The following is a 72,089-nucleotide window of genomic DNA, read 5'->3' as shown; positions in this document are numbered from 1 at the left end:
GGAACTCAATATGTACAAGTCGAAAACCCTGATGTGGTAGACAAATAGCGGTTAGAAGTAAACACCATAATCCTAGATATGTCACCAAAAGAAGAACCACCAACTTTGGAATTCAAGGGATACGATCAAGTAGACTTGAAGCCTTTGAAACAGCTTAGTACGGATAGTCCTAGGATCGGAGTCTATTATTGGGAAGATAGAAACATAAAAGATCTTTTGTGGACTTCTCATGCCAAACCAGGACAATTAACAGCCATGAAGATCATCTATAGCTTCAAGATCAAGGATAAGGGATCAGTAGACCTACCAACTTACGTGTTTAGGGATTATTATAACAACAACTTTGTTATGATGACTCCTGAGGAGGTAGAACAAACCAAATACCAAGGGTATTCCACACGGTCTTGGATATTGGGGCAAGGACCAGAAACAATTCCAAGGGATGAACACCATGAGAGATCATCTGAGAGTAATGTGAAGAAACCAGAAACCACCTCATCACGTAGAAAACCGCGTGACACTAAGGCCAGTCCAGGGCTACATGAGTCACTATTTCCAACACATTGTTTTGAAGGACTCAAAACAGAACCAACTCCCAAAAGACTTGGAGTTGAGCCAAATAGACGTGTCAGACAAGCTAATTTTCAAAAATGGGTCAGAAAATACAGTGGATCAGGGAATCCATATGACCACTTAGCAAGCTTTAAGCAAGTTCTAAGAGCAGAGCGTATATTCGATCTCCATACTCAATTTGAGGAGTTTGGAATGACATTAGAAGTAAAATCTTTGACATGGTTCCAAAATATTCCACCAAGGTCAATCATGGACTTGAACACATTAGCTCAAGGATTTGTAGTTGCTTGTTCCAAAATGGGGATTAAACATAATACAGTAGCTCAAATCTACAGCTTTAAACAGAAACATGGTGAGTCTGTTAGGGATTGTGGAACTCGAATGAAAAAATACATTGCTAGATGCCCAGACATGGAGATACCTGCAGAAGAACGACTCTATCTTTGTTTCTGGAGGGACTGCTAAACAAAGAACTTCATGCTATAGTCTATAGTATAAAGCATACAACCCTAGAAGCGTGTGTGTGTGATGCTATTGACTTAGGAGACAATTGCCAGATCTTCAATGAATAAGATGTCCCTAAGGATAACCAAAACGAGAAAACAGCATCCACAAAACCAACACAAGTGGGAACGGCTGCTGCGGCACCACTCTCAACCATAGAAGATGTGCTAAAAAGGATGAACGACATGATGAACAATATGCAAAAGGCACCTATGAGAGGACCGGGAGACAAGGGATATCTCCACAGGGACAACCAATTAGGCCACAAAAATGGTGTGCAATCGAGGGTAAATTGACCAACCATGAAACCCATGAGTGCTACTTCAAACCAAAGTATGATGGGAGTGTTTAGTACGTGCCCATGAGGCCCCAGGGACAACCCATGTACAGACATCAGCCTAATATGGCCCAAGATCAAAGACCACCAATGGGTATGGAAAGATCTCAACCTGTGTTGGGACAACAACCTCCATATCCATGACATAATGCAAGGCCTGTAAAGTACATGTACTTGGAAGGAGTCATAGATGAACAAGCATTAGTGCATGTTACACCCTATGCAAAGCCTAGTCCATCTACAAAGGGAAGAAGGAGATTGGTATAGTCCACATCCACCACCAATGGAAGAAACCATGACTTATGCTCCATCGGAGCTCGCACCAATGTATTATGTAGCTAATCATGGTGTCAGACCTCCCATGGGAAGACCCATGATGAAGCCTAGAACAGGAAGCTATCATAACTGTGGTGTTGATGACCATTGGAAGAACTAATATCCATAGCCTGACAAAAACCTTAAACCAATTGAAACCTATTGCATACAATGTTGCAAAAAGGGAGGACAAGTTTCCGGAAGATTTTCCTAAGAATCCTTTGAACAAGGAAAAAACTGTCATAAACGTAGTCCAAGTGATGCCTAGTAGCTCATCAGAGAGTGAACCGATTGTTCCAATCAAGGTAATCACTAGAGCCCATGAAAATAAAAAGAAACACAACTCCTATGATGATTCAGAGGACACGAAAGTTTCTTCTCAAAGAATCAAAAGGAGTAGAAGCAAAAGATATGAGATGAGAAAACAGAAACAACGGGTTGAAAACGAAGAGAAAGCAAAAATTCTATCCCGGGACAAGTTGAAAGAAATTGGCAATGAATTCAAGGAAACAACCGTGAAATCTGGAGGATCCATTCTGGTTTTGATAAAAAAAAATTAGCCTATTAATGTTGCATTCGAAGCCTATCAAGCAGGACTTAAAGCAGGCCAAAACATGGAAAACAAATGAAAAAACTATCCATCTCCAGACATGGAAGCAGCAAAGCTGGAGGCTTATCTAAATCTGGTAAGAATGACACAAGAAATGCTGGATAAACAAAAACCCAAGCTTGAAAATATTGCAAAACCTGAAGAGCTTGCGTTAGAAGAAACAAAAGTAAAATTCAATGTGGTGGCAGAACCCCACCTTGAAACAAATGAACCATAGCTTATAGTGCCGGAAAGCGAAGATGTCTTAGACGGAATTCCGTTCATAGAGGAAGGCTGGCCATGACACTTATGGGAAAAGGTGAGAGAGATCAATGATGGGAGCCTAACTTTAAAGTCATCTCCTATAGAGGAAGTTTGGTTGGATAACCTACCATCTGATATGAACATGGATTTACAATCCTTCTACGGGGATTGCGGATCGGAAGCTTCAGGAATATCTAAACCATTGACATTAAAAACATTACCTTCTTACTTGGGAGATAACGAAGATGAATCCATCGTGTGCAAGACCACTCAAGTAAAAAGAGTCAAACAGACCCTAGAAATAGACAACATTCATTCAATCATGTCTACACCCATCCAATGCACTCTTACTTTGGGAGAACTGTTCAAACTCAGACCATACTTGTGGAACGATTTACAGAAAACCCTAGAGAAGGTGGGGATAATGGGGTTAATCTCTAAGAATTTGGGAAAATAAAAAATTGAAATGGAAAACAAAGAGATTCGATCAGTTCCTATGAATAAGGTCGGAGAATATTATGAAGGGGAACAAGGAAATCCCACCCTCCCAGTGAAATATAATGACTTTGAAACCATGGCAATACTGGATAGTGGAGCTGGCATAGCCATATCCACTAAAGCAGTATGGGAATCCTGGGGACAGCCAGCCATTAGACAAACGCAAATGAATTGCAGTTGGCTGACGGACACATTGAGAGACCACTAGGGCTACTTGAAAAAGTGATAGTCAATTCCTGTGGAATTGAATATCAACACACTTTTGCCATAGTAGACTTTGCGAAAAAAACTCAACTATGAAATCATATTGGGAAGACCTTTCATGCAATAGGTACAGCTTATCCAAGATTGGGGAAACAACTATCTGTACTTGAGACAGGTGGGATCTATAACAAGAGTCAATCTAAAAGATCACACTTATAGAGATGTCTTGAAAACACCCATCCAAGAGTTTGATTCAGTCTTTTTGGCTGAAACTAAACTCCCATCCTGATTAAACAAAGACACTCCCATTTGGATGTGCGGAGCTTCAGAAAATAGAAGCTTAAGACGAGAGGAATGTATCCTAGAAAGGGATTGTACAGACAAAGCCTACATACCTGAACCCTTTCCAGAGCATTTATTTGAACCATTTGAGTGGACTCAAATTTTAGCGACAATGGACATGTATGTGTTAATACGTCTATGCCTACTCAATTTTGCAATGAGGATGGCTACGACATAATTCCCATCCAAATGATGTCAGTCCTCAACATTGAAAACAAAGATGAGGAAACCAAGGACTTGATGAAAGCTCAAAAAGTCTTTTCTAACCTCTATTACGATGCACAGCTACCTCAGAAGATTCGGGGTCAAAAAAAGAGCATACAAGAGTTCAGTTACTCTTAAGGGGAGGGGAGGAAAAGTTTTGTGACTTTCCAAACGAGAAATCAAGAAGACAAAAATGGTATAGACAAAAGAGAGATACCAATATCGTGAACCATGCCATCAATCTCCAGTAAAACACAATTCTTGATCCAAATAGATGCTAATGATTGTGTCAAGGACAAAAGAACTGGCCTTCAAACAAAAATTTAGAAATATCTGAGACATCAAGAAAAACAAGGGTACTCAAGAAAAATCACAGAATAAGAAACCACTCATGACCAAAGTTGAGCGGAAAAAGAAATATCAAGAGTAGAAAAAAGCTCTAAAGGAGATATACACAACCGAAATGGAAACCACGGAAGAGGATGGCAAAGATGTAATGCATGTTCCATCCGATTACAAAAAGTATACTCTCCAAGATCGAAAAATCATAATTGAACAACCAGTTAGGGAACTATGGAAACAAGGAGACTCTTACGCCGGGGCCTGAAAACGCTAAAAGGGTAGACTTGGCTAAACCAAGAGAAGAGCCTAGACATGCTTACATTGCGAATGACCTAACAAAAGAAGAAGAAAAGCTTTTGTTGAGCTTGTTAAGAAATACCGGGATATCTTCGCTTGGTCGTACAAGGATCTCAAGGGTGTTGATCCAGAAATCTGTCAACATACTATATCCATGAGAGATGATGCGAAACCAAGTAGACAGAGACCATACACTTATCATGAAACATTTGCCAGAAAGATAAAAGAAGAGATTGAAAAACTAAAGGAAGCTGAATTCATTTACGAAATTAAACACACAGATTGGGTGTCTCCAATTGTGGTAGTACCTAAGAACAATGGGAAATTATGAGTGTGTGTTAATCTCAAAAAGTTGTTGGACTGATACAGCCACCTGCTTATAGAACTTAAGCTCAATATATCATTGTAGCTACAGTCTATTTGACCAAGTGGGCCGAGGCTAAAGAGACTCAAAAGAATGATGCCAGAACCACTGTTGCATTCTTATATGAGTATGTATTCACGAGATATGGACTCCCAATAGAGATTTTTAGTGATCGGAGAACTCATTTCCTCAATGAGGTAATAGAGTATTTGCTTAATGAGTTTATGGTCATCCATAACAAATCAGCTCCCTACCACCCACAAGCAAACAGACAAGCTAAGCATACGAATAAAATTATTAGCTCAGTACTGACCAAAGTGGTTAGTTCAAGAAGGACAGACTGGGAAATGAATCTCCATGCTGCTCTATGGGCTTATCGAGTTTCATTCAAAACAGCTCTAAATGCTACACCCTTTAACCTTATTTATGGTCTTGATGCCATACTGCCAATAGAATTTCTAGTGCCAACATTAAGGGTAGCACAGAATCTTGAGTGGACTGTACATGAATTGTCAGAAAGACTTGAAGATTTGGAAAAGCTAGACGAGCAAAGGCTAACTACTATAGCTCATATCTATGCACAAAAGCGGAAACAAAAATAATTTTTTGATTCCCACTTAATCACAAAGATTTTCAAGAAAGGGGACTTGGTTCTAGTCTATTCCCTTAAGCAACACATTCCCAAGTTTAAGAAAAAGGGAAACGGACCATTTATCATTGAAGATGTATCTCCAAGTGGAGCAGTAAAATTGTCCACCCTAGATGGTGAACCAATGGCTAATTGAATTAGTGGATGTCATTTAAAGAAATACAATTTACCACTAACCAATGAATTGCTAGAGAGAATGCATGCAGCCAAACAAAGGAAGATCAAGTGACAGCAGGTTATTGATGAATCCCAAGAGGAAGCTAGACTTCGGGTACTCAAGCGTAAAGCTGCTCTCAAGAACCAACAGATACCGATTCTCATCAACACTTTGGAAATAGATGATCGGCAATGGGAATTACCTAAAGACGCAGTTTCAACAGATCACAATTGGTTAGATGGAATGGATCTGCGCATCAAACTACAGCTCAACAATCATAGCACCAATGCTTTGGTAGACACAGGAGCTAGAGTGAATGCAGTCATTTATTTCACATACAAGAAGGCAACAAGTCAAGCATTGACAGCAGGAATAGCGACACTCAAAGGATGCAACAAGAATCCAACTTCAACATTGGGAGTAGTCAACTTGAACGTGGTAGTACATGGATGTTCATGTCCGCATTAGTTTGTATGCTTGCCAGATGAACACATGAATGAGATGATGATTCTTGGAATTCCATGGATGTGTACATACTAAGTAGTACCATATTGGGATAGGAATCAACTAAAGCTATCACCTAAAGGTGGACAACTCATTGTTCCAATTGCACCAAGCAAGGAGAAACGGAAAAGAAGCAATCATCAGACCAATCCACTAAGCCAATCTTCTCCATCCCCTCAACCATCAAATGCTACAGGTAGCATTTAAAGAGTTAGGCGGATTTGGGTACCAAAAGCACAGCTTAAGGATAAACCAATTCAGATCTGGGTGCCTAAAACTTCACCGAATAAACAAAAGAAGGTTCCATGGATTCGAACACAGAATCGAGTATCTCCGAGCAAGAAACCTAACATGAAAAGGGTTTGGAAGAAAAAGGATCACTTATCTTCTCCACAAACCGTGAAACCAATCAAGCAGTGGCGAGTTAAGTCTCAACAGAATCCACCACACCATGCAGCACCAAGCCGACCGAATCACCAATGGAGAGAAAAATCTCGACAAAAGTCTAAAGTGCTACCAACAGCTCAAGCAATCAGCGTGCTAAAACACCCTGATGGTACAATCAAACAAAGAGCACAAAATCTACAAGATTTTCTCTTTGGAAGACATCAACAACAAACCTCGACATCGGAAACCCTTGAGTTAATTACTCAAGACCCAGCTCTTGCACAGCACACGGGTTTGAATTGCATTGATCTTCATATCATGGTAGAGCCAATCACGGCTGTGCACAGACACAATTTTTCAACCCATGCACGCAGTCGTCCCAGAGTATGCCACCTAGGAGGGGTGGAAGGGCACTAAGTACTAAGTAATTAAGGGCAATGTTTGAAGAGGGAGGAAAACGTTCCATGTTACGTGTGATTTTTTGAAAAATTACCTAATAATGCCCTTATAATTCATCACCAAGGAAAATTCACTGATAATATCTTCCCGATGAGTGTAAATAGTGTATATACTATCATAAAATCATTAAAAATAGTCCTTTTTCGGGTATTTTTCATCATTTTTGTCGATAGAGAGGCTTAAAAATGGAGAAATCCAGCAAAAAACAATAAAGCTGTGTATTTCAAGGTATTTTCTTAATTATTGGATTTTACTTTCCTTTTTTAGAACATTTTGCTATTTTCTTTTATTTTTTCAAATAAACAGGTCAAAATTAATAATAAATAGCAGGGAAGCTCATATGGAAAAATGGAAGACACGATGGTGATCAAAAAGACAAGGCAAACAAGCATAAAAATTTTCAATGAAATCAGAAGACGAAGCGGGAGGCCTAAATTAGGCGGCCAGGCCTACTTTTGCAAAATTCTTGCAGAATGAGCCACATGAATCCGATCAAAGAAATTTTTGAGTCTAACATAGATTTCACCGCCTAGTAGGACTAACGGGGGAATCTGGGGAAATTTGGTTCGGGAAGTCCAGGTATAGATATCCATGGTAGGCTAAAACCACCTCATTTCCACTTGGAGCCTTTGCAGAGAGAGATTTCGACCTCTTTCGCGCGACATTTTCGGAGCCCACAGTTGACCATTTTAAGCGCCGTCTCACGGAGACATGAGGGGTAAGTTCTTTACTCAATAATGATCCATTTTGTACAGCCAGTAGCTAGTCTAAAGCCTTAGGAAAAACCCTAGAAACCGAGTAAAGCACGAAGACCTACAACCTAAAACTGACCATAGCGGCATGCCAGCTTGACCAAATCGGATGGGATATGAATCATAGCATGCCCTAACATAATAGAACCTTTCCATACCATCAGATGAACATTTGGTTGGGGTCAAGGGGGTCCCTAGTAGAAAAGTTAGGTTTTTGGCAAATGCCAGAATTCCGACCTGACTCCACAGATGGCTTGCTAATGAGGTCCATATACAATGTATATGATTGGTTTGGTGAAATCCATCAAGCAAAGCCCTCAAAAAGCAAAAAACGGCTCGAAGGTTACAAAGCATCAAATTCAACATACGAGGCCAAACTGACTCCAAATGAGCTAGAATTAGACAGGTAGCTTCACGACTATGTTACGGACAAGTCCCAAGCCTCAAAGTTGACCGACCAACCCAACAAACAGAGTAATCACAAAAAATGGTGATTTCATAGTCGACAGAGCACAAAAAAATACCGGCATGACCAAACTTGACCAAATTCAATTTAGGACTTGTATTAGATGTATGAACATGTCTATGTCAAAATTTGTGGGTTTTGCAAAGTTTTTGTCATTGAAGTTAATAATAGCGATTATTTACTTTTGCATCATTTTTGCTTAGAAATTGTCAAATCGTCTCACCTATCATGTGTATACACCTATTACATGCCAAAAATCAAGTATGAGCCAAAATGACCACCCATTACTTGTAAAATTGCCAAAAAACGCAAAGAAATCTTTGCAAGCCAAAATTTGGGTTATGAACAACTTTTCTTGATCCAAATCAGCTCATATCTCATACCCAAGGTCTATACCATGCCTAGAACCAATTTGTACCAAAAAATGTCAATTTTGGAAGAAACGTTAATAATCGTGATTATTTACTTTTTGGTCAAAATTGGGGAATTTTGATATTCGGCCATCATACATCCAAAGTACATGTTGTGATAAGCCCACTAGCCAACTTTGAATCAATTTGGATTTCAAACTCTCAAATTTCCTTTGTATCTACTGTTTCAGAGACCTAAAGCCAAAATCTGGTAAAATTTTCAACCTTTGCATCCAAATGAGCCCATATTTCCCTCAGAGCATGTATTTGGTATATACTTCAAGCCTATAAAACCAAGTTTACAAAAAGTTGAAAATTTTTCTCAGCTGTAAATAATCACGATCATTTACTTTGGTTGCAAATTTTTGTTTTGACCATACAGTTTTGTTCCTTGCATAATTTTATGCATCTTTGCTTGTTCAAAAATTGATTTGAAGCAATTTGGACCAGATTATCAGCATTTTAGTCTAAAGGGACATTCTAGAGAAAAATCCAACAAATCTGCTAACTTTGCACTCTATTCACTGAACAGGAGCAATGCACCTTGATTACTCAGGTTCTTAAGTCAACAACAAGGCAGCCTGTGGACCACGCGCAGTATATCTTGACAAACTTGAAGGGCACCAAGAAGGAGGGTAACATAACATACTTGGGCGCGCCAGAAGTGTTGACAAGAATAGCCTATCATGCCATCGGCATGGCCAACAACCTACCACCTGTCCTTGATCAGAATACATGGATCTTGGCAGCACAAACCTCTCCACGAGCTACAAGATCAGGTAAAAGATCTTTTAAATCAGGTGATGAATGAGATGACAGCTCACCAGAGCGGCACAGCAACGAGAGCTCTAACAACAAAGAAAAGAGAGCTAGGAGGGAGGAGATGAAGAGGGAAGCTGTGGCTGCCCACCAAGAGGAGCCAACTCAAAAACAAGCATGTTTTGAAAGAGGAAAACAGTCTTACCAGTGCAGTAGGCAAGCACAAGGAAAGGACCCAGAAAAGTGGGTACCCACAGGACTGAAAGGACCTCGAACAAAGCATCATACAAGAAAAGAGGCAGATGATCCAACAAATTATTTAGAAATAATGTACCAAGAGGCCAAATCCCTAAAGCTGAAAGAGGTAGAAGAAGCGGCAAAGAAAGCTGAGGAAACAGCTACACAAGAGCAAATCCAGGGATCTCCCCGACCCACCTCACCGCTGCCGGAACAACAGGACCATCCCATGCCTAGACGACCACCATCACCACCAGGCAAAGGTACCAATGAAGAAGTAGAGACTAAAAAAGAGAAAGATTCTGAGTTGACCCAATGAACAGAATCTACACAAAAATATGACCACACCGACGGACATGAGGAAAAAGAAGCCGAGCGAGAACTAGAGCAGGAAGCAGAAAAAACTCAAAAGCCAGCATAAGAAATTGATAAGGAAGTAGATACAAAAAAAGAGCATGCCACTACACATGAGACGGAGCCCAAGCCAGAGAAAGCAGAAAGGCCATCACCTGAAGAGACAGTAAGAGTTGAGACCACACCATCTATTTCTACTCAGCCAGAAACTGCCGAGGAATCAAAGGCTCAGGATGGCCAAGAAGAAGAACGACCATCTACCTCCACAGAACAACCAGCAATTACGACACAGCAAGAACCAACACATGAGGCTACAGGCACATCCCAGCTGGAAAGACAGGAGGAGTGGCAATCCAATGATGAAGTTATAATACAGGTTAATGAATATGCACGTCAGATGCAGGAAATGATCGAGAGACTCCGTTGAGCAGCTTTGAACCGTAGCACAAAGGCCAAGGAATTAGAAATGGTAATCAACACTCTTCAAGGAGAGCTTGAATACAAGATGATTATCATCACTGATCTCCAAAGGCAAGTGCAATAGCTAAAGGCAGAAGCGAAACAACATTAGATAGCCAGGGATAAACAACAAAAAGAAATGAAGGAGTTATGTGACCTGCTCACCGAATTATCTGATGTCTGCAAGGTAAAAGACGAGCAACTGACAGAAGTCACAAATGAACTTCTTACAACCTCTCTGTCAGCTCAAAAAATTCAAGTGCAGCTAGATGTTGCCAATGCTTCCCTACAATATTCTAAACAGAGAATCAATGATCATGCCATTTTCTTATGGCAAATCAAAGAAAACCCAGTCGTGGCCTCAATCAAGGAAACTGATGAAGTGTACAGGCACTTGAAAAGAAAAACAAGGACTTAGAACTGGAAAGTAAAGCTTCAACAGTCACAGCGTTGTCGTGTTGTGACACGTACATAGTGGGAACGCATGCTACAAGATCTATCTTGTAACTTTTTAGATACATAATTATCTTTCCTATAATGTACATATGCATATTTAAGTATAATAATAATCCTTCTATCTCATCCTATTATTTTTCTCAAGGGTAACCTATCCTTACTTTACCATCAAAAAATACTATGGGAAAAGCTCAATAGCTCCGCCTCTTTAACTTGGGGCAAAAAGCATTGATTCTTTATTTCTACTATCTCATTATCATCTCACACCCTAGCTAGATCCTATATCTAGGATAAAATCCAATATATATATATTCTATGTATTTTTTATACTTTTCTTATATTTCTTTTTAAATAGCTACTAGGAGGGAATCAAATCCTAGTGGGACACTAGGTGGCATGATTTCAAAGATACACTTATTTTAATGCATTATTGCAAGCATGATTACAAAACTTTGTCAAGGAGCAATGTCATGCTTTCATATGGCATGAGGTGTCCTTTGGAATTAAATGAAAGTCTAGGCTAAGGGGACCACGGGAAGACTTTTGCTGCCAGAAATGGACCCTATTTTGATGAATTTTTTACACAAGGTTCCAATCCGAATTGGAAAATGATTTTAAAATGAAACTCTGAGCTAATGAGCTGATGTTTCTGCCCATATTTTTACTTTTTTATTTAGAGCCACGGTTGAGGAGATATAATCAAAATACTGGACCCCAGTCTGCCCACATCATGCAGGGACAGCTCATTTCCAACTTTTCCAATTTCTATTCACACTGGCTCCTCTCTTCTTGTGTAAATCCTTGGGGGTTCCCTTCACCTATAGAAGGGGACCTCTTCTTCCTTGAAAAAAAACTCAAGCATTCAAGCTATTGATGAGAGGAATTCTTGAGGGAGTGAGTAGTAATGCCTAATTGTACTTAGCCCCAATAACATAAGCCCAAGCCTACACTTTCTCCTAGAGGAAGACTAGCCATTCTTGTACGCTATCCTTGGAAGATCAACTCTAATCAAAGAAGGTGTTGTACTTGGCGTATCAATCAATGTTGAATTCTCCCCTCTTCTTCTCTCTCCCATCAATAATGGTGCCGAAGGGTGTCAAGTGAGATGTGTTCTACATTGATGTTTTCTTGATTTCTTGTTGTTTTCATTTTCATCTCTAATCCAACATATATATATATATGTATCTAATCTCATCTCCTTAACCAAACCTATCTCTCTCATTCTTAGTAATTCATCCTCTCTAGGTTCTCTTTGCTACAGGTACATCTCTACCCGCAGTATCCTTATTGCCTACGGGCAAGAATAGGGCTTGGGAGGGAAACTTCTCATCTCTTCACTTCTCTCATATCTACATTTCTCACATACTATCCTAGATGAATAACCCACATGATGATCATTTCTATCGCTTTCACTCTGTACGATCTATTAGAATTAACGTATGGATTAGCCGAAAAATATACTTTCAACAACGTATAGTGTTTCTCTTTGGCCCATAAAGGCTTAATGAAATACTTCTATCACCGGATCCCATCATACTACCTCTCATAGACTATAACTTTTCTTTTGACGTAAGCGTAGTTATCTTGCTATGAACCAAGAGAATTTGTACACACAATTAATCCCAATCACTAGACAAAATATATATATTATGGTAAGCACAAAACTACAATTCCAAAGAACAATTCGTAGCCTATTTGGTCATCCAATATTGAATGCCATTAACTCATCTATTAACCCTTTCATATTACCCATGATACGATATGACCATAGCCTTGATGTTTTCATTTTCGTATTGTTTTGACATTCTCTATTGTGTTCTTTCTTTGTGTGTGTGAGTGCAAGAGAGAAAGAGTGAGTCTTCTTTGATTGCACTTCTTTCCAAACCCTAGTCTTCATGGTATCTATGGTTTAACTCCTTCATATAGTTTTTGTTGAGTTCTCTCACAAACTCTCACAGCCATAAGCCCGGTGCTTTCCTGGCAAGACCGCAAATTTCTCGACAGCGCAGAGACCTGGCACTGATGTGGGTTCAAAGAGAGGAGGAGCTCCTAAAGGAGATAGCAGAACTAAAGCGCATAAATCAACTCCTCAGAGATGGAAAGCCAGACACGTAGGAAAAGGCAGGCACTTCAGAGCTGCCCCAAATAGACATTCCCTCGGTCTTGTTTGCTGCGTTTGAGATGCAGTCCATAATAGAGCCGAGTGGTGATGAAGATTTTCAAATTCACATCACAGATGAAGATACAATGCCAATGGTCCAGCTGTCAAAAGCTGAAGAAGATGCACTGAAGGAAAATAACACCTTAGAGGTGGATGAGAAGTGGAAGGCTGCTATGGATTGGGAGTTGAGAGTTTTACACTCTGTCAACGTCACTTAACTCACTCCCACCAATCAAATCAACGCTCAATGGCACCAACTATCCCTGTCGTACCCTCTCATCAAAGTAGAACTTTTACATGTAAAAGAAAGGATGTACAAGGATATGCAAGAAGATGGCGCAAATAAAGACCACCCAAAGTGGAGGTTAAGCTGGCTGAACAAGAATCCGAGATACCTGATTCTGTTCACAAGAGCACCTGCATCCTTACAAAAAGATCCAACATTCTGTCATGTACCCAGATTAAGGACATGGCAAGCGCATGAAGCACTGCAGAAGAAGAGGCCAACTTCGCTCAACTTCCCCAGGTTGCCAGCTCCAGAGACAGGCCAAGCGATAGAGGAATACATGGTGAAAACCCTAACGGGCGCCATGTCATTCTTTAAGAGTCTGTCAGATCTCTCCTGTGCATTGTTATATAAGATCGGCAGGATGCTACTCACATGCATATAAGTTTTCAATGAGCTTGAGCAAACAGGAGCCCCATGGCTCTCATTGTTGGAAGGAAACAAAGGCTTATGTTACGATTTGAGTGGGCAACCTTCAGAAGAAATCCTTTATGGATTCTATACCAGATGCATGTTCCTTCCCTCACATAATATGCTTGCCTTTGAAGAAGCATTCTACATTGGATTCTTCACCTGGCAAACGAAGATATTTGCACCAGTGATAAGCAACCTCACATCCAAGTTTGTATGCTACTTAGCAGTGGAACTGAAGAATCAAGTCACCACGCAATTTCTACAAGTGTCGGACAAAGAACGAAGAATCGGATACCAAAAGGCACTGGAAGCACTCAAAGACCGCCTCGCTCGTCGTCAATCTGAAGACTACTTCAGTCCATAAGGCTGTGTCAAGGGACGACACAGGCGAGGAGGGGGGGACTGTTCGCAGCAAGCTAATGCAGACACCATTTTTTGGAGTTCTCCTTGTAAAACAATTATTATGCTGATAAATTGGGAATATTGTAACTCCTTTTTTTTTAGTAAACTTTGTAATTAATGAGCCGGGGCTACAAGCTTCCAGATTGTATTAGCCAGTCAATTCCCAGCTTTGGTAGAACTCTAGATTATTAGTTTTGACCACTCAAAAACCTTGACTAAGGTATAAAAGCCAATTTTTGTAAGTTTTTTATAAGTTTTTGGATAAGAAATACACAGCGTGATATAACGGTGCTCACTTCTCTCCTTCTTGCGCTTCCTACTCCCTCTCCGGTTGTCACATTGAGATTTCGTTTATTGCATTGCAATCGCAGGTAAGAGCTCTACGTATTGACGTGAGCCATTCACAGTATTTCGTAGCTTTTGGCATCGCCAAACCGCGGCCTATTTTCATCATAAATAGAAATTTACATGTTCAAATCAAAAACTAAGCATAGGTGGGGTATTGGGGCATCATTGCTAAGCATTTAGATGCATTCTAGGTCAAAAATGACTAGGTCAAAAATCCACTGCTGTTAATAATCGCGATTTTGGAACTTGACCTAAAGTAGGGTTTGAGGCCATAGGCATGTGTGCTTAGTTCTTATAAACTTTTCCTAGAAGTTTCGTTACGTTTGGATGTTGTTTGATGATGTGACGGATGTGATTTGCTTGCCGATGAGCGATTGGCTTTTGGTGATTTCAGTCACTTGAGTGTAGCATGAGTTAGATGCGAGTTGTTAGTTGTTTTCCAACAGGTTGACAACCTCTTGTAGCCTCTATGCACTAGTCGAGTTAGTTTCATCCCATGGATTTACAATTTAATCGTGGTTCTCGCTAATACTCCAATAAGATAGGATGGTGAGGTTAGACATGCATCCCACACAGCCATTGTTGAGTCTTGTGTGAAAGGAGACTATGATGCTGATGTTGATGCAGAATGGGATTTTAGTGCAGAGTGCACTTACAATCCTGATTTCCATGATGCATGCATGTCAGTTGCTATAGATTCACATGTGTGGTATTTCGATAGTGGTGCTACAAAGCACATCACCTCACATCGTGAATTGTTCACCTCTCTCGAGTCTGTCCCTCATGGGAATTCAGTCACTTGTGCAACAATGCCTCTTATCCGGTTCAGGAAGTTGGAAAGATTTTTCTTATTGCTACAAATGGTAGTTCTTTCACACTTGTTGATGCACTTTATGTACCTGGGATCAAGAAGAATCTTTTGTCTATATCTGCACTTGCTAGACTTGGACTTGTAGTCAAATTTGTGGATGACAAATGTACAGTTCATGATCTCAGTTTTTGTGATGAAATTGTTGCATCTAGGTTTTTGTGTCATGGGCTATATAAGCTCACTTTGTATACAAGTGTGCATAAAATTTTGCAAATATAGTTGCAAATTCAAGGGCTATTTCAGATGCAAAACTTTGGCATGCACGTTTTGGTCATCTGAATTTTGCGACTTTGTTGTGTTTGTAGAATTCTGATATGGTTGCTTCTTTGCCGCCTCTTGAAGCACCTATCCAACATGTTTGTGAAGTCTATATTTTGGGTAAGATGCAGCACTCAAAGTTTCCAAAGGATGGTTCAGTTCGGGCTACATGCAGGTTGCAGCTTGTGCATAGTGATGTTTGCGGGCCCATGCAAACTCCGTCTTTCAGAAATTACCTTTACTTCGTGAATTTTATTGATGATTACTTCAGGCATGCATGGGTATTTCCTCTTAAAGCAAAGTCCAAAGTTTTTATGTGCTTCAACAATTTCTGGCTATGGGCACCCTTCGTTCCAATCGAGGGGGGAAGTATATGTCTCATGAGTTTAATGCATTTCTGGCTATTCGTGGGATAAAACACCAATATACAGTGCCTTATACACCTCAGCAAAATGGTGTTGCTGAGAGGAAAAACAGGTCACTTACGGAAATGGCACGATGTATGGTCAAAAGTCAAGCTTTTTCGCATTCTTTTTGGCTTGAGGCCATCATGTGCGCCACTTATGTACTAAACAGGTGTCCTACAAAAGCTTTTCCGTCTATTACTCCATATGAAGCATGGCATGATAGAAAGCCTTCTATTGAGCACATGCGTGTTTTTGGTTGTTTGGCATATGCTTTGGTGCCACAAACACAGTGCCCAGAAAATTGGATGGCAAGGCTGTCAAATGTATTTTTGTTGGTTATAGTGCTCAAAGTAAAAGTTACAGGTTGTATCACCTGCAAACAAAACATATTCTGGTTTGATTCTATTCAGTCCTTGCTGTCATGTACTAGAGACAGTAATGTAAGCTCACAGGACATTTATGACACTTTGTTGCCTCTTTTCAGTGGGGTGGAAATACGAATGTAAATTCCAATGAGGAAAATGTACAGCCTATGGGGTTTTTTGAAAATGTTAAAGATCAGCCTATTACTGATGCAGATGTACATGATGTACTTGATGAGGAAAGGGATGAAAATGAGCAAGCTAGAGGTATGCCAAAATGGCTGGTGCATGCATTGCGTGACAGTAAATTGGATGCACCTTTGTCTAGTCGTACTCGTTCATGCTCTCACCATGCATCTCATGCATCAGATTGTTATGCTTTGGCTGTGTCTAGCTTACATGATATTGAGGAGCCTCTGTCTTTTGATGAAGCACAGAATTCAGAAAATTGTATGGCTTCCATGCAAATCAGAATATGATGCACTTATAGAAAATGACACATGGACTTTATGTGATTTGCCTCCTAGAAAAAGGCCATTGGTACGAAGTGGGTTTACAAGTTGAAACGCAAGCCACACGGTGAGATCGATCGCCATAAGTCTTGACTTGTTGCAAAGGGTTATGCACAGGACAAAGGCATAGATTATGAAGAGACTTTTGCTCCAACTTGTCGTATGACTATTGTGCGTTCTGGATGTGCATTGGTAGCGCATTTTGGTTGGGATGTACATCAATCAGACATTGTTACTACTTTCTTGAATAGAGACATATTTGAGGAAGTTTATGTAATGCAGTCTCGCGTTTTTGTCAAGAAAGTACAAGAGGACAAGTGTGCAGATGTAAGAAGGCTTTGTATGGGTTGAAGCAATCTCCTCGTTCTTGGTATGAGAAAGCTGACACTCATTTGGTCAAACAAGGATTTTGTAACAGTCCAACAGAAAGAACACTGTATGTAAAGCATGAGGGTGATGTACTTCTCATTGTGGTTCTTTTTGTAGATGATTTGATGATCATTGGACCAAATGAGAGACATATTGCTGAATTTAGGGCTGATTTGAATGCTACTTTCAAGATGAAAGAATTGGGACCGTTGCATCATTACATGGGTATACAGTTTAAGCAGTGTGATGTGTTAGGAAATAAGACGTAGCTAAATAGATAATTGAGTAGATTACTTAATGGAGAGAGACAGATTTATATACACGAGATTATAGAGTAGAGAGAGAGAGAGAGTACACACGATATACGTGGTTCACCCAATGTGGGCTACGTCCACGGGAAAGCAGCCACTCAATGGCTTTAGTACTTCAAAACAAGAAGTAGTTTACAAAGGGATTATACCCTTAATGGAGCTCCCGCCTTGCTTCACTCTCACCACCTCACACTCACCTTGTTGCATCAACTTCACACTATGAAATGTGTGTAGAAATGGCCTCCTTTTATAGGCCAAAAGGGCTGCCCTCTCTTATGAGAGACAGCCATGTGTAGCCGCCCTTGTGCGAATAAGTCCAAATCGGACCCTCCAATCCGCCCATGTGTGGCCGCCCTTGAGAAGACAAGTCCGCTTTTGAATTCAGCCACCGGCCACCGGCCATTGACTTCCGACCACCGGCCATCGGCCATTGACTACCGGCCACTGGCCAACCGACCGGTTGTTTTCCGACCACTTTTCGGCCGCCGTCCGGCCATAATATTCCGGCGAAAAAGAATATTCCGACGGAAAAAAAAGTCTCGGGGGCCTCCGCCCCCAAGGCCTTTAAAGTTGCCCCTAATTCTTGTTCGTGAAAATTTTTGATTTCCGGTGAGTGATTTTCCTTCACGCACGATGGCTTCTCCTCATAATGGGGGCCTTACAAATGTGTGCTTTTACCACAGAAAATTACAAGGGTAAATCAGGCTCCATACTTAACATGATGGTGGTATTTCCTTTTGTCAGAAAAATTACATAGAGACATTGCTATGTAAGTTTGGACTTGAGGATTGCAAACCTATTGCCACTCCTATGGAAACACGTTTGAAGTTGAGTCTACATGATGCTGGCGATCCTGCTAATGTCACTCTTTACCAAACTCTTGTTGGATGCCTCATTTATGTATGCAACATGAGGTCGGATATTCAGTTTGCATTCTCAGAGGTCGGCAGATTTATGCATCGCCCAAGGTCTAAGAATTAGCAGGCTATCAAGAGGAGTTTTTGCTACCTTAGTGGCACTTTACATCTTGGCTTGTTTTATCCCAAGGGGGGATCATTGCCGCCATACTTACATGATTTTTCGGACTCAAAATAGGCTAGTGGTTTTGACACGCAAGTGTCCACAAGTGGTTTTCTTTCATGCTTGGCAGTTCATGTATATCATGGTTGAGAAAGAAGCAACCTACTGTGGCCACTTTAAGTTATGAGGCTGAGTACAGGGGAGTGTTCACAGCTATGGTTGCATGTGTATGGCTCAGACGCCTTATGGCTGATTTGAGTGTTGGACAAGACACTGCCGACACTATCTACACTGACACTCAGAGCGCATTGGAAATTGTGAGGAACCCAGTTTTTCGTGCTTGCACAAAGCACATTGAGGTGCATTATCACTATGTGAGGGAGAGGCTCTTAGCAGGAGAGATTAGCTTGGCTTATGTGCCAATGTAGGACAACCTTGCAGATCTTTTCACAAAGGCATTGTCTCGTGAGAAGCTTGAAGCTTTCTGCAAAGCTTTGGGCTTACTCCCCTTTGTGGAGTGATCATGTCCTCAGGGCATGGCACTTCCCTTTACTCATGTGCCAGCTCTTGTTCACCGCATCACTCTAGGGGGGATTTGTTACCATATACATGTGGTAGTGATGTGTGTGAACACACTAGGACCGCCGGGGCATTTTTTTTTTCCCTCTTGGGAGGTTTTTTCCCCCTTGCATTGTATATACGCCCATCACTCTAAGGTTATCTATCTTTCCATTTCACACTAAGTAATACACTCTATATTGTGTGCCTAGAGCTTCCTTCGTCTTCTCCAAGCTGTGTGAGTTTCTCTGCAACCCTAATTCCAACAATTTTCAAAAGTTAGAGGTGAACTTCGTATCACGATCAAGAATTATCCGGTGAGGTAAACCGTAATATATGAAAACACCTTTCATGAAGACTTGAGCTATATCCTTATCCATAAACGTTGTCTTGATTGGAAATAAATGGTCATTTTTGTAAGCATATCAACAACCACAAATATAGAGTCATATCCTAGAGATGTAGGAAGTCCAGTAATAAAATTCATGGATATGCATTCCCATTTCATTTGTGGAGCCTCAATAGGCTGAAGCTTACCAGGGTATCAAATTTGTTCAGCTTTAATACGTTGACATGTTAAGAATCTTGTAACATAATACAACACATCACCCATTATTCTTGGCCAAAAGAAACTGCTTATTACAGTAGGGTAAGTCTTAATGTATCCTGGATGTCCTGCTATAGGTATATCATGAGCTTCCTGTAATATTTGAAGTTTGATTCTACCATGATTTGGAATACAAGGACGGTTACTAAAATAAAGGTCATCTCCTTCAATGTGGAAGCCTTTGATTTGCCTTTCTTGCTTTTTTGTTCGATTATTTAATTTCATCAAGTACTGGATTTTTTGTGTAATACAGGTCCTGAGTCATGCCTTCTCGAATAAGTTCAATTAAAGAAGTAGTAGAGGTTGTGATAGCCGCTACAGTACTCTTTTTGCTTAAGGCATCGGCCACAAGATTTTTCGTTCTCAGGTTTATACTTGATTCCAAAATCATATTTGCATAACAACTCCATCCATCTTTGTTGCCACATATTAAGGTCAGGTCGGGTGTAGATCCACTTCTTATGGTCGGTATGTAGTTCAAATCTCCTTCCAAGAAGATAATGTCAACATACTTTAAGAGCATGAACAACGGCCAATAGTTCCAAATCATGTGTAAGATAATTTAACTCATGTATACGTAACTTACAAGATTCATAAGCTACTGGTTTTACTTCTTGAGACAGAATGTCACCGATTGCTTGTTCACTTGCATCAGTGAGCATAGTGAATGTCTTTGAGAAGTCTAGAAGCTGTAGTATTGGAGCATTCACCAAAGCTTCTTTGAGTGTCTCAAAACTAGCTTGAGCAGGTTCATTCCAAGTAAACACTTTAGCCTTCTTAAGTGTGTTAGTCAATGAGGATGTAATCTTAGCGTAGTCTTGAATAAATGTACGATACCATCCTGTTAAACCAAGAAATCTACGTACTTCTCGTACTAATTTGGTGTAGGCCAAGCTATAACAAATTTGAAGTCACTTGGATCAGTAGAAACACCATCCTTGGATACAATAAATCCCAAATATTCCACCTTGTCAATGAAGAAGGTGCATTTTCCTAGTTTGACATGAAGTTGATTTTGACAGAGAAGTTCAAGTACTCACCACACATGTTATTCGTGTTCTTCTTTGTTTCTTGAGTAAATCAGGATATTATCCAAGAATACAAGACCAAAATCATGAAGATGCTCTTGAAACACATCGGTCATGAGATGATTAAAAGTTGTAGGAGCATTGGTAAGTCCAAAAGGCATAATTGTAAATTCATAATGTCTAAAACGAGTATTAAATCTTGTCTTTGGTATGTCCTCCTCCTCGATTTTGATTTGGTGATACCATGACTTAAGGTCAACCAATGACTCTTCGACCACTTCAGGAGAAGAGACAACAGCAACTTAAGAGAATGACAGTAGCATCGAAGTGATGGGAGTCATCCTCAAAGATCTAAAGAGATCGACACAATCTGAAACACCACCAAATAACCAAGAGGGGCCATCAAGTATGCAACCATTAATGGATACAAGTAAGTTACATGGAATGCTCTCTAGTGAGTTAGCTCGTGAAGAGAGAGAAGAATACATCTCTATGCTAGGTAATTTCACCACACTGTTCATTGATGGTTATGACAAGATCATAGGCATCATAGTGGTGCAACATCGTGTAAGACTCAACGAAGTAAGCAAGCATGTAATGCAAAATCTCAGAAAGCTTGGGGTAATTCAACAACAGGCATTGCTCAAAGTGGTAAGAAATCTGCTACAGGCAAGTTTCATTTACCCCGTCAAACACTCAGAGTGGGTCTCTCCAGTGGTGGTCACGCCAAAGAAGAACGGTAAGTGGAGTTTTTGTGTAGACTACAAACCTCTCAATGCAGCAACAAAGAGGGATCATTTTCCCCTCCCATTCCAAGATGAAATTCTCAATGAGGTAGCAAGTCATGAGCGCTACACAGTATGTGATGGCTACTCAGGCTACTATCAGATTAGCATTGCAGCAGAAGACCAAAAAAGGACAACCTTCATAACACCATGAGGATGTTTTGCTTACAGGGTGATGCATGTTGGCCTCACCAATGCTCTGGCCTCATTCCAACGCTATGTAACTTTTGTCTTCCAGCCATTCTTTGGTAATTCAATACGAGTTTTTATAGATGATTTTTGAATCTAAAATTCTCGCTCCCTCCATTTGAGCAAGGTCTATGATGGCTTGGCTAGGCTGCAAAACCTTGGTTGCTGCTTAATGTAGATAAGTGTCACATTGGTGAAAGCAAGGTCACTTTTCTTGGCCATGTAATTTCAGCCAAAGGAATTGAGGCTGACCGTAGCAAGATTCATACATGCACACATGCATAAGCACATATGCACAAACACTTAAAGCGAAGAAGAAAACAAGCGCCACACCATCGACAAAAGGAGAAAGACGACCAAAAGCATGCAAAAGCGGCACCAAATCAATGATTGATGCCGAAGGCATGTCCTAGCCGGCATCAAAATCAACGAATGCTACACCGACACGCCGCCATGGGGCTCGCACTTCACCAACATTTCATCTGCGATGCACTTTTTCTGGTAATAGCTATAGGGTAATTCATTTTCTCTTTTTCACAAATCCAGACTTGTAAAAAAAACCCTTGTATATTCCACTCTCTCTAGGTGATGGTCACAAATGCCCACCTAGGAGAAACTTGTTTCTTATTCCTTCCAAAATAAAATAGCGATCAACCATCTGGGATCCGGCTTCTTGCTTTGTCTCTCCTAATTAGGGACCTAACCTAATCAAATTATCCTAAACTAATGCAACTTGCACCTATAAAAGAACACTGAGAGGTCACTATCAATGAGAGCACTTGCAGCACTTGGAAGCACTTAGGGGGTGGGCAGCACTTGTGAGTCAGCACTTGCGAAGGAAGCCATGCACACACCCTGACTCCAAAGGTCACCACACACAAGAGTAGAATCTCCGTCACATATGGAATTTTCCCTAGAGAATGCACTATAGTCTCTCTCTCTCTCTCTCTCTCTCTCTCTCTCTCTCTCTCTCTCTCTCTCTCTCTCTCCACGATCTCCATCTCGCCGAAACTGAGGTTTTTATAAATACCACTTTGAATCAAGATTGCTCTCACATCCAAAGGGGTTTTCATCATCTACGTCTCTCTCTCTCTCTCTCTCTCTCTCTCTCTCTCTCTCTCTCTCTCTCTCTCTCTCTCTCTCTCTCTCTCTCTCTCTCTCTCTCTCTCTCTCTCTCTCTGGTGTGCAGTATTTGTGTTATTTTAAATCACTATAGTCCGCGTCCTAGCCGCTCAAAGCTAGGTGGTGCCCCCTTGTTCACTTCCCATGATGAGTTCGGCATGCACGATTCTGGCGTTGAGGCCGTCGAGGTCCATTTTGTGCGTACACTTGTCAGTAGCAACATAAAAATAGCATTTAGTTAACTTGGCATGAACAATAGTTTTTCAAGAGAGAGAGTTTAGAGAACATGACAATAGTTGAGGACCGGATTTATGTGGAGTCGGTCCCCCCTCCAGTAGGCATTTGTATTATAGTTTCTCCCATCAAGCATAACATAAACTTTGTGGAAAGCATTACCATCCCAAGCCTCAGTCCCAAGACCTCAAACACCTTCGAAGGTGGAGAGAGCTAGCAACAAGGAATGAGGGTAGGGAAGAGGAAGAAGAAACATTTCATAGGAGAAAGAATTAGTTCCTTACTTATCATTACTCTTCTTACTAGCATACATAATAGCATAGTAATGAAGATGGAGAAGATGGCAAGCTTAAGCATTGAAGCATGGCTCTTGGTTGGATTTGCATTCCATAGCCAAGAGTGTTGGTGTAGGCTCTCAACCTCTCTACTTTCTTACAGAAGGAGAGGGAGATCTCGTACTTTCACAATACACAATGAGTGTGTGTGTGTGTTGTGGGGGGGGGGGGGGGGGGGGGGGTGTTATACCCCTCAAGAAGCCCTCTAGGTTTCCTCAAGCCCTTGAACCTTGGGCTCAGTTATCACCACAAGCTTGGCCCTTAAGCCCCTCAATCTTGGTCAGGTTCCCACCTCAAGCACAACCCTAGCATCTCCAGCATGACAAGCACCTCAAGCATCTCAATCATCAAGCACTTCAAGCATCTCAGTCATTAGGCATGAAAAGCACCTCAAGCTTTGGGATTTTATTTTTGCGAGCTTTCAATTTTGAGCTTTTGCAATTGGAACTATTTTTTTGAGCTTTTTAACCCTAATTTTACACTAATAATATCTTTAAATATCACTATGTAGTGCAAAAACCCAAAACCTCATAGTACAATCCTTCAACTACCAAACACTTTTAAGAAATATGGAAGCATAAGCATGTTTATGCTTATGTAAAATGAAACTTTATAAAAAGCATGTCTATGCTTATGTAAAATGAGAGCATGTCTATGCTTATGTAAAATGAAACTTTATAAAAAAACATGTCTATGCTTATGTAAAGTTTCATTTTACAAAATGAAACTTTATAAAAAGCACCATTTGTATGTATTTTTGAGCTTGTACACAAAACGTGATTCTTAAAAATTTTGCTAGAGTGTCCTTTGTATGGAGAACACTTTATAAGAAAAAATGTACACCCTTTCTTGGGCTCCCACATGGGATTTCCTTCACATAAACTCTTATTTCCATCACTTTAACGATTTTGTTATCTCACAAAAATCAACACACAAGCCAATGGTATCAACATAATCTAACTACATAGAAAATCTTCAATCAAATTCATCTCCACATCATGTGGGCATCATGTACCAAACAAACACAAATGAAACAACCAAATGAATTGTATGGAGCATACCAAAATTCCATGTCAATATCACATGGCTGTCGTGTACATAAAAACATAAATCAAAACATCAAGATGTGTACTGTCAGAATAGAGTTTCCTCAACCAAGTGTGCATCTACAATCAACATTTCACAGGTCCACATGCAATGTCGGTCAAACATATTTCATAGAGCACATCATCTAGCTCTCGACACATGCAATGCCTCATATCTTCTGCAGAAGCTCGGCCCAAACCACCACACCCCGCAAACAATCCAAAACATAGTCATGAGGCTCAGTAAACGTTGTCAGCAACTACCTGACCATATAAAAAGTAAGTTAGAAACCTAAAGCAAACACATATATACCATAACATTCACTAGTATCATAGTTTAGACTAGTCTTACCACAAGAACAAAGAAAACCACTCTGCCCCGCCTCTAAGAATAACACCATTAATGTCAATGGGCAAGACTACATCATCTATCATGTAGCTCAATTTGCTGGAAACAATCTCTCGGCAATTTTCTCCCCTGCCTCTCTATCATAGTGTGGCACAGGATGGCCAATACGATAGAAAAGACACGTGGTAAGATCAAGTACCAAAGCATAAATAAATAACTCAAAGAATGAATGTCATAGCTACAATGTCTTTAGTTAGGAAATTAAACTATGAAACTAAGTTTGTTACACCGCCTCTCTAGTGAGTGGATGCTGATATGCCTTCTTATTACACATGAGGGTCCATGTACGTAAGAGCACAAGTCCTACCCTAGTTGCATCTGCAATAAAATCTCCAATATGATTGGCCATGCACATGGTGACTAAAAACCCTTGATCAGCCAAAATAGTTAGCTATAGGTACTAGTCCAAAGAAAAGTTACTTACCCAATGGGATTGTTCCTAGACCATCCACAAGCAAACTTGTAAGAAAATCTGCAAAGATAAGCCTAGCAACCTCACAACACGGCACACCATCTTTGCTATATAGATTTGTATTCTGTTTCGCAAAAAAAAAAAATTATGCTATAAGAAAACCAAACATGAATCATGTTCAAAATCATAGAACAATGCAAGAAGAAAATGCAAATAAGTAAGCATTATGGAAATCTACCTATCAAGGGAAAACTTCTCAATTTGTGATATATCCACAAGCAAAACATCTACAACGGTTTGGTAATGCAACCCTGCAAGCATCATCCAAAATAGCTTTTAATTAGGAAATATGAAAGACAAAATTGCTAACAATTTTCTTAAACTTGCCAACAGATTGTGTGATCGGCCTTCTCTCCCAAACCTTGTTGGGGGTCACCTCGTTGCATAGCTCCAATGACCAACAAAATTATCAATCCGGAGGGATGAGCTACCCAGCTAGGGCATGGAAACACTCACACAATTAGTGAGCTAATCATGGCAAGAGGAATGGTTCTCTATGAGGTGAGCTTTCCGCCTATGGAGGAGCTAATCCACAATGATGGAAAATCTTCACATCCACTTCGCTTCACCTCCAATCAACCCAATCACACACACTAACGATTGCAAGACGCACACAACACTAATCCTATCATGCAACACACCAATCACAAGCACACACACATAGATCTATTGAGCACCACGCTCCAATCAAATCTACATGCACACACAAGCAAGAGAGGGCAATCACACAAGATTAGAGAGGGATTAACCAATAATTAGTTAAGATATAGCTAATCTAAGAATCATAGGCGATCATAAGAAGCATGAGAGAGGCATAGTGAAAAAGAATTAAGCATTGATTAGTGTTAACCAAGTCACATGAGCAAGGAGAAGATCAAGCAAGGACTCCATAGCCACACACCTCAAGAGCTCTCATCAAAGAGTGCTCTCAACAAATGAGCTTGAGATAACATAGTTTCTTCTACACACTGCCTTATATACCTAGGGTAAAAATATGCAATGTCTGGGCGCCCAAGACCTTTAGGGCTCCACCACTTATTGAATTTGCTACCTAGGCACACTAACTAACCTGTTCTTTACAGCTTGGAACTACCATTGAGTCCGTAACACATTAAAATATTACAATGGCTTGAAATAAATTGGGAATTTACAATATGTGACCATTTTGGAAAAATGTGAAAAATGTGTAACTCCAATATTTATTGGTTCTTTATATTCATCCTTGATGTGCATCGGTACGTCTTCGGTCTTTAGCAGCTCCTATTAACTAACGTTGACTCAGTTAACATTCCCCCCTTTTGATTTTAGTTCCCGTCCTCAGGCACTATTCAAAAGTGTCCGTGGAGGCCATAGAAGGTTTTGATTGGTTGTTGATGGGCTAATTGTCTTCATTTGTCGTCGAAATTGTTGATGAGGTTCAATTTGCTGCAGCATCTTCATTGGTCCAAATATGTCTAATGTGAGAGATGATGTTGCATTTTTTCGTTGTCATAGCATAATGATGAGGCTGCTATTCATTTATGGAAAGTATGTACATGGGAAGTAGAATGATGAGGTTCTAAATTAGGGTCTAATACCTGGATGACCCAAGGGAAAAAAACCCAGTGGAAAAAAAGTGCCTTTGGGATACGGACATTATTGGAGTACTTATTAGCATTGGAAATATTAATAAAATACTGAAGGTAGAATTAAACAATGTGTTATCCATGAAAGTGTATTGGGCCGATGCCAATTTTCCAAGGTCAGCACCAAGCGATGGGGAGCGTTGAACAGTCACCAAGCCTCCTATTCGCTTAGTGTTGACTCCACTGTCACATGTAATGATATTAACCCCAAGGGTAACACTAAGTGATGGGGAGCGTTGGGCAGTCCCCAAGATTCCTATTCGCCCAATATTGACTCAACTACATTTTTTGTAATCACATCACCATGGTCTCCATCATTGGTAACACCAAGGTCAACACCAAGAAATAGGGAGCGTTGGGCAGTCACCAAGCTTCCTATTTTCCCAGTATTGACTTCACCTGTATGACATGTCTTTCCATTGTCGGTTATCATGCCCCAAGCCTGTTTCTGTTGTTGCTTGTAACGGCTTTAACACCAAGGGAAACACCAAGCGATAGGGAGTGTTGGGCAGTTACCAAGCTTTCTATTCACTCATTATTGACTCCACTCCATGACCTGTCGTTTAGCATGGGTGGCAAGTTATGGATGGATTTTTGGTTCCCTCGTGGGAAGTGTATGCAGTCATGGATTTGTTTGTGTTGTGTTGCTAATGGCTCATAGAAACATTGTTAAATTATTGTGTTGTTTTGAAGGGGAGATGGGAATCCTTTTTGGTCGATGAAAAGAGAAGGCTTAGAGCTTTAGGTCTTATTGGGGACGATTTCAAAAAGAAGATGAATGAAGCTTTAAAGAAGAAAGAAGAAAAATGAGAGATGTCGGATATAAGTACCTTTCTATTGCAAATCCTGCACATGGTGAAGAGTTTTTTACTATGCTATTTGACAAGGATTGGCATGACAAACAATGGTAGGAATCACTCGGGATAATTTATACAGCTTGTGTGCTGCAAAGATCACAATAGAGAGGTATGTTTCATTTCATCTTAAACTTTGAAATGTCATTTTAATGTGCATTGTAATTAGTACATTAATTTTTGGATTGAAAATTGTAAATGTGTTCAATAGACGCAAAGAACTTCTTCACATCATGATTTTGACCACAGTTAAGGACTCCAAGGAGGTCATTTTGCATACTATAAGAAACTTAGAGCCTACATGAGGCAAGAGACCTATTGGCAAGGAATGTTTGACAAAGCAACAATTATTTTATTGCTAAGTTTGAGGTGGAGGGACCTTTGTTGCCAAAAACATTTGAGGTCTTTTTTAAGGCATCTAGGAAGACACATGTTTCATTGGCTTATACTCATGTTTTGGAAAACATGAAGAGTGCTTCAGATTATGCCTCTTCACCTGAAGTGATGCATGCAAGAAAACATCTTGTGTACAAGTATTTGATTGCTTGAATACTAATTTCACTTCACGATTTATTTTATTGTCTCTTTTTTTAATTGATTTTTCATTTAGATGGCTATTGAATTGTATGCGGCTGAGGATGATAGAGTCTATGCCGAAGGATGTACAAGAATGGATAGATAAAGAGGATGAAAATACTTTGTTCTCGTTAACACTCTTGGAAAAGGTTATTACACCTTGGGAGTGCTCTCACTGTCCATGGTGGTTGGAGTATCCCCTGGGTGTTATCCCAAAGAGTGAGCAAGAGATTCATGCTCGTAAGTGAACCACAATCTCTTGTATAAACTAATATATTTTAGTTAAAATAGAATTTTGTTGATCTTTTTTGGTGAACTTTTGTATGGAAAGGTTTTTGAAAGAGAGTCCCATCTCTAATGACGGTGTAATCTCACCCCAAGCTACACACATTGAGCCATCCACCAAGCCACCCTCGCGTGCAAGGAAAGGTAAAAAAAGTATAGAAAAACCCTCCCAATGTGTGCTTATAGATGCTGATGGTGAGGAGGAGAGATTTTCAATTTCTCTTCCACCAAAAGGATCCACCCTAGCACCAAATTCTTGCTTCTCTGAGACTATTATGAGTCGTTCTCTACATGAGAGGATACCAGCAAAACATACCACATGTAAATGTTCTTTGCCTGTTTATTTGCTTTTTATTAATCTAATTATTGCTTGTATTAACCATTGACATGTCCTGCGGTTTTTTAAGCATTCTTTGAGATTCTAAGCAATTGAAAATTGCATTGTCATGTTTAGGAGAGGAGTTTATTACATATGTGGATGCTTTGTTATTGGATGTGGAAGCAATTGATGACCTAGCATGGCATAGGTAAGAGTTGCATACCATAATTTACTCTTACCATGATCCTTTGGTTTGTGTTAGTATTAAAATGTGGTTCAAGAAAACACCAATCTATGATGGGCGTGAGTATGCATTGAAGGGGGAAATCTCCCAATATGTGGAAAGGTTGATCTTTGCAGACTTCCCTACGTCCATGTTAGTTGATGGTATTCACAATCACACTACATGTGAGCTTTTTTTATGGCTTCTAATCATTATAAAATGCACAAAATGTTATGATATAATGTTTCATTTTTACTTGAGTGTGTAGGTAATGTGAAAGTTGTTCCTGAGTGGAACCACTTTTCTACTACCTTAGCAAGTGGTGTCATGGAAAGTGCCGATGTACACTTGGCAGACGAGGGTTTCTTGGTGACTTTGTCTCTTGCGCAACATTTGGGGGATCTTGTCATGCAAGCTAATAGATTTAGTTTGTAGCTCCATCACTCATGGACTTTGATGTGTGATGGGGGATACTTGCAGCCAGAGACTGGTGAGCAGGTGAGGTTGCCTTCCCTATGTGAAGCTTCCCCATGAAATTTAGAGTTCTTCTCTTTAAGTGATTTGTTCTCTCCTTTCATAGGTGATGGATCCCACTCTTGGTTTGTTTTATCGTAAGAATGCTCAAAGCATTACACCTCATTATGATAGAAAGGCTGGGGAGGATGTTTCTCCTGAGTGCTTTTCGGCCTCAAGAGGCTACCTCACAGAGTCTCCCCCTCGTTCATCTAGCAGTTATACAAGGATAGCTGGAGACTTGATTCGAGGGGAAACGGAGCGTACTGAGACTTTTTACAGGTGACCTTCTAGCCATAAACCTTTGTGAATCAGCTCACTCATCTTGATAGTTATATGAAAGCTCTTGTCGTTAAATTTTGATTATTCTGTTTGACACAATTGGTTTCTAGAGACATTGACATATGCGGACGACCATGTTATGGACATTTTTGCTGGGTGTAGTGGCTTGGGGCTTGATTGCACAAAGGAGATCCGTCACTATCTAATGCTAGAGGGTGATAGGCTTTGTCTTCTCTGAGTGTTTAGAGAAGAAATTTTGTGGTCCTCCTGAGGAGAAAATGTAGTAGAATATGTTACTTCCATAGGTGGACAATTGTTTTTGTGACTTGACTCTATGTATTGTTTGAAATAGTATTTTTCAATGCAACAACAAGCAACATATGGAGATTTTGGGTATTTCCCTTGTGCCCACAAGGGTTTTTTCACCCACAATCATGATACGTTGATTTGGAATGATGTTTCATATCTCAAATCGAGGATCAATCTATATGTTGTTCAATTATGGGGAAAATGTTTTGTTTGTCATGTCATTATCTTGTTCTTGTTGTTCTTATTGGGGTTTAGAGTAATGCAAGCAAATGCCTACTCAATAAGCATCATGTGTGTGTGTGTGTGTGTGTGTGTGTGTGTGTGTGTGTGTGTGTGTGTGTGTGTGTGTGTGTGGTGGGTCTCTCTTAATGCTCTAGATTTGCACCTCTCTCTCTCTCTCTCTCTCTCTCTCTCTCTCTCTCTCTCTCTCTCTCTCTCTCATTTTCTCTCATATTCTCTCTAATTTCTTATAGAATGAACAAGATAAAGACTCATTACTAGACCTCATACGGAAAATTCAAATATTTCACTTTGTATTCTCTCTCTCTCTCTCTCTCTCTCTCTCTCTCTCTCTCTCTCTCTCTCTCTCTCTCATTGGTTTATAATGTGAACAAGATAAAGACTCGTTGCTAGAGTAGACTTCAACTTATCTCATACCAAAAATTCAAAAAGCTTAGTTTGTACTAAATTTTTACGGGATCATAAACACATAGACAGTGATGATCTTTCTTATAAATACTACATATATGACATTGCAGTATCAATATGTTAATATTGATATGGTTAGGTTTTTATCAAATCCATGTTGTATTACTATGGCCCTTAGTTGTTCTATAAACATGTAGAGCGTAATTTTTTTACTATGTACTTTATCCTAGTTCAAAGGCTATATACCTTAGTATATGCAAAAGGTTACATCTAATTTTTCTACCCACAAAATCTCTAAATTTGTAAAGAAATCTCTAAATGAAAAGCTCCTATATTTAATATCCTCTGGCCATGCATAAGATGCATGGCCAGAGCCTGAACGAGTACAACTAGACAAAGGTGCATCCAATTTACTGTCATACAATGTATGCACCAGCCATTTTGGCATGTCTCTAGCCTGCTCATTTTCATCCTTTCCTCATCAAGTACATCATGTACATCGGCATCAATAATAGGCTGATTTGTAACATTTTTGAAAACCCCCATAGGTTGTACATTTGCCTCATTGGAGGTTACATTCCAACTTCCACCACTGAAAAGAGGCAACAAAGTGTCATAAATGTCATGTGAGCTTACATTACTGTCTCTAGTACATGATAGCAAGGGCTAAACAAAATCTTCCACTACATCCCATGAAACCAAAATACGCTTTGTTTGCAAATGATACAACCTGCAACCTTTGCTTTCAGCCCTATAACCAACCAAAATACATTTAACAGCCTTATCATCCAATTTTTGTGCTGTGTTTGAGGCACCAAAGCATATGCCAAAAAGCCAAAAAACATGCTCATAGAAGGCTTTCTATCATTCCATGCTTCATATGGAGTAATAGACTACAAAGCTTTTGTAAGACACCTGTTAAGTACATAAGTGGCACACATGATGACCTCAAGTCAAAAAGAATGTGGCAAAGCTTGACTTTTGACCATACATCATGCCAGTTCCGTAAGTGACTTGTTTTTCCTCTAAGCAACACCATTTTGCTAAGGTGTATAAGTCACTGTACATTGGTGTTTTATCCCACAACTAGCCAAAAATGCATTAAATTCATGAGACATATACTCCCCCCCTCGATCGGAACAGAGGGTGCCCATAGTGCATTTCGATACATTTTCAGCCATAGCCAAAAATTGTTTGAAACACATATTAACTTCAGACTTCTCTTCAAGCGGAAATACCCATGCATACCTGGAGTAATCATCAATGAAAGTCACAAAGTAAAGGTAATTGCCCAAGGAGGAAGTTTGCATGGGTCCACAAACATCACTATGCACAAGCTGCAACCTGCATGTGGCCCTAACTGAACCATCCTTTGGAAACTTTGAATGTTGAATCTTTCCCAAAATACAACCTTCACAAACATGTTTGATAGGTGCTTCAAGAGGTGGCAAAGAAGCCACCATATCAGATTTCTACAAATGTAGCAAACTGGCAAAATTCGTATGAACAAAACGTGCAAGCCAAAATTTTGCATTTGGAATAGCCCTTGAATCTGCAATTGCATTTGCAAAATTTTTTCCACACTTGTCATACAAAGTGATCTTATATAGCCCACGGCACAAAAGGCTAGATGCAACAATTTCATCACCAAAACTGAGATCATGAATTGTACATCTGTCATCCACAAATTTGACTACAAGTCCAAGTCTATCAAGTGCAGATACAAACAAAACATTCTTCTTGATCGTCGCAGGTACATAAAGTGCATTAACAAGTGGGAAAGAACTATCATTTGCAGCAATAAGCACAACCTTTCCAACCCCCTGAACCGGATAAGAGGCATTGTTTGCACAAGTGACTGAATTCCCATGAGGGACAAACTCAAGAGAGGTGAAAAATTCACAATGTGAGGTAATGTGCTTTGTCGCACCACTATCGAAATACCACACATGTGAATCTGCAGCAACAACTAACATGCATGCATCATGGACAACAGGATTATAAGTGCACTCTGCACTAAAAGCCCATTCTACATCAACATCAGCATCACAGTCTCCTTTCACAGAAGACTCAACAATGGCTGCATTTTTAGTGGAACCAGCATTTGCAGTGGAACCACCCTCTTTCTTCTTAGCCTCTTTGGCCTTCAACATAGGACACTGCTTGATCAAGTGATCATTAGCTTTACAATAATGGCAACACATCTTCTTTTTGCCATTATCACCACAATTTCCAGACGAAGTGCTGCCAACAGAAGCAATAGGAAGAGAAGTTTTGCCACTCGCAACAAAACCATAAGAAGTGGCTGCATTGTTGTTACCACCCTTTCTTTGAGAAGCAATAAAATCTTGTTCAACTGCACGCTACCTAGTCCTGTTTTTTTCTGGAAAGTGACTCTTGCAATAGCAATGTGCATAATGCATCAAACTTGACAACTTCGGGATTTCCTTAGGTCATACTATCTCCAAGTACTAGCAAAATTCTGGTAAGAATCTGGTAAGGCATGAAGAACAGTCTGCACAATGGAACTGGTTGGAATGACTTCACCTACAGAAATAAGTTACTCATTGATATCCTTGACACCAACAAGGAAAGTCTCTATATCATCTTCCTCATGAATATTCTTCTATTCTAGCTCTTTACGTAGCAAAGCAATTTTTGCCTCATTGCGGCTTACATAAAGACCTTCTAGAATATCCCAAGCCTATTTTGTAGATTTCGCTAAACGAATGTGAGGAGTAATGGTGCACTTCATAGACAACAAAATCAATGGATGAGCCTGCACATCCTTTACATCCCAATGAGCTTGTTATGTCATAGGCAAAACAACTCTAATAGCAGCAATCCTTGCAGCAAGACCTGCAACATCCTCAACATCACCTACATCCTCAAACCAAGGACGTACATCAATGCCCTGCACAATATTCCAAATGCCCTTTGACACAAGAACATGCTGCATCATGTAAGCCCACATAGGGTAATCGTCCCCATCCAACCTGTCCTTGGCAGCAAACATCTTGAACACATCTGTGTTGTTGTCAACCATGGAAAATGTATGCACCTGATGTGAAAACTGCCCGAAATGAGGAGAAACTAAGTGAGATTAGCATGTGCTATATAGCACAACCCGCAATAGACTGTATAGGACCTGTTATGCAAAAAATGGCACTCACAAAAATCTGCACTAAATGACAAAATCTCCTGTGTAGAAATGCCTGTAGTGGAAACGAAGGCCAAAATGAGCCTGCATCAGAAATCTAAGCAGACTAAGCTCTACGAGCCTACCCAAAAAATTTGATGACCTGCAAACACTCACCAAAGCTCATTGAATTCGGAGAAAGCGAGCAGGCGTGCTGCAGCTGCTAGCGACTAAGCCCGAGAGGACGCAACCTGCTCTGATACCAATTGTTGGAATTAGGTTTGCAGAGAAACATGGCACCAGGTCGATACGTAAGGTATGCAATCATGTATGGATTACGGTCTAAGGTACCTTGGCCAGCAAGTCAAAAAGTCCATAAGCAGAATGATACAAGATTTTTGGAGAGTGGACAGGGCCTACAACTAATATAGTGAGCCAGCTTTGGGTCAAGCAAAACCTTTGAAAATACCACTAACCCAGCTTAGGTAACGAGTTCAGAAGTAGAAGAAGAAGAGAACTTTAACATTGTAAGAAACTTTCCTAGAATACCTTAAAGATCTTTCCGAGAGGCAGTATATTAACTTCTTCAGGAGGCCAAAAAGACCCATGAGACCAAACACTTACACTCCGATGAACCTGATATAATGTCTAAAAACAAAGTTACTATAGAATCCAAAACAGCTAGGCAACCAGTTGGAATCGTGTCGGAAATGAGTAGGGTTTTGAAAATAGCTAATCAGCAGGGTTTTGACAAGATGCGGAGGACAACAGGTAGGAGCTGATAAACAAAAGAAGGATCTGGTATTTCATATGCTAACGGAACCTTATGAAAGTCCAGCATAGACCGGTTGTTTTGCTCAGTGATCTGTATGTAAGCAAGCATAGATGTACCATGAGGATAGACTCTAGCACATGATGATGCAATTCCTTCCCAAAAAACCGTTGATGGCACACACAACTACCCCATCTGAGTGTTATGCCCATGTAATTGTGATATGGCGAGAATATCAAACAAATAGCACATTTTATACCATAAAAAGAAATAGAAATACCCCGAGCCTGAGTCTTCCAAAAAAGGGCCGTGATTTCTAGCCAATAAATTCAGTAGTTGCCATTCATCCACGACAAAGCACCCCTTTTTTTAGAAAAAAAACCACCAATTCCTATGAATATAGATATCCATCGAGTCAGAGACCTAGTGTGTGTGTGTGTGTGTGTGTGTGTGTGTGTGTGTGTGTGTGTGTGTGTGTGTGTGTGTGTGTGTGTGTGTGTGTGTGTGTGTGTGTGTGTGTGTGTGTGTGTGAGAGAGAGAGAGAGAGAGTCATGCATCCGATTCTTGATAATAGCAAAGTCCATGTCTTGGATAATCAAACATCAACACTCCTACAATTTATGCTTGTAATATTAGATGATATGTAAGTCTACAAATCCTCATAAATTATACACCACGTATACCAAGGTTGTACATCGTCTATAGATCTTAAAACAATTGGGCCATGATACGAGCAAAAAAATGTATCACATCCAAGTCTCCTCCATTATTCTACACAAGATGTCACTATTGATAGTTAGCTAGAGCTGCCTACAGAATGATCTTATTTAATAGAGAAGAATCCAAGAATATTTGGCACTACCTTATTGATACATGGAGAATGTTTGCACATGTTACCACCTTCGGGGGAAGGTGAGGAAGAAGAGTGCCACAATCGCTTCTTCTTAGCGGTAGTAACGCATGAATCACTTACTAACAGATCCTTGTTCATTAACCTTGCTCTTAATGCCTCATAGTTGGCACAAATTTTTGCATTCATGTTAAGAGAAAGTTTCTTTGTCGACTCAAATATTCTGAAAAGCAAATTACTTTTACTTTAACTAAAACCAAAAAATGCATAGAGAACATATTGACGCTAAGGTACAAAAAATTGTTTGAACATAAACGTGTGAAAAAAAAATTATTATTAAAAGAGATATCAATAGAATATTCAAAACTTTTTGTAAAAAAATATCAACAATATATGATGCTCCAATCTCTCTGAAGCCTTTAGGTGTCTGTTCCAAGCCCACCATAGAAAAATACATTTACTCTCTGATCAGTATCTAGCTTGAGGCCACCTAGACCATAGAAGTTTGAATGGGTAGCAAAAGGATTAAGATCATCTTTGCCAAAGTAATGAAAGTCCAAACTATCATGAAAAAATAGTAGAGCGTGGAAAGTATCCACTTCCCATTTGAGTGGGAGAACCAAGTTTACTTATTTGAACCTCTCCTCCAAATTGAAGCTCATCAGCATAGTTGTTATTAAAATTGGTGACAATATTAGGCCCAATAGCCAATCACATTTGCATCTAGCTGTAAAAACCACCTCCCTGAGCGTGGCTCCTGAAGAAACTTTAAATAGTTATGCTTTTGTGTCTTTCAAGAAAACAATTTCTAGAAACATCTCTCTCTCTCTCCCCCTATATATATATATATATATATATATATATATATATATATATATATATATATATATATATATATATATATACGAGTACGGCTAGCCTCGTTCAGCGGCCTCTCTCTCTCTCTCTCTCTCTCTCTCTCTCTCTCTCTCTCTCTCTCTCTCTTTATCACGTGCTTCTCTCACTTTTGGCATTTAGCCTTCATCTCACGGATAGAGACACGTGTAAAGAGTTACTACCTCCGTCATATTATGTTAGTAGATATACACACACACACACACACACACACACACACACACACACACATATATATATATATATGTCCTCTAAAATCTTTACCTTAAAAATTGCAAATAGAACGTATTTTTGTCCATTTGAATCACCTAGAATGGAGGTCCCTGATGGAAACTTCTCTCCCAAAGTCCAACTAAAATCAGTTTGTACAAAACCACTGCAAAACCTATTGAAGCATCCAGTTTCTCCATAATTATCATTCTGCCACCAAGATAAAGAAAATGTGTGTGGGTGTAAACATACTTAAAATTGGAGCCTATCGAATTGAGCACGATTTATGGATTTAGCAAGTAATGGTACTTTGATTATTACCATATCTAAATGGAGTGGAAGTAAATGTTTCCTTTTGCACATAATAATATTTTGGGCCATTTTGAAGTACGAAAAATGATAGAAACAAATTTTGCTTCATAGAAGAAAATAGAATGATATGTCCTCCTTTGATAATACCTAGTTTGAATTCAAAATTCAAATTCAATATTCAAATATGAAAACGTTGGGATCTCAAATTTATATTGTCGAAATATTGAAAGGAGAAAGTTTCTTAAAGGTATATGAAAAATAATAGAAAATGACATACATAGTTCTTGCTCATACCAGTCATAAAACACAATTTAAGTAATGCTACTGTTCTATGGAAGAAAATTCAAAAAAATAAAAGGAAAATTACCAAAATACCCCTCAAATTTTGAAAATTCCCAAAATATCCTTGAAATTTTGTCATATATTTCCAAAATGTCCTTCAAATATTCCAAAATTCCCAAAATACCCCTAATTGTGAGAGTAAATTTCCTTTTTACGTCTTCACAAGAAGAGTGATTGTCTATTGTACAAGATGCTAAAACTACAATTTGAATTGGTTATGTAGGTTTTGAAGATGAATTGCTTCATTATTTTTAAACATAATTGCCTTTTTTGCGATGGTAACTGGTGACAAATTACATGCTAAGCACTCAACAACGGATCTCAATTGTCAAAAATGAATGAAGATAGAAAATCTTGAACAATCCAACCAAAATAGATACAAGGGTATTTTGGGAATTTTCTCAAATTAGAGGGGTATTTTGGTAATTTTCCCAAAAATAAATTGAGCAAGTATCATATCCTATTCCAAAATGATTAGATAGTATGCAAGTCTTTCATACATTTAGTATGTTATGTTCTCTTTATTTAGTACAATTTTTTGCATCTTATCAAAAATTCTTGCTTACTTTGGACTCTTCTAATCATGTTTTTGAGTATGATAATATTTTCAAAGGAAAATTGTGATATTAATGATTGTGAGTAAACAAAATCTAGAAATCTACATTAAGATGAAGGAAATCATAAGCCCTTAAATAAATGAAAGGAACCACTTACAAATTGGAAGATGATACTATAAAAATAAAACTTTAAAAGAAGCCATCATAGCCTTAAATGAAGGGATCCATTTGCAATCTAAAACAAGGCATTCAAAAATTTGTAGGTCTTTCTCTTCTCTCCTCTATGGCATGTTTTAACATGTGGGGGAAAAAAGGTTTTAGAGAATTTTGCATGTATTAAGAAGAAGGCAATGTGCATTGGATGAGGTCACCAAAAGCAAGGGTTTGTGTTACTACTTTTGATCTAGATTGGGTCTAGCACACCAGAGTTAGCAAGTTTCTGATCATAACATGTCTAGTGCAGAGTCTCGGGGAGTCCACTATGTAAAAATTGCAAATATCACGTGCGAACAAGAGGTATTTAAATTATCTCTCATCTATATATTTTAAGTATTTTATGTATCCTTTATGTATGCATTTTTGTAAAAACACTAGCCCTTATGTATAAAAAATTTCACTTTCTCAATTAAAAAACCCTTTATGTAAGTCCACTTTTCTATAAATGTACCTAATTATAAATCCTTATTTTGTTCGCACGTGCTATCTTACATATTTTCTAGTGGACGCCCTAGGATGGAAGTATTAGATAAGTACCGTCCAATAAATGAAGAGACGTGGGTCATCATCTTCAAATGCTACTGGGTGAACCTGAAACAAGAAGCAGATATGTCTTTTACAAATAATATAGAATGTGTGATATATGAATCCACAATCAAAGACTAGCATAGTATGCATACAATCCAACCCACCTCCAATGTAGAGTAATTGTCCTTGTCTTCTCGATTTGCAATGACCCAAATTTGGCCAATGCTAACCTCTCCATCTTGGACGTAAGGTTTGTTGATTGTTAGAGCAGCAGTAGAACCAGTGAACAAGTCACCTTCCGAAATGGCGGAGTATATTGCATACTACAAAATTTGATATAACAAATTAGTGATGTAATGCTTGTGTGTGTGTGTGCGCGTGCGCGCACATGCATGCGTGTACAACAAAATTTGATATAACAAATTAGTGATGTAATGCTTGTGTGTGTGTGTGTGCGCACGCGCACATGCATGCGTGTGCGTGTGTGCGTGTATGTGTGTGTGTGTGTGTGTGTGTGTGTGTGTGTGTGTGTGTGTGTGAGAGAGAGAGAGAGAGAGAGAGAGAGTGTGTGTGTGTGTGTAAATTTGTAGAGACAAGCCCAAGAGAACTCAAAGATCTATCTGATGTATCTTGAACTCAAGACCGGATACTTTAAAGGGAACTTGGATAATGTGTGTGTGTGTTTGTTTTCCCAATTAAAAAAACAGAGTTGATCTTTCTATGGAGGTTGAGATTAAGACTCGTTAGATAGACCAACAAAAACCAAGAGAGAAGAAGGAGAAGGTTCAAAGATCTGTCGGAAGAGACGTGGATGGAGAGAGAGAGAGAGAGAGAGAGAGAGAGGCACAAGAAGAAGAGAATTTTAACGTAGTAGGAAACTATCCCAAGAGACCTTTTAGAGAGAGAAAGAGAGAGAGGCAGAAGAAGAAGAGAATTTTAACGTAGTAGGAAACTATCCCAAGAGACCTTAGAGAGAGAGAGAGAGAGAGAGAGAGAGAGAAGAGAAGAATTGAACTCAAGACCTGTTATTCAAAAGGGAGAAGACGAAGAAGAAGAACAGAGAGAGAGAGAGAGAGAACAAAAGTTCGAAGTACAGAGTGCTTGAGGTCCGATGGAGTGTGGATGTGGACGACGTCCTCGAAGATGTCGCCGAGCTGGGCGGCCATGGACCCCACGTGCGCCGAGCAGCCGTCCGCCACCTCCGGCTCGAAGAGCGCTCTTGCAGCTCGCGACGGTTTCCGCCAGCCCGATCCGGCCTTGGGAAATTGAGACGCGGCCTGCCAAAATTGCAGCATTCCATGAATACATGAGCTCTCTCTCTCTCTCTCTCTCTCTCTCTCTCTCTTTCTTTTTGTGGGCAGTAACTCTTCCAGCGTGAGTGGCGAGGAGGAGCTGGTGGCATTGGCGGGGTAAAGGCGCACACAGTCGATGACCTTGCCACTCGACAGCTCATGCGACGCCAAGGTGACCACGCTGAAAGCAGAAGCAGGCTGCTCATGATGTGCTAATTGAGCTGGTCGCTTAACCCCGGTTAAGTTGGCGAAGGGGAAGTTAACCCCATCCCCACGAGCAGCCTCAATACGAGTCATCAACATCACCAGAATTGAACACATCATCCGTGCATGTAGAGAACGCTCCATTGCAGCTTTCCTGCAGAAGTTTAGGGTCCCGGACACGGTAGTCTTTAACACTCATGAATTTAATGCTGCGTTGATATACGCCTCGGGGACCCGTTCTAGGAAGAAGCATCAAACAAGGTAGAGGTTGAAACTTGACGCCGAACATCCCAAAGTGTCTCTCTCTCTCTCTCTCTCTCTCTCTCTCTCTCTCTCTATATATATATATATATATATATATATATATATATATGCAATCATGCAAGACATCAAAATGTGGTTTTGAACATGGGATGGAGCACACTTGCTTCAGCATGCTGCATCACTTGGGTAGGCATAGTGTGCATATAGATAATCCAAGTTAGCTTCCACTCCCTTCGATATGCAAGATGGGCATTGGAGCTCTTGAAAAGAGTTCCTTTGTGTATGTACAGTATGCCTACCCTACTTAAGTGCTCAGTCTTTGACTCGAGTTGTATTTACACATCTAAACTAACATAATATGGCGACAGGGGGACCCTTTACACGTGTCGAAATCTGCGACATGAAGGCTAAACTCCAAAACTTACAGAAGCCCTTGTGCACGCAATAAAAAGGGAGAGAGAAAAAGAGAGAGAGACCGCCGAAGACGATCGGCTGTACTAGTCTTGTCTAGGAACGGATCACAGTAGGTTGGAAAAGGGACACTTTTATGTCCTCTTAACCAAGCAACTTCTTGGGACTTTGACAAAAGATCCAAAGGGAGCTCTACACCATTTTATATTGACAAAGTTGTCTTATGATCTGAAAAATACTTGTCTTTTTATTTTGCTATGAATTCCACCTGTTACCATGCCCTCGCAAAAGCCTTTTTAAATTAAGTTGTGGAGAAAACATGTTTCTTTCGTCCATTTTTTCAAATGTCGAAAGTGATACTTGCATTAAAAATCATCTTTCAACCTAATTTCATGCTTTTAAGAAATATGAATGTCTATAATTAATTCATTAAAATCTGTCTATGTCAATTTATTGGCGAGATTTGAACTTTTATGAAAATTTTAGTGCTCACATGCATTCCCATAGGCATTTATGCCTCATCAAGTTATTTTTTTCCTATGTATAATGTAGTTGTGAAACACCCAAGCACTTCGATGTCTAGGGGGACTCTATCTTTGATTTCAAACCTTTTTAAGAAAATGGGCTTTTTTTAATTAAAAAAAGGCACTTGACATGTTTTTATAGATGTGTTTTGTGGAAGTGAGCGTGGACCACACAGATTTAAGAGTGTGAGGAATCATGTGCATAGATTGACTTATGAATTCATGTGGCTCGTCATTGTGCATATATGGAGGCAATCTTTTGTGCATAAGCCCAAAAGGTATGATTCACCTCAACCTTCTGGTGAATGGACTTCCCTGCATGTGCACAAATTTAGTTGTTTCATAAGCCCAAAAGGTATGATTAATCTCAACCTTCTGGTGAATGGACTTCCCTGCCTGTGCACAAATTTAATTGCATGAACATATGAATGAAGACAATTGGATGAGAACTTATAAGGCCATTTAAGATAGGGACACAAGAATCTTGGAGCTGCCACTCAAAGGCACAATTGTAAGTCCCATTTGTATACATCAGAAAAGAGTGGAAAGCTAAACTACGAGCTTCAAAGTTGGCAAGCCAAGTCAAAGCACTCCACTTAGCATCAAATGGGAACCCACACAATGGTGCTTGAAACAAAATTTATCCTCACAGGACAAGCATGCAAGGAACTAAGCAATATTGGGTGCTAACAAATTTGGATGCCCATAGAACTTAACTTCAACTTCAATTAGGCTACATACAAACTAAAGATTCCATCATACATAAGAAGGAACCAACAAAGAGTATCACCACTTGTTGCAACCAAATGGGTTTTTGAAGCACCAAAGTCTCTTTGCAGATATACCGAAGGAGCCACAACCAAGCAGTTTTTGCAACAAGGGAGAATACCACTAGAGATTTCTAGAAGATACGACTCTTTTTCTTTACATACATTGTCTTATGAGGTGTGAAAATTCACCATTTTTTGAATTATCGAGAGGACTTTTACTAAATAAAATTACTACTCATATGATTTATTATTAAGTTATAAAGCTACTCACATTTTAGGTGATTAGGGATGGTCGACAACAATTTGTGTATACTTCACTATTCAAACCTACTTCACTTTGGTTTCAAACAGGTACTACATGCGTTGTCTTTTATGCCTTGCCTAGTCCATTGGTCATGTACATTAAAAAAAAATCGATTTAGGTAGTGTGTAAATACGTGTCCTAGTATATATTTTTTGATTTAGATAACACCACTTATCAATGCAGATCTATCAATTTAGGTAGCATGAGTGCAAATTCACAGATTTAGGTAGCACACCAACAAACAACACATTCACAGATTTAGGTAGCACACCAACAAACAACACATTCACTAGTTTAAACAATGTCAGTGCACATTGCTGATTGAGCGACATTAGTGTAGATTTGCGAATATAGGCATCACACCTTGATTCGTTCATTTAGGCAATATCGAATATAAAATCATGCTTCAATCGCCGGTCACCATCTCCTTTAAGACGATTTTGTTAACCCGGGTATATAATGGAAGTGATTTGGATTTGGATTTGGATTTAGATTTGGATTTGGATTTGGTTTATGATTATTAGTTGTCAACATTGTGTATAGAATTGGACCTTAAATTTATGAGAGTTGATTACTGAACAATGAGTGCGAATAATGATATCCTAATCCATCAGCATATGACATATATTGCTTTTTATCATAGTATGGGACACTGGAATATGCACTATGCCGATGACGACATCCGTTTATTTAAGCTTATGAATTTTTATGTTTATACATGATATTTTTAACACATAATTCTAACCATTGTTTTTGACAAGTATGATTTGCAGACTCTTAACTTAGCAACTGAAGACAATTGCTTTCCTAATGGAGAGGTATGTAGTGGAAATGAAAAAAATATTTATTTATTGCAACTGACATGTGGAAAAAGCATAAACGATCAAGGAAAATTCAAAAGGATAGAATGTTTATTAATATTGTATTACTAAAGAGCTCTTTATGAGCTTCGGTCACTTTATGTTTGGACGGACAGTTTGTAATCATTTTTTAGCATTCAAGAAATCCATAAGTAAATACATGCAAGAGAAAAACTAGTGTCTGTGTTTTTGTTCTCTCTTCTCACCCCTCCTCTATCACCATGCCTATGTAGCATTGCACTGTAGGAAGTGCACCTACACGCATTTTTGTGCTCTACCTCGCTCCTTGTCTCCTTGAGAGTAGTCTTGCTCAGGGTTTTAGTGTGTATACAATTTGTAGGTATGTGATCTGTGATTTTGTGCATGTAGAATGGTATTTTGTGTACATTTGTAGGAACACCTTGCTTCTCGTCTATATCAATAGGCTTCCAAAGTAGAGGGGTTCTCCACTAGTTGGTGGTTCAGATGTGTCCCACACCCCAACAAGCCTCCATGTGTGTCATTTGAGCACCCAAGTACAAAGTATCCTTTCCTGGAGAATTTAACAGAAGGGGTTGGGAGAAAAATGCCTTTCCCTAGAGGATTTAACAGTAGGGTATAGGCCAAATACACCTCCCATAGAGATTGGTAGGCAGCTAGGTGGTATGTCAAATACAAATGGGTCTTCCTCCGATGTTAGAGGTCAAAAGGGTGAATGCCTACTACAAAACTTCAAAATGTTTTGTTTTGTCAGTGTTGACTACATAGTGTTGGTTTTGTTAATGCTTCTCTTCCTCTCAAAGTGTGTCATCAAAGTTGTCAATGTGGATGCCGATGATGGCATGGCATATGATGTGTCAAACTTTGTGCAAATACTAGTGAGGATGGTCTTACCCAAAACTGGAAAGTGGTTGATCCTTGTACAAACATAATTTTTGTGAAGCCGAATCTTATTGTTCTTTGTATGTATGCAAATGTGAATGCAAAGGTTTTGTGAAAATGCATGGTGTTTGTGCTAGTAGGGCCTTTGATCATTTGTATTTTGGGCCATACCTTCCCCCGTAGAATCCCCTTTGAAGTTGTTTGGTGTTTGGATAAAATCATACACTACTTTGTTTAACCATGAGAATAAGCCTCTTCAGTCAGCCTCAAGCCTTGGAGCCCTTGGTGGCTCCTATGGGAAAGTGATTTAGCACAAAATTCAAATCCCTTGGAGTGAGGAGATTGTGGAGCTTCCCCTTGCTAGGGATGGAGGCCTTGAGGTGTGTAGAAAAATATTTTGGGCTAGTGGAAAAAAAAGTTTGGGCATGTGAATCACCCCATGCGGTCTTGAAAGGGATATGCAATGTGTTTGAGCACCTAGCTTTGCATCCGGTTGTTGCCCGAATGAGCCTTGCACATGAACTAGCCCTTGTGGACTCAAACTCCCTTATAGAATGATTTGAATCTAGAGAGCCTTGAGCCCACAACTTCTTGTGCCTACTATGCACTATAATTGGTAGCCTAGACCAATTGTCCTTTATGTCTTGTAGATTGAGAGAGTCAAAAAGATACTATTTGACCTTGGCTTTGTGAAGTAGCTCCCCTTCATAGACATCTAAATTTTTCAATAGTGTTAGAGGCTCTAATCTCACCCAAATGATGCAATTTTGGGGCTCAATCTGAAGCTCTTTGCAAGGAATATGTAGGAGATTGATTACCCTATTGAGAAATATCAGTTGAACCAAATTTAAAGCTCAATCAAGTGCACTCTTTGAGAGATTCTCACACACACTTCTAATGCAAAGGGATTAGTTGGTGGTATGGATGTGTCACACTCCCCAACAGTATTTAAGTTTGTTTTTGTTACTTTTGGCTTGGATTTTATTTTTTGTTTGGATTTGTAATGCTTCTAATAAAAAGGTCAAAAATAATAAATAAATAGAAAATAGGTTTACATGGAGAAATAGTGTGTACTATGATGATCAAGAAGATATGACGGACAAGAATGTCAAACCTTGTTCGATTTTGACGACGGAGATAGAAAGTCCAAATTAGGCCCACAGTGCCTAATTTTGCAAATTTTATAGAAGCTAGGCAAACAGAGTCCAAATGACAAGATTTTCAAAGAGAAAATGTGTTTTGTAACTTAGGGGGACTAACCAAGAGGTAGAAAAAAATTTGGTCTAATAGGTCCAAGGATTATATACTATGTAGGTCAAAAATAGAGTCTCATTTCCATTTGTCACCTTTAGAGAGAGCTTCAAGAGGTCTACTTCTATGCACTTTTGTGCGCTTAGTGGAAAACACAATGCACAGATTCACACAAGACATGAGGGGTAGGTTCCTAACCTACTAATGAGATTGTTTTACTGCATGATTGTCAAATGGGCACCCCTGAAAACTCAGGTCACCAGGGGCTTCCTAGAGTAGAAGGACAAAAAAATGACCATAGCGACCAATTTGGTGCACCAAAATGGACCAAATTGCATGGAGGCATAATGGAGTAGTTTTGTATTATACAAGTGTGTTCAGCAATCAGATGCCATTGCCAATACCTATAAAGAGGACCCATTAACCTCATTTTATCCCATGTGGCACTCTTGACTCTTGACGCTTTTGAAGTTTGAATCCAATCCAGTCTGATGCCAATCCGATCTGAATCTATCATTTGAAGTTTTCTTCATCTAATTCTATGCCATTTGATCATCTGGTATGTGAAGGCATGAATTCCATATCAGTTCCTCTGAGCCTAACTCTAGAAGAGCTTTCAAGCTTCATCTCATTCCACTAAGTCTTTGGATGAGTGCTTTGTCATTCTGCTCTCTTGCTTCTCATGCTCATATCTCCCTTGTGTGAAGTGCTATTATGAATCCTCAATTGGCATTGCAACCATAGGTGAAAGATCTTCAATTCAACGGAACCATCTGTGTCTTTGTGTTTTTGTCGGAAGCATCTTCTTGCTATGAAGGACAAAAAAATGACCATAGCAACCAATTTGGTGCACCAAAATGGGCCAAACCGCATGGAGGCATAATGGAGTAGTTTTTGTACTATACGGCCATGTCGAGCAATCGGATGCCAGTGACAACACCTATAAAGAGGAGCCATTAATATCATTTTATCATGTTGGGAACTCTTGACTCTTGATGCTTATGACACTTGCATTGTATCACATAGAAGAGCCTAGTAGAGCTTAGAAGAGCCTATGAGCACTCAATATAGATTCTTTATATCAATTGTACTTTTCAAGTTAGAACCTTCTTTCTAGTTGTGAGTAATTCATTCCAAAATCTTATAACCTTGTATTTGTATTTGAATCTCAACCATTTGTATCCAATTATACTCTGAACCATATTCTAGAATTTGAATTGCATTTTGAGTTCTCCCATTCAGTGTCTCGTAATTCGAGCTTTTCTATTTGTTTAGGTCCAATCACTTGTCTAAAGGATGGTGCCAATCTAGCCTGAATCCAATACAATCATATGCCAATCCGGTCTGAATTTTTCTTTATCTAATTCTATGCCATCCGATCATTCGGTATGTGAAGACATGAATTCCAAATTGGTTCCTTCGAGCCTAACTCTAGAATAGTTGTCAAGCTTTATCTCATTCCACTACTAAGTCTTTGGATAATGATTCTAAGTACTCTATATAATCTCTTGCTTATCATGATCATATCTCCCTTGTGTGAATTTCTATTATGAATCCTCAATTGGCATTGCAATCATAGGTGAAAGCTCTTCAATTCAGTAGAAGCATCTATGTTTGTGTGTTTTTGTCAGAAGCATCTTCTTGCTATGCATGTTCTTGTTGCTTGAATTATGTATCCATTTGGAATTTTGAGCATAGGAGAGGATAGACCTCCCTTAGACAAATCTATTAAGCATATTAAATGTCAAAATTGACTTGCTAAAAATAGGCCACTAAGTATAGGCATGATTTTGTTAATGTTATAATGAAGATTTAAGACCATAGAGAGGTTCTATTTGGTCGTGACTCCTTTCCTAGAAAGTTTGGTTCCTTTTGAAGAAATTTAGCTTAGTGAAACACACACATGTGCTTGTGATTAGAAGACTAGATTTTGGTGACTTACACTCAGTAGAGAGTGACACTTGAGAGTAGTAAATTTTGAAGAAATTTAGCTTAGCGAAACACATATGTGTGTTTGTGGCTAGAAGGCTAGCTTTCGGTAATTGAACCTCACTAGGAATTGACACTTGAAAGTAGTAAGTTGTGACTGGGGCTCCCAAAAGATTGACAACCTCTTGTAGTCTCCATGCACTAGTCGGTTCATCTACATTCCATGGATTGACATATTAGTGTAGGTGGTTCTTGCTTTGTCACCCACCATTGATATGGTGAGGCTAGGTACCCTACCAATATTCTCACATTGATGTTGTGGATGAGGAAAGCAACCTAGACTAGAGAAAACCATGTACTTTATTTGTTTGTCCAAAGCTTCCTCTAGATCATTATGGAATAGTCAATCTTTACTTTCTTTTAACACATGGTTGGGGATTAGTTTCTGCCAATTGGCTTGTGGGTAAGCTTCTGAGATCCACATTGAGTTTATATTGTTTTTCCTTTTTTTTCCATTTTTTAAAATTTTAGTGGGAGTAGAGTAAGTAAAAACCGTCAAGATTGCATTTGTTCTATCAAATTTTTGAAGTGGATCAATGTCACGGCTAGGGACTTGCTACGCGCCGTGTGCGAGCCACAAAGGCTCCTAGCACACAGTCATACAACAGACAAGCTCACAAGGAAGAATGGTGTGTCACTCACCTTCCTGCGTAGTTGCGAATGAAGGATTCCCGCTCCGCGAAGAAGAGGGAGACGCCGCTACGCCGCGCTCAACCGCCTCGCCGCCGTCGTGCCGCCGCAACGCTCGATCATACACACACTCTCACACTCTCACACTCTCTCTCTCTCTCTCTCTCTCTCTCTCTCTCTCTCTCACTCTCACACACACACACACACACACACACACACACACACACACACGTACACACACACACACAAGGAGATGGTGAAGGAGAAGGTGGAGATGGAGCAAGAGCGGCTTCTATTGCACAATGAGAGAATGAGTAAAAATTAGGTTTAGTGGCTTTTATATGAGCTCACCCCATTCACACTTGGGCGCCCATACTTAGCCAACTAACTCCTTGAATATTCCAGTTAGAGTGCGCCTGTCATCGGCGATCACCCTTACCCTGTTCCTATTGGTCCGACAAGCCCGGTACCTGACTCTAAACAATACAACGTTTATAGATCATAGGGTGTCCGTGTGCCGTGAGGGTTAACATGCCCCCCTTCCTGATGTAGATTCCGTCCTCGGAAGCTATCCAGTTGAAGCTCGTTCGTCGAGATGGAAGAACAGTCGACATGGATGTGCGTAGCCTTCTTCAATCACTGCAAAATCAAACAACATTGCCACAGTAATTGCATTCTCATATACAATTAAAAATCATATGCAATTTTAGACAGAAAAATTGATTGGTAACAGAATTTTAGACAATTTGTCAGCAATAAACATTAAATTGCAATATAATCAAATGCATAAACAGATGTAAAGGTAAAAAATTAAACAAGTCCGGGGTCGCTAATTTAACGGTCAAAAGGCACTAGAGCTCGACTATTAATACCATGGGTAACTTCTCAATTTTTTCTGGTCAATTAAGTTGTTTAATCGCGAGAGCCAAGTATTTGATGTTCGAGGGTTGACTAGAGGCTATACCTAGAAGACCTTGTAGTTAAGCTACAATAAAAGGAATTTCTCATGAAATCATCGCCTGACTGATTACCTTTTCTTTGACCCCCCAAAGTCTTTTCACATTGATTCAATTTTGATGTGTGTGCTTATTTTGTATGCCTTGGGTTTTTTGCTTTTCAAGGAAAAGCGCCCACACTGGGAACCTCTAGGGCTCTAGTACCATAGGCGATACATGTGAGTGAAGTACCAATTTAAGCAGGGATTTCTCTTCCAGCTTAAAATTTTACATTGTGGCACTTTGATTTTTTGTTTGTTCATTTTCAGCATTTTAATTTTGTAACTTTGGGGGGTCATATAACACTGTTACCCTCCCCAGGCTCATCACATTAGTAAACTCCCTTTATAATACTTAAGCTAAAGGTCAATAGGGTTAAGCCCACTAGAAAGCCCTAGTACATTTCACACAATGCTTCCTAAATCGAATTAAGAACCTAAGTAACCATTGCTTATTAGAAAGGCATTCCCCATGGTATTAAGAGAAGATTTCTAATACCTAGCTTGGTCAAACTAGCTTAGTCGGACTGCTTGATTTTTAAACCTAGACAAGTGATTATGACAAAACATTACGTACATTGAATTAAATGTTTGATACTAAGCAAATGCGCTGAATATTATGCTACCAATCACAATCAAAGTAGACAAACATGGATGCAAAAAGATAAGGGCAATGCTAATGGACATAAAACACCTGTTTGTGTTGATGGTCGCCCTTGATTTGAAGTGTGAACGAGAGAAAGGTTCCATGAAGGTCCAAATCCTATCAATAGCAACACGCTCCTGTACACACTAGGAAACAAAAGGAATACCTCCAGGAGGCACATTAGTGGGAAAAGGTACCAACACTTATTGAACACAACAAAAAACATAAGAAACCCTAACCTAATTATTTGCACTCCCCCTAAAGAGTCAAGGGAATAGGATATTGTAGAGGTTGGGGGGAAACCCTAAGGCTAAACCCCTATCCTCGTCGTCGAGATAAACAAAGTCATCATCCATGAGACCATATGTGCCATCCGTGTAGTCATGTAAATTTTCTTCTTCATCATAGGTGCCCATGTTTACTAAGAAGGTCACTAGACGCCTATAGTCATCTTGGTCAAAAGGGTAGGCTTGTGCAATGGGAGAAACGCTCTCTACTAAGTATGGATCAGACGTGGTCAAGAGACGTATCAGCCATTCTAACTCCTCAAAATTCCTCTCACATGCTAGCGTACCTATCAAATCCCATTCACATGCAAGCACTGGAAAGACCATGTGAAACATTTGTGAAAAGGAACGAGGGTACCTCTCACCCAAGGCAGGAGTGGATGACTCTAGCGTACTAGCCATATCTGTACACTCAAATAGATGATGGTTAGAGTGCAAATATTACAAGGGTTGTGTTCTTGTGCATAACTTGTTTTTATTATTTTGTGTTATGGCTCTTGCTCTTTTACTTTTTTATCTTGTTTTTGTGAGTATAAGACTTTATATATACATTCCCTAAGATTGGAGATTGAGAGGTCAGGGAGGAAGGTTGAGAGGGAAGCAAGTGAATGACGGATGTCAGCAAACACTCCCCCCTTCCTTGGGTAGATCATACTTTTTGGAATGATGTCGTCACCTTTTGAAACCAATTGTTCCAAGTTGTTATGGGTAAAGGCTTTAACCAATAGTTTTCGATCACCCTATGTGTTTCCTCTAGTTGCAAGGGTGGTAAGGTACTCTCCCATGATTTTATTTGCAACATTGTTGGAGGTGGTGAATCTACAACGGGAGGTGCAAACTCTTTCTTGCTTGTATGGATATGTACAATGGTAGGTGGAGGTTGTGTCGAAGCTTCTATTTCCGTATAGGAACTACATGAAGAGCAAGAAGCTTCATTTGCTTTTCCTGTTCCTGAGCTAGGTGGAACAAATCGTTCTTTCTTTGGTACCCAAACTAGCTCTGGAGCAGGTGTGTCGCATTCCGTGATTTTTTCCTTTCCACGATTTTCAATTTGTTTTGGAGTCACAGGATTGGGTTTACATGGGCCAGGTGACGGGTAAGAGTACAATTTACGTTTGGGCACCCAGATTTGATCATTTCCTTTTATAGTATCCTTGGGCTTTTAATAGTCGTTTAGGAATCCAGCGCCACATTTTCTTACATTTCTTGGAGCGAGTGGGACGTTTCTTACGAGGCTTCCGTTTTTTAGCATCAGCCATGGTTACTAAAGAAGCTTTAGGGACCCACTTGTATGCTTTCTTTGTTATATTAGGATGGTTCTTGTGTGTCTCAAGCTTTCTTTCAACTACATCAGTTGAAGATCTAGAGAGTTGGGCTATGGGGACGTATGGTTCAACCTCGTGGACATGCAATGTCTTGGGTTTTATTTCCTTAGGCAATATCTCAGGGACTATGGCTTGAGTGGTAGGGATAAGAGTTGGTTTTTGCGTTGTGACACCCCCAGTCCCCCAATCAATAGTGCATTTGGTGGCTATCATCCACGTGCGTCCTAGGTTTATATTACCCTCCATAGTTCCAGTAGGCATGACCAAAAATTCTTGAGCTACAATTCCATTGTCATAACTGACAGAAGTGTGCCAGATTCCAAAAACCGTAGTTTTTTTCTTGTTGACACCCTTGACTTGGATAATACTCTCAGATAGAGGTGGCTTCCCTAACTGACACCACACCCCATAGGATAGCAGATTATATCTAGCACCCGTGTCCAATAAGGCGTTATATAGCACTTTTCCATAGGCACTATTTAACTCAATAGGGTATCGTAGAGGTGTGTCAGAGTCCAACCAATCCTCTTCGATTTCCACGTGGAATGCATCTGTGACTCCAAGGTTAGCCTCTCGTTTTTGTCTTATACGTTATTGTCGCTCCTTAGCCTCAGCTTGAGCTTGTATCTTCTTTAACTCGGTTTGTGCTTTGGCGGCCTTGTTTTGATGAATGGCCCGTAGTTCTTCTTGGCTTAAAGGATCATAATATCTTTTGAATTTACTCCCATTGAGGAATCCAATGGTTTCAACTCCATCAAGAGTTTCCACACGAAGGGTACCTTGTGGGGTAATTTCACATACTCTATATGGTCCTTTACCAGCATATTTCAACTTTTTCTTCTCTTTACGTACACCATACATAAGGACTTTATCACCAACTTTGATGCCCTTGTCCTTCACATGGCGATCAAACCACTTCTTTCTCCTATCCTTTTCCACAAGAGCATTTTGCACAGCCAACTGTCTCTCTTCGTCTAGTTTTTCTAAGATATACAAACGCTCGGTCAAGGGGTTACCATTCCATCCTTCTTGCGAAGCTACCCTAAGACTAGGAATGACAAACTCCCAAGGCATAACCGCTTCTTGGCCGTATACCATTTTGAATGGCGTACAATTAATAGCCACTTTATAAGCAGTACGATAAGCCCATAGAGCAGATGTCAACTTCAAATCCCAATAAGTGCGATGAGCTTCTACCGTCTTGGTTAAAATAGAGATTAGAGTCTTGTTGGTGCTCTTGGCTTGTCCATTAGCTTGCGGGTAATAAGGTGTAGACTTATGGTGGGATATCATAAAGGTCGTGGTAAGCTCTCTTATTACCTCATTTATAAAATGGGTACCATTATCACTAACAATTTCAAAAGGGCAACCAAATCTTGTGATAATGTTCTCAAAAAGAAACTTAGCTGTTGTCCTCGCGTCAGCTTTTTGTGAAGCCTTAGCTTCAACCCACTTTGTTACATAGTCCGTAGCAACTAGAATATATCGAGATTGAGTGTTGCGAGTTGCGGGACTAATTGGACCTACAAAGTCTAAGCCCCATTTTTCAAATGGTTGGGTTACTTTAATAGGATGTAAGGGTATTCTGTCTTTGCGCTGTGTGGTCTTGTAACGTTGGCACTCATCACACCCTTTTGTAAAAAGTGATGCATCCTTAAATAAAGTTGGCCACCAATAGCCTGATTGCAGCACCTTTCTAGCAGTCAAGTCTCCTGAAAAATGTCCTCCTGCTATGCCCATATGTGCTTCTTGCAAGATATACAAATATTCATCCTCGCGGGCACAACGCCTAAGAATATCGTCCTTGCCTAGTCTATACAGAGTTCCGGCAATCAAACAATAGGGTTCACATTCTTTTACTAGCCTTCGAGCGATATCCTTACGAAGTTCCTTGGGTGGAAAACCATTAACTAAAAAGTTAACAATGTTCTCACTCCATTCAGGCATAGTCTCAACTATGAATAGGGAAGTATCGGGTAATTCATCATCAACTCCTGTAGGGGCTTCACCATTGGGTATGCGAGACAAATGATCAGCCATGACGTGCCTTTTACCGGGTCTCACTACAATCGTGAAATCAAACTCCAGAAGAATTAACAACCATCGTGTGATTCTTCCTGTGGAGCATGGCTTGTTTACCAGATACAGCAACGCTTGATGATCCACATAAAATACAAACTTGTTTGCCAGAAGGTAGTAGCGAAATTTCTTTACTGCATAAACCATTGCTAAACCTTCTCGCTTTGTAGTGGTGTAGTTCCTTTCAGCATCGTTCAATTGACGGCTTGCAAAGCTAATGGGATAGTCCAATTTATGTTCTCCTGGTTGAGTGAGAACACACCCAATAGCAAAGTTTGATGCATCAATATGCACATGGAAAATGACATGCGAGTTAGGTGTCCTTAAAATCGGAGCACTTGCTAGTGTTTTCTTCAATTGTTCATAGGCCTGGTCACACTCTTCAGTCCATTTAAATTCAATGAGAAGCTTGTACAAAGGACGTGCTATCTCAACGAAAAATAAAATAAATCGTCGATAATAACCCACGTGTCCCATGAACCTTTGAACTCCCTTGTAATTGGTTGGTGGTGGTAACTCTAGAATCACTTTAATTTTGCTCTCATCGGTTGAGATACCATTCTTAGATACTATATGCCCTAAAATAACTCCATGCTTGACCCAAAATTGGCATTTGAACGAGTTCAATGAGATACGATATAACCTACACTTTTCAAACACCTTCCGCAAACATGATAGATGTTCTTTCCAAGAAGAGTAAACACAAAGGTCATCTAAGAAAGCTTCACAAAACTCTCTCAAATATTCTTTAAAAGCAGTGTTTATTAATCGTTGGAATGTAGCAAGGGCATTTGTTAAGCCAAAAGCCATCACACGAAATGCAAACACGCCAAATTCTGTGATGAAGGCAGTTTTAGCTTGGTCCTCTAGCGCTATCGTGATTTGGTTGTAGCCTGAGTACCCATCTAGAAAGCTACAAGCTTCCTTGCCTGCAACTCTTTCGAGTACATGTTCGGAATATGGTAGGGGGTAATGGTCTCTTCTAGTAGCTGCATTAACTTTTTTGAGGTCCACGCACACCATGAGTTTCCCATTCTTTTTTGGCACGATAACTATTGGAGACACCCATTCAGAGTGTTCAATAGGATATATGAACCCACATTTGATAAGCTTTTCTAGTTCTTCTTGAATGATCTTTGCGTACTTAGGATTCATCGGGTAGGGTCTTTGTTGTACGGGCTTCGCAGTGCTAATCATAGGGATTGTATGTTGGACCACAGAAGGTGGAACACCTTTCATATCATGGTATGTCCAAGCGAATATGTCCTTGAATTCCTTGAGAAGCTCTTTGAGGACCGCCTCTTCAACTTCTGTGAGGTCTTGGGCAATAAAAACAGGTTTTGATTCTTCACCGGGGTCGGCTAATTCTATTTCTTTAACTATTGCCGGACCATCATCGATTCCATTATTCCCATCGATAGGTATTCTTTGGGCTTTTGTGTACACAACCTTTGCTTCCCCTGTGGCGTAAGATTTGAAATGTTCTGGTGCAGGATGCAAGTCTGTGGATTCTGGTTGTGCTTTGGTCTGTGCTTCTATTTCTGCTTTCTTGTGTTGTCGAGCTAACTCTTGGTTTTGAAGCCTCCTTGCACTGCGGCTCAACTTTGGCTTGTCTATGATCTCTAATTGGGCTATGTCATGGGGTCGTGGTCTACACCACATAACATTTTGGAGATATTCACCCCAATCGTCTACCAATTTTCGATGAGCATCACATGCTCCTATATAACTGAGCCATTCTGCTGAGGATCTCTTCTTTTTTATCCTAGCACGTACATTGGCTCGATATCGATGCCTCTTAAAGTTTTTCTTTTTCTTATTTGAGACCTGATTTTGATTTGCATTTAGATCTGGCTCACTAAAGGAGTCCTCGTTGGTGTCCTCTTCACTCTCTGAGGAGCTATCATCGGTGGATGTGCTCGGTCCTTCCGAATGTTTTGACTCTGAACTTGCTCCACTCTCTAATTCATGAGATTCAGAATCCGTTTCAGTCTGGGAGTCCGTGTCTGAGTCGTGTTGGTCAAAGTCTTCTATTGAGCTATCGGTGTCACTGTCAGATTGGTCTACAATTGCCTTGCCCTTAGAAGATGCATGTATGGAACTTATCATGTTCAGAGGTGCAATTTGTGGTACCTCTTCCCCCTCTGGTGTGACCCAAGTGGTTCCTCTATTTCCCTAGGTATCTATGGTTGCAGCTAGGTGTACCCAGTCCACGTTGTCTGATTCCGTCATACCCGGTAACACATCCATGTAAGGAGAATCTTGGCCAATGTCTGTATCCTTCTTACAAGTGTAACAATATTGTAGTGGGGCCGAGTGAACTGTGGTGTCAGAGTGATGATCAATAATGGTTTTACTCCCTAAGGGGTGTACCTTACCAGTCACCAAATCCACTCTAAGGACAGAGTCTTGGAATTGCAAATAGACATGATTTTTAGACCAATCATGAACCATTTGTGCTTCCCTCATGAATGGTCGTCCTAAAATCATTTCATATGACATAAGGTGTTTAGAGAAATCCATTACAATGAACGTATGTCGTACCTTGTGTCCTAGAACTTTGATCTTAAGATCCTTGAGCATCCCCATAGGTTTGGCTATGGTACCATTTGCCATCTTTACCACAATGTTAGTAACACTGAGGCGGGGTTTTCCCATGGATTCCCAACAATCTTTTGTAACGATGCTAACTCCCGCACCACCATCAAGAATTCCCTTTATAGTTAATCCCTTGGTAGTGATGGGTAGGGTCGCATTAGACTCGTCGCCTTCAAAATACTGCCCTAATTCGTTAATGGGTACCTCGATCACAGACTCGTGTCCATCTAAGTCAAGTGATTGCACATGATTTTCCTCATCAATCATAATCGAGTCAGGCCTATTTGTTTGCGCAAACTGCGGTAATCCCGTTTGTAGCTCTCCGTTAAGGAATGCTCGAAGTGCAAAGAATAACTCAGGATCTCCATACAGCTTTGCTATGATCGTGGTTCGGACCTCAGAAGACATGAAGTCCACTAGTTTGGCAACATTCATTGGCATTTTGCAGGGTGTAGGTCCTTGACTAGGAACTGGTGAGGATGGAATCTCATATTCCTCAATGGGATCAGGTATTCCTTCGTTAAACATCCTTTCCAACAAGAAAGGTGTATGCTCACTTTCTGATGTCCCGTCCTCACTCCCTTCTTGGATGATACTAGATATGGCTAACGGTCTATGGTTCATGTGGGGTGGATGAACTTGCGTGGGAAACACTGTGTCATGAATTTTGACATGCATGGGTTCTGGTTCTAGTTTCCTTTGAGTCTCCTCCACTAAACCTCTTAGATGTTTCACCTGCTCAATCTCGTCTACTGGGTTTGGGTACGTCCCAATCTTCTTTTTACGATTCTTCCCTTTTTGCCCCTGCGGTTTATCTTGGGGGTCTTGGATTGGATTTGGAAACACTTGTGGTGTTTTCAGAGGCTCTTTATGGTTTTCTCTTATTCGGTTTTCATTTGGTTCCATGTTACGGTTTTCTTTGTCGGTCTTTCCCTTTGTGGTATTGGTTCTAGTCTCCATTGTCTCGATTGAATCTGAATCATCCTCGAGGTCATTCATATACACGGGGTCATCTCCTGTTCCTATGTTTGTTTTGGAACTTGGATTTGAATTTCCCGTATTCTGCGACCTCTTCCTTCGTGTCTTCTTTTTCTTTGCTTGGATAACTGACGCGGTATCTCTCTCTTCGAGGATATGGCCTGGCCCTTGAAGCATGGACCGTGTAATCGCATAAGCGGGTGCGACGGGTGGTATTGGCGATGTCACACTAGCAATTTCGACCAGATTTAGGGGTGTGATTTTAGGCGCATTTGGGTTATAGGGGCATTGGTCAATCAAGTGATCTATGCCACAACGATTACATGTGAGTATTGGCATTGCAAACGTGCTCCCTTGATTCATTTGCATCTGTGCAGCATTCTTTTGCAACCTAATAGGGCACTCCGCTGCCCGATGTGGTCCACCACACTCGTAGCATTGAAGAGGTGGCCTCCTAGCCTGGGTGTTGATATTTTGACCTCTGGATGCGAGAGCAGCAGTTTGATAAACCGGCTTGACTTGCCCCCAACAATCTTCCATGTAGTATATAGGACACTCTTCCAATGTATCAAGTCCGTAGGCAATACTAGTGTCTATTTCCTCCTCACAGCCATCTGTATAAGCATTAGATGGCTCGCAACCCACTTGGTTCATAGGGGCGACTCTTGGATGCGGGGGCTGCAGTCCTAGCACAGGAGGTGGTAGCGGTGTAGCTTGTACAACATTTTGAGATCTAGGGACCATGTGTTGCGGTAGTTGCTCAACAGGTGGAGCAGGCATCAATACAGGAGCTCGAGGCGCATCCGTCCAGGCTACAGGTGGTCTATTTTCCATCATACGTTTGATCATTAGACAATCCTTAGCTTGGTGACCATACCTACCACATGCGTTGCAAGTTCCATTAAATTTTACTCTAAACGTAGGGCACTCACTAGTGCTATGTGGACCTAAGCAAATGGAACACCATTGTTGCTCTCTTCTTGGATACATGTGACTATTTTGAGGGGGTCGATTATCCTTAAGAGACTCTTGGATTGCCTTGGTGAGGTCTGTCAAGAATGTCTCAAATACCTTTGGCTCATTGGCAATGGGCTTTGCAGTCATGGGTTCATACTCAATGGCTTGTGAGCTAGTGGATCTCGTGTCAGTAGACACCCTCATGCCTGCTATCATCAAGTTGTCCTCTAATTGGATTGCATTGGCAGTGACATCTTCCCAGGTTGTGATACCTCTAATCACTAGTCCATTATAGATTCCTTAATTCCTCAACCCTCGAATGAATCGATCAAGCAGTTGGTTATTGTTGAAGCGCTCATTTACAGGGCAGCGAGAGTTTAAGTGCTTTAGACGACTAATGAAGTCCCTTATTGACTCTCCTTCCTTACGTTCGGCCTTCTGTAGCTGAGATGCTACACCCCAAAGCACACCTTCTCGTATGTACTCCTTTAGAAACAACCTTCTAAGGGTAGGGTAGATTGTTTTCTCGTCCACCCTTAGGGTTCTATACCAATCTCCAGCCTTCCCATTTAATGTCAAGCTTAAGGCATTGCACTTATGTAGTTCGTTGCGTTCCCCTAAGGAATCACATACTTGTTCAAACACTTCAATGTGTTTTCTAGCATCTTCGTCCCCATTGAATTTTTGTGTGAGTTTGGCAATTTGTACTGCCTTACTTCTAGGCTCTCTATCAGATGCATGACGCATATTTTCCGCGATAGATAGACCTATGGTTTGAGCAAACGTTGCCAAGTCACCTATGTGAGGAGGCAGGGCCGGTGGAGGTACTCTTGGAATCATATGTGGAAGAGGGACGGGTACCGGTCTTGGCATATGTGTGGATGATGCAGGATATGGAACATAACCGAGCATAGGTCCACTGGGATAAGGGCTAGGGAGCGGCACTCGAGGAGCATAAACAAGTGGTACAATTGGAGGTGTGGGGGCCATGTGTGCATAAGGGGCTAGAGGCACATACGGTCGAGGCCCCATATTAGGTACTACGACACTAGGTAGTGGCAATGCGCTAACCGTAGATGTCATCGGTACATTCTCTGCAGGTCTATCCCTGGAGTGAGCACTGTGTTTTCCTTAATAGAGGGTTGAGCCAAGTTAGGGAAGCTAAAATTGTCGCTCGGAGGCTCAGATTGCATAGAGACCCCAGGTGAAATGACGTAAGATGGGTCCATGGGACTCATTAGAGGAGTCTCCATTTGTGATAGAGTAGGCTGTTGAGCCTTGCTCGTATCCAGAAATCTCATGGGGCCAGTTGAGTGTATATTTACCCCTCGGTTTTGCCTTTCTGATTGAATAATGCCATGGATAACATTACAGATCATTTTCTATTGATCTTCGATGCTCGTGGCACTAGAGGTGGATCGTACAATCTCTATCCATCCTACATGGTAGGCGTGGCCAGAGTGTAGATCCGTCAACACCTCAGTGTGGAGGTCGTATGTCCAATGATCATTAATGAACAATCCTTCTAGAGTCGACGTGTTAACGGTTTCTTGTGAGGTAGAAGCAATGTTGCTCCCCGTGGTTTTACTTGTCACCAACGGTACTCTAGAGGGAACTTCTGAAGGAAGCAGCTCAACAGGGCCTTCTTGGTAAGAAGTTGGCAGGATATCCACATGGACACTCTTTGGGGGTGTGGGGTCCACATGCGATGTGAAAGGAGAGTCCACTGCCCCACCCCCTTCGTGTGCTTCATTTGCATCAGGTTCCGAGCGAGTAGCTCTACCTAATGTTTCCATGAAACGGCTAAACATACTAGTACTAGGCTGTGGAGCTTCGGGAGGTGCATGGCCTTCTCTCTCAGTGTTTTGGGTAGGGTATGCTTCCATGATTTCTGAGTCGGAGGAGGAATTACTAGCGGCTATTTTAGGGTCTTGGGTGGTGCTACCTTGTGTCCCCGCTGAGGGTCTAGAGCCTATCGTGGATGGGCAATGGGTGTCCGTATGAACAGAGGTACCCTCAATATGCTCGTGTTCTAGCACCCGCCCAGAGCGTAAGTGCATGTGCTTTTGATACCCTAAGGTGTCAAAAAGCTGCTCTAGGAGGCCTTGTGACTAGTTTTTTGCGTGTTTTTTGTTTGTTTTTTTTGCTAGATTTTTTAGAGCGTGTCGTGGAATGGGCCGTGTGATAGCTCGAAACGAGCGTATTGCTAGGAGGGACGCGCTGTGCTTTACAGCCCACCGTTTGGTTCTATTTTGCTCCAAAAAAGCCCGAAACAGTCTTTTCCTAGCTGGGGAACTAGGCTCCAAATAGCAAGTCCTAGTGTGCAATGAAGGAGAGGAGAGTGTAGGACTTATCCCACATTCCTCACTCCCTCCTTGTGAGTCTAGCCTATATATATAGGAGTGAGACTACCCTATATCATAAGACAGAGACAGAGCCTGGGCCTGGGCTTGGGATTGGGATTGGGTCAAATGATCCCGATCCCAATCTCGCTTTTATACAAACCAACCCATCCGTTTTTATAACCTCCCCCTCACTCACGTTTTTATTTTTTGATTTTTTTATTTTATTTTATTTTTTATTTTTTTCAAAAAAAATTGGATATTATTTGGTACACGTTTTGGTGCACGTTGACCTCACCTAACTATTTACTGTCTCACCTACCTACTGACCTGCTAATCAGTGGTTCACCTAATTACTAACCTACTTAATTAACTAACTGTGCCCCAAACTGTGCACAAACCAGAAAACACAGAAAATGCAAAAAATTGAAACTTGACAAAACTGTGCAGTGCAAACCAGAAAATGCAGAAAACGCAGAAACGCAAGAAATGCTAACTGTGTAAGTTGAAATCTGAGCTTAATAGAACTAGCAAAACAGAGCTTAAAAGAACACAGAAAACTTGAATGCAGTCAACAACATTGTGTCTTTCTCTACTGTTTTTGCATAACAACAATAATCAAACTTAAGCCGCGCCTTTCCTACATAAAAAATAGCTTCAATACAATTTACAGGTCGCCATTGGAGCTTCACGCGCAGCAGCTCCCCGGCAGCGGCGCCAAAAATGTCACGGCTAGGGACTTGCTACGCGCCGTGTGCGAGCCACAAAGGCTCCTAGCACACAGTCATACAACAGACAAGCTCACAAGGAAGAATGGTGTGTCACTCACCTTCCTGCGTAGTTGCGAATGAAGGATTCCCGCTCCGCGAAGAAGAGGGAGACGCCGCTACGCCGCGCTCAACCGTCTCGCCGCCGTCGTGCCGCCGCAACGCTCGATCACTCTCTCTCTCTCTCTCTCTCTCTCTCTCTCTCTCTCTCTCTCTCTCTCTCTCTCTCTCTCTCTCTCTCTCTCACACACACACACACACACACACACACACACACACACACACGTACACACACACACACACACACACAAGGAGATGGTGAAGGAGAAGGTGGAGATGGAGCAAGAGCGGCTTCTATTGCACAATGAGAGAATGAGTAAAAATTAGGTTTAGTGGCTTTTATATGAGCTCACCCCATTCACACTTGGGCGCCCATACTTAGCCAACTAACTCCTTGAATATTCCAGTTAGAGTGCGCCTGTCATCGGCGATCACCCTTACCCTGTTCCTATTGGTCCGACAAGCCCGGTACCTGACTCTAAACAATACAACATTTATAGATCATAGGGTGTCCGTGTGCCGTGAGGGTTAACAATCAAACTCTAGCAAGTTGGAAAATAGGCACACCTATTTTTAAACATACTAATCTAGGACTATTTTTGCACAAATAACATCACAAGTACACTCAAAATATCACTAGGAACATATGCATGTGAAAAAACTGGGAATTGGATATCCACATGGGCCACCTAGAAAATAGGCATGCCTATTTTCTAGCTCATATATTTGGGACCCAACTTTCATTCTTGACCTCACAACCTAATTGTATGTATTGTATAGATCAAGAATAGAAATTTTGGTGTCATTTGGATCACAAGATCTGCAGATAGAGCAAGAATCCAAAAATAATTGATGAAACAAGGAAAAAAGGGGAACAACTAGGATTTTAGCATCCTAAAGTCATACCATTGCACCAATGGAATCCTTAATGCGCATGTACAAAACATTAGGAATAGGATGGGGTGTAGGAGGGCCTCTTTATTTGACATGAGCTTATGGAGGTGATTAACATTTTTTCAAATAGGTGTATGCCGTGTGTGCAAGAATGGTGGGTGTGTTAGAGATGTGTAAGAGTGGTCAAAGGATGCACTTTTTCCCCCAAAAAGGAGATGGAAAATTTTATGATTTTCGGCCTTCCATAACTCCCACATACGATCTCCAATTTGAGCGGAGATCATAGATCTGCAATCTACGCGCCGAGCTCTTTCCATAGATATGCTACATGATATGGTTTTACCCGCTAGATTTTAAATTCCATTTTGGGGGGAAACTTTGAATTCAAATAAACTAGCCGTTTTGCTTGTTTGAATTTAAAAGCTATCCTTTGATTACTTTCTTAATTCTAAAGGTTTGACTTCCTTAAACTGCCAAATAAAGAGGCCCTCGTAGATCCCATTGTCTTCCTAATGTTGGGCAAGCTCAAAGGGAAAAAAGGTAAAAATTTGGTTTAGTGTTGGCTCCATTTGTAGCATATCTCCAATGAACCAACAAAAATGTCGATCCAAAGAAGGTAGCACAACTAGCAAGGGCATGGAAGCATCACACATGGGTGAGTGTGTCAGAGCTATGAGTTGGGAAAGGGTGGGAAAATAATTGGTGGTCATCTAGAGTAGGAAGAAGAGAGAACTAACAAAGTGGATTAGTGGGCACACACATGTTACCCCGTATGCTAATCACACAATGCTATTCATTGCATTCTCTACTAATCCTTGTGGGAAAATCCTAATCACAAGCTCAACCAAGCTTAGGGGGTTCTAATTAGAGTGAAGCTAGATAAATCCCACTATACAAACTAGTATAATGATGCACACAGCAGCATAATCAAACACACAATAAGCAATCAAGAGATTAGAGAGCGATTAGTTCTTACCTACATACTTTAAGACACTAATACACAACTTAATAAAAATCAAGAGAAGCAAGAAGACTTAACTTCATAGCATGCATTAATCAATTTTTGAAGCAAGTACATGAGGCTCCACCTCCATAGGCTCCTTCTTCTCCTTCTCTACTCTAGGTTATCCTCACAAAATGGTCTCTCCGCATTTCACATGACCTACACTTCACTTATATGCATAGGGTTTTAAAATAAATGACCGGCCACCCAAGGCACATAGGGTAAAAGAGTATATAAAAATTAGAACTCATAGAGAGCCCATAAATTCATACATAGTGAATGAAAAATGTGTTCATGGTGGAGTTGAAAATGGCTACTGGTATTGGTGCCTCCAAAATTTCTCCCTTCCTAAGCTTTGGTATCCCTAACAAAGCTATGTTGTGATAGACACTCAAGGAAGAATATGTCTACAAAATAAAGAAGTCGATGAGGTAGCAAGCTTAATCACATGCTCCGGGGGTGCACTATTCCATACCTCCTTATATAACGTGCGCTCGTGCGGTACTTAAAAACCCCCTTTTTTAACATGCCTAAATGAATAAAATGACCCCTTATTTTTGGAAATTTTTCAAATTTGAATATAAAAACCCCTTATTTTAATGTATCTCTATTAAATTACCTAAATTTTTTGCATTTTAAAACCCCTCCTGCTAAACTCGCGTGGTGCATTAACGTGATTACCCAGTGCAACCCCCAAGATCACATGGTAGTAAGGAATAAGGATAAGGCAAAGATATTTGTGATAATGAGTAAATGCAAAGAATTATGAAATAGTACATTGCCAATAAGGATAAATAAAATTGCACTTGCCAAAATCGCACTCGCCATGGCTCCACGGTGGCAACCTCCATAGCTTAGCTTCCTATCAACTGGTATCAGAGCGCAGGCCATAGACACGGAGGTCATGTGGGAAGTGTTGCACGGGATTGGCCGCCTGCAAGGGAGAGCATCAATCATCGACGTGCTCAAAATCCTTCATATCCGCCATCAGTCAACTCGCCTTGGTATTTTGGTGGTTTTTCGAAATTGGATTAGCTTCTAATCCGCCCACTACAACTCTTTGTAAGCAAGTGTAACCCTCAGCGCAGTTTGTCCTGTGTCGTCTCTCCGTTACAAAATTCAAAAAATTCCTTTTTATTTCACGCTTTTAAAATAGTGATCACCTTCTTGGAGCCTTATTCAAGAGGGCATTCACCCTGTGCTAAACACCTCCCCTTCCTGTATCGGCACTCCACAACAAGCTGGTTCACAACGGTGTTTATGCATCTCCAAGGTATAGCTAGCAAAAGTGGTTTTGTACGCGTTCAAGAATACTAGAAGCCTCCAACTTCAAGCTTCTCAAAACCCTGTTTGCAGCATTTAGTCGGCAAGTGAAGGAGGTTGGTTTCTCAAACATGGTGCACGATGATATTCAACAAATTGTCGAGGACTTGGGATCCAAATCTAGCCTAATACAAATGAAGAGTATCAAATTTGGATTGGTTGCTTTCAGCTCATTTTGGATTCTTTGGCAATCTTCTTTAGACACTTTTCGATCTTATTGTCCTAGCCAAAAGTCGCATTTTGTCATTTGTTTATGTTGTCATAGGTCAGTTAAAGTTTTTTTTTCTGTTGTCAGTTGTCATCATGTCGAAATTGTACGGGTTATAGACACTGCCACATAAAAAGTGATAAGACCACCCTTTGTTGTTTGGTCGGGTTCTAGTATGTCTCACACTGATAGTTGTTTGAGGGAAATACACACACACACACACACACCTATGCTATAGTCAAGGGGGGACTTCTACTCATGGTTTCAGGTGATTGGACTCTGCCATGGTCTTTCTGTCTTCAGTCCATTGTCAGTGGTTTGGGCTTGAGGGGTGGGGGGGGGGGGGTTGGTTGGGTATGCAAGTCCGAGTTTGGTGATCAGTTGTCAACTTGTGGGTACACACTCTATGGCATGCATGGAAACCTCAGTTAAAGATTAAGTTTGCATGGCTACAATGATATATGTAAGGCTTCCTTTGTGAGAATTAATACAAGAGAAAAGAATAGCGTGTAGTTTTGGTTTTACTTCTGTATCAAATCTCTCTCTCTCTCTCTCTCTCTCTCTCTCTCTCTCTCTCTCTCTCTCTCTCTCTCTCTCTCTCTCTCTCTCTCTCTCTCTCTCTCTCTCTCTCTCGTGTTTCTCTGCAAGCCGAGCACCTTGCATGGCTCCACGGTGGCAACCTCCAGAGCTTAGCTTCCTATTAGAATATTATGCAGGGCATTGATGTACGTCCTGGTTCTGAGGATGTAAGCGATGTTGAGGATGTTGCAGGTCTTGCTGCAAGGATTGCTGCAATTAGAGTTATTTTCCCTATGGCAGAACAATCTCGTATGTATGTAAAGGATGTGCAGGCTTATGAGTTGATTGCATTCTCTGTGAAGTGCACCATTACTCCTCACATTCGTTCAGTGAAATCTGCAAAACAGGCTTGGGATATTTAGCAGGTCTTTATGCAAGCCGCAATGAGGATAAAATTGCTTGTTGTGTAAAGAGCTGGAATCAAAGATTTTGCATGAGGAAGATGATATGGACACTTTCCTTGCTGATGTCAAGGATATCAATGAGCAACTTATTTTTGCAAGTGGTCATTTCAGACAGTTCCCTTGTGCAGACTGTTCTTGATTCCTTACCAGATTCTTACCAGACTTCTGCTAGTACTTGGAGACTTATGACCCAAGGAAATCCTGAAGTTGTCAAGTTTGATGCATTATGCACATTGTCGTTGCAAGAGTCACTTTCCAAAAAAAACAGGACTAGACAGCGTGTAGTTGAACAAGCTTTTATTGCTTCTCAAAGAGAGGGTGGTAACAACAATGCAGCCACGTACTATGGTTCTACTGCGAGTGGCAAAAATTATGTTCCTAATGCTTCTGCTGGTAGAATTCGTCTAGAAATTCTGGTGATAAGGGCAAAAAGAAGATGCGTTGCCATTATTGTAAAGCTAGTGATCACTTGATCAAGCAATGTCCTAAGTTGAAGGCCAAAGAGGCTAAGAAGAAAGAGGGTAGTTCCACTGCAAATGCTAGTTCACTACAAATGCAGCCATTGTTGTGTCTTCTGTGAAAGGAGACTGTGATAGTGATGTTGATGCAGAATGGGCTTTTAGTGCAGAGTGCACTTACAATCCTGTTGTCCATGATGCATGCATGTCAGTTGCTGTAGATTCACATGTGTGGTATTTCGACAGTGGTGCAACAAAGCACATTACCTCACATCGTGAATGTTTCACCTCTCTTGAGTCTGTCCCTCATGGGAATTCAGTCACTTGTGTCAACAATGCCTCTTATCCGGTTAAGGGGATTGGAAAGATTGTGCTTACTTCTGCAAATGGTAGTTCTCTCACAGTTGTTGATGCACTTTACGTACCTTGGATCAAGAAGAATCTTTTGTCTGTATTTGCACTTGCTAGACTTGGACTTATAGTCAAAATTGTGAGATAGATGTACAATTCACGATCTCGGTTTTGGTGATAAAATTGTTGCATCTGGCCTTTTGTGCCGTGGGCTGTATAAGCTCACTTTGTATGACAAGTGAGGAGAAAATTTTGCAGATGCAGTTGCAGATTCAAGGGCTATTTCAGATGCAAAAGTGTGGCATGCACGTTTTGGGCATCTAAATTTTGCCAGATTGCTGCGTTTGCAGAAATCTGATATGGTTGCTTCTTTGCCGCGTTGTCGAGAAATTTGCGGTCTTGCCATGAAAGCACTGGGCTTATGGATGTGAGAGTTTGTGAGAGAACTCCAAAAAACTATATGAAGGAGTTAAACCATAGATGCCATGAAGTCTAGGGTTTGGAAGGAAATGCAATCAAAGAAGCCCCACTCTTTCTCCCTTGTACTCACACATTCAAAGAAAGAACACAAAGAGAATATCAAAACAGCAGAAAGATGAAAACATCAAGGCTATGTTCATATCGTATCATGGGTAATATGAAAGGGTTAATAGATGAGTTGATGGTATTCAATCTTGGTTGACCAAATAGGCTACGAATTGTTCTTTGGAATTGTAGTTTTGTGCTTACCATCATACGTTAATTCTAATAGATCGTACAGAGTGAAAGCGATAGAAATTATCATCATGTGGATTATTCATCTAGGATAACTCTAGTATGTGAAAAATGTAGATATGAGAGAACAGAAGGGAAGAGAAGAGAAGAGAGTTTCCCTCCCAAGCCCTATTCTTGCCCGTAGGCAATAAGGATACTGCGGGGAGAGATGTACCTGTAGCAAGGAGAACCTAAAATTTGTAGAGAGGATGAATTACTAAGAGTGAGAGAGATAGGTTTGGTTAAGGAGACAAGATTAGATATATATATATATATATATATATATATATATATATATATATATATATATATATATATATATATATATATATATATATATATATATATATATATATATATATATATATATATATATATATATATATATATATATATATATATATATATATATATATATATATATATATATATATTGGATTAGAGATGAAAAAGAAAACAACAAGAAATCAAGAAAACATCAATGTAGAACACATCTTACTTGACAAATCCTTTGGCACCATTATTGATGGAGAGAGAAGAAGTGGAGAATTCAACTTTGATTGATACACCAAGTGTAAGACCTTCTTTGATTAGAGTTGGTCTTCCAAGGATAGCATGCAAGAATGGCTAGTCTTCCTCTAAGAGAAAGTGTAGGCTTAGGCTTATGTTAATGGCTAAGTACAATTTGACATTACTACTCGCTCCCTCATGAATTCCTCTCATCAATGGCTTGAATGCTCGAGTGGTTTTCAAGGAAGAAGAGGTCCCCTTTTATAGGTGAAGGGAATCCCCAAGGGTTTACACAAGAAGAGAAGAGCCAGTGTGAACAGAAACTGGAAAAGTTGGAAATGAGCTGTCCCTGCATAATGTGGGCAAACTGGGCATTTTGATCATATCTCCTCAACCGTGGCTCTAAATAAAAAAGTAAAAATATGGGCAGAAACTTCAGCTCATTACCTACAACTTCCTTTTTATATGAATTTTCCAATTCAGATTGGAACCTTGTATTAAAAAATCATCAAAATAGGGTACAATTTTGGCAGCAAAAGTCTTCTTGTAGTCCCCTTAGCCTAGACTTTTATTTGATTCCAATGGACACCTCATGCCATATGAAAGCATGACATTGCTCCTTGACAAAGTTTGTAATCATGCTTGCAATATGCATTAAAATAAGTGTATCTTTGAAATCATGCCACCCAGTGTCCCACTAGGATTTGATTCCCTCCTAGTAGCTATTAAAAAAAATATAAGAAAAATATGAAAAATACATAGAATATATATAGATTGGAAATTACCCTAGATATAGGGTATAGATAGGGTGTGAGATAATAATGAGATAGTAGAAAGAAAGAATCAATGCTTTTTGCCCCAAGTTAAAGAGGTGGAGCTATTGACGCTTTTTCCATAGTATTTTCTGATGGTAAAGTAAGAATAGGTTACCCTTGAGATAAATAATAGGATGAGATAGAAAGCTTATTGTTATACTTACATATGCATATGTACATTATAGGAAAGATAATTATGTATCTAAAAAGTTACAAGATAACTCTTGTAGCATGCGTTCCCACTATGTACGTGTCACAGCACGACAGCGTCTTGAAGCACCTGTCAAACATGTTTGTGAAGGGTGTATTTTGGGTAAAATACAGCATTCTAAGTTTCCAAAGGATGGTTCAGTTAGGGCCACATGCAGGTCGCAGCTTGTGCATAGTGATGTTTGTGGACCCATGCAAACTCCGTCCTTGGGCAATTACCTATACTTCATGACTTTCATTGATGATTACTCCAAGCATGCATGGGCATGTCCGCTTAAAGCAAAGTCCGAAGTTTTTATGTGCTTCAAACAATTTCTGGCTATGGCTGAAAATGTCTCGAAATGTACTATGGACACCCTCCGTTCCAATCGATGGGGGGAGTATATGTCTCATGAATTTAATGCATTTCTGGCTAGTCGTGGGATGAAACACCAATGTACAATGCCTTATACACCTTAGCAAAATGGTGTTGCTGAGAGGAAAAACAGGTCTCTTTACAAAAATGGCACGATGTATGGTCAAAAGTGAAGCTTTGCCGCATTCTTTCTGGCTTGAGGCCATCATGTGTGCCACTGATGTTCTTAACAGGTGTCCTACGAAAGCTTTGCAATCTATTACTCGATATAAAGCATGGCATGATAAAAGACTTCTATTGAACACATGCGTGTTTTTGGCTATTTGGCTTATGCTTTGGTGCCACAAACACAGCACAGAAAATTGGATGATAAAGCTGTCAAAAGTATTTTTGTTGGTTATAGTGCTAAAAGCAAAGGTTAGAGGTTGTATCATCCACAAACAAAGCGTATTCTGGTTTCACGGGATGTAGTGTTTGTGGAAGATTCTGTTCAGCCTTGCTTTCATGCACTAGAGACAGTAATGTAAGCTCATAGGACATTTACGACACTTTTTTGCCTCTTTTCAGTAGTGGAAATACAAATGTAAATTCCAATGAGGCAAATGTACAGCCTACGGGGGTTTTTGAAATCAAAAATGTTACGGATCAGCCTATTACTGATGCAGATGTACATGATGTACTTGATGAGGAAAGGGCTGAAAATGAGTAGGCTAGAGGTATGCCAAAATGGCTTGTGCATACATTGCATGACAGTAGATTGGATGCACCTTTGTCTAGTCGTACTCATTCATGCTCTAGCCATGCATCTTATGCATCATATTTTTATGCTTTGGCTATGTCTAGCTTACATGATGTTGAGGAACCTCTCTCTTTTGATGAAGCACAAAATTCAAAAAATTGGATGGCTGCCATGCAATCAGAATATGGTGCACTTATAAAAAATGACACATGGACTTTATGTGATTTTCCTCCTGGCAAAACGGCCATTGGTACGAAGTGGGTTTACAAGTTGAAACACAAACCGGATGGTGAGGTCGATTGCCATAAAGCTCGACTTGTTGCAAAGGGTTATGCACAGCAAAAAGACATAGATTATGAAGACAATTTTGCTCCCACTTGTCGTATGATTACTGTTCGTTTTCTATGTGCATTGCTAGGGGAAGTACATCAATCAGACATTGTTACTGCTTTCTTGAATGGTGACATGTTTGAGGAAGTTTATGTAGTGCAACCTCACGGTTTTGTCAAGAAAGGACAAGAGGACAAAGTGTGCAGATGTAAGAAGGCTTTGTATGGGTTAAAGCAATCTCCTCGTGCTTGGTATGAGAAAGCTGACACTCATTTGGTCAAACGAGGCTTTTGTAACAGTCCAATAGAAAGCACATTGTATGTAAAGCGTGAGGGCGATGTACTTCTCATTATTGTTCTTTATGTGGATGATTTGCTTATCACTGGTCCCAATGAGGCACATATTGTTGAATTTAAGGCTGATTTGAATGCTACTTTCAAGATGAAAGATTTCGGGCTGTTGCATCATTACTTAGGCATATAGTTTAAGCAGTGTGATGGTGGTATTTCCTTGTGTCAAAAAAGTTACACAGAGACATTGCTATGTAAGTTTGGACTTGAGGATTGCAAACCTATTGCCACTCCCATGGAAACAGGTTTGAAATTGAGTGTATATGACGCTGGTGATCCTGTTGATGTCACCATTTACCAAACTGCTATTGGCTGCCTCATTTATGTATGCCAGATATGTAATTTGCAGTCTCACAAGTCAGCAGATTTATGCATAGCCCACGGTCTAATCATTGGCAGACTGTCAAGAGGATTTTCCATTACTTGAGTGGCACTTTACATCTTGGCTTGTTTTATCCCAAGGGGGGATTATTTCCGCCAGACTTACATGCTTTTTCGGACTCAGATTGGGCTGGTTGTTTTGACACGTGAGTGTCCACAAGTTGTTTTTGTTTCATGCTTGGCACTTCATGTATATCATGGTTGAGCAAGAAGCAACCTACTGTGGCCACTTCGAGTTGTGAGGCTGAATACAGGGCAGTCTTCACAGCTACGGTTGAATGTGTATGGCTCAAACGCCTTATGGCTGATTTGGGTGTTGGACAGAACACTGCCAACACTATCTACACTGACAGTTAGAGTGCATTGGCAGTTGCGAGGAACCCAATTTTTCATGCTCGCACAAAGCACATTGAGGTGCATTACCACTATGTCAGGGAGAGGCTCTCAGCAGGAGAGATCAGCTTGGCTTATGTGCCAACAAAGGACAACCTTGCAGATCTTTTCACAAAGGCATTGTCTCATGAGAAATTCGAAGCTTTCCTCAAAGCTTTGGGCTTACTCCCCTTTGTGTACTGATCATGTCCTCAGGGCATGGCACTTCCCTTTACTCGTGTGCCAGCTCTCGTTCACCGCATCACTCCATGGGGGATTTGTTACCATATACATGTGGTAGTGATGTGTGTGAACACACTAGGACCGTCGGGGCATTTTTTCCCTCTTTAGGAGGTTTTTCCCCCGTGCATTGTATATACGCCCATTCATTCTAGGGCTATCTATCTTTCCATTGCACACTAAGTAATACACTCCTGTTGTGTGCCTTGAGCTTCCTTTGCCTTCTCCAAGCTATGTGCGTTTCTCGGCAACCCTAATTCCAACAATTATAGTGCTCAACACTGCCAGGTGATGGTACCATTATGTCGCAGGTAACCCTGAGTTCACACTACGTGAACACAAGGCAACACTTATCAGGAGTATTGAATGGGCCTATTCCAAGTTGAATAAGAAGATTCTAGTCCCCAAAAGGATTCTATATATTGATGCGCACGAGCTTCTTTTGAGACCAACGAAAGAAACATGGATGGCAACACTCATTCTTCCCTTACTGTTAGCAATAATGTGTCTTGATATTGTGATGTTTAATATGTGGGACTG

General features: G+C 40.3%; 1 protein-coding gene across 1 annotated transcript; it reads right to left on the bottom strand.

Annotated features, from left to right (window-relative positions):
* Positions 1-36,268: 36,268 nt before the first annotated feature.
* Positions 36,269-40,521, bottom strand: LOC147435938 (uncharacterized). Its single transcript, XM_086488066.1, has 5 exons — positions 39,976-40,521; positions 39,046-39,204; positions 38,891-38,944; positions 36,981-37,136; positions 36,269-36,579 (listed from the first exon to the last, which is right to left on the bottom strand). Exons 1-5 carry the CDS (start codon positions 40,519-40,521, stop codon positions 36,517-36,519), a joined length of 978 nt encoding a protein of 325 aa, XP_086344192.1. The 3' UTR covers positions 36,269-36,516.
* Positions 40,522-72,089: the final 31,568 nt, after the last annotated feature.

The sequence above is a fragment of the Adiantum capillus-veneris genome, chromosome 18 (genome assembly GCF_014529385.1).
Source record: "Adiantum capillus-veneris isolate H3 chromosome 18, ASM1452938v2, whole genome shotgun sequence".
In the NCBI taxonomy this organism is placed as follows: domain Eukaryota; kingdom Viridiplantae; phylum Streptophyta; class Polypodiopsida; order Polypodiales; family Pteridaceae; genus Adiantum; species Adiantum capillus-veneris.
This window is presented reverse-complemented; position numbering and strand designations above follow the sequence as displayed.

Bases quoted from the DNA above. Each gene is read 5' to 3' on its own strand.
- LOC147435938 (XM_086488066.1), bottom strand. From the start codon at position 40,521: ATGGAGCGTTCTCTACATGCACGGATGATGTGTTCAATTCTGGTGATG. The intron at 39,205-39,975 runs GTACTTCGAACT...CAAATTTTGTAG, and splicing joins CATCGGACCTCAAGCACTCT to TATGCAATATACTCCGCCAT. The intron at 37,137-38,890 runs GTACTTATCTAA...TCTTGGTGGCAG, and splicing joins GTCTCTTCATTTATTGGACG to AATGATAATTATGGAGAAAC.